This window comes from Lagenorhynchus albirostris, chromosome 8 (genome assembly GCF_949774975.1).
Source record: "Lagenorhynchus albirostris chromosome 8, mLagAlb1.1, whole genome shotgun sequence".
Classification (NCBI taxonomy): Eukaryota; Metazoa; Chordata; class Mammalia; order Artiodactyla; family Delphinidae; genus Lagenorhynchus; species Lagenorhynchus albirostris.
The window spans coordinates 44,874,676-44,946,764 of record NC_083102.1 but is presented as its reverse complement, the minus strand read 5'-3'; the positions used below and the strand labels follow the sequence as shown (position 1 = coordinate 44,946,764).

At 40.1% G+C, this 72,089-nt stretch overlaps 1 protein-coding gene across 1 annotated transcript; it reads right to left on the bottom strand.

Annotated features, from left to right (window-relative positions):
- Positions 1-44,727: 44,727 nt before the first annotated feature.
- Positions 44,728-45,741, bottom strand: NEUROD6 (neuronal differentiation 6). The gene has a single exon (XM_060156035.1). It carries the CDS (start codon positions 45,739-45,741, stop codon positions 44,728-44,730), a length of 1,014 nt encoding a protein of 337 aa, XP_060012018.1.
- Positions 45,742-72,089: the final 26,348 nt, after the last annotated feature.

Genomic DNA, 72,089 nt, shown 5'->3' with positions numbered 1-72,089 from the left:
ATTAACAGTTGATATGAGTATATGATTGTATACCTACAAAATACAAGAGCATCAGTTATAAAACTATTAATAAAGCTAAAAGAATTTATTAAATTGCTGGAGTACAAAAACACACACAAAATCAATGCTTTCCCATTTCCTAGCTATAAGTGACAAAAAGTTGAAATGAAAAAATAAGATCTCATTCATAATGACTGTAGAAACTATAAGTTACTTGGGGATACATACAATAAGAAAAAATCTACCTAAAGAGAAATAGAGTGGAGTCATAACATATGCCCGTTTATCATATACAAATTAAACTTATTCCATGCTGCACATGCTTCTTTTCTTTTTTTTAAGATATGTATATTTCATGCAATTGAGCCCCCAGATATAGGCCAAGTCCTATACTGGGTGTTCAACTTAAGAAACAGCAATCTGTTTCAATATTGGAGGAAAAGCTGACTGTGTTGAATTTATTGTAAGATATTACATCTGTATACTGTTTATCAGGGGCAATTTAAAGGTTTTTCAAGGATAATTTTAACTATAAGCAATTGTCACCTTGAGTGCTGGTTTTGGAAACCAACCCTTATGTAAGATGAGTTGCCACTGTGGTATACAAGTTTTCTGAAGGATGTAAAGTAAGACCAGAATAAATGGAGTATGAGGTTATAGTAGTATTAAACATTTGGTTGTCTAATATCAAAATAAAACATACAGAAAATCCAAAAGAAGCAGAAAACTGTCAAACTATGCTCCCTCCTCCAACTCATTCCTGGAGGCATCTTAAGGCCAAATGCTTAGAACTGCCAGACATCTGCCTTTCCTTGATGCTTTTCTTCCCTGGCTGAGTTAGAGAATCCCCATTATTAAGGAAACGTGGCTGCATGCAGACTTTCAAACCATTACTTACCTCTGTAAATAAGATTTCAGGTAGTAAAAGTGAAGCATGCTTGATTTCCTCGAACTAGTACGTCCATTTACAATAGCAGAGGCTGGACTTCCCTGGTGACGCAGTGGTTGAGAATCCGCCAGCCAATGCAGCGGATATGGGCTCAAGCCCGGGAAGATCCCACATGCCGCGGAACAACTAAACCCACGAGCCACAACTACGTAAGCCTGCGAGCCTAGAGCCTGTGCTGCGCCACAAGAGAAGCCGCGCACCGCAACGACTAAGAGTAGACCCCGCTCACCGGAACTAGAGAAAGCCCGGGCGCAGCAATGAAGCCCGCGCGATAGCCAAAAATAAAATATAAAATATATAAATAAATTTATTTAAAAAAAAAGAATAGCAGAGGCTAGGTCTGGGTTCCATGATGCTGCTAATGCTTAGATGCTTTGGGTATGGGTGATGGGAAAGATCAGGAAGGTGCAAAAGCTCACGAAGATAGGATAAAATTAGAGAACTCCTAAAATGCAGTGTGAAGAAAGTCAAGTTCTCCTGAGACACTCCTCCACTGTTCTGCTTCATTTTGTCGGATGTTTGTGTATTGTACTGGGAGAGGGGTGTTACCTGACTCCCTCGGTCTAACCTCTCCCATGAGCATAACCAAAACCTCTAAAATTTGTCAACCAGCTGAATGTTACATATATAGCCTTGGGGGACCATAGCAGGGGAAAATGCAGTGGCTGTGACCTGAAACAATATAATGCAAATGTTGGTCTTTTCCAGATGAGTATAGACATATAATGCAATTACAATCAGAATCCCAATTGCCTTTTCTGTTTGCTTGTCTCTGGACCTGGACAAGATGGTTCTAAATATATGATAGTTGTCAAGAGAATTTTAAAAAAGAGCTAGTAAGAGGCATTTACTCTATCAGCCATAAATAGACACTAAAAATACTGCAATAAAAATCCTGTGGTACTGGAATAGAAATAGTAAATTGAGAAAACATAATAGTAAAGACCTAACTGCAATCATTCAACAACAAGTGATTTATTGGGCGTGTACTATGTGCCAGAGGCTATGCTAGTCATTGGTCAAAAGCTGTGAACAATATACAGTCATTGCCCTCGTTATAGACTGGATATTTCCAAAGTATGAGAAATGTCAGGGAGAATGAAAGGTGCTATGAAACATAAAACAGAGTGATGGATCCTAGTGTGGAACCCAAGAGAAGCATCCCTGAGGCTGAGATTCTGGCTGAGTCTTGAAGGATCACCACAGCTAGCCAGGTTAAGGAGGGCCGTGTCAAGAGGACATGGCTCAGGGGGCAAGCACCCCGTGTGGGAGCAGTCTGGCATGTTTAAACATAGGGAAAGCTTGTAACTGGTGTGTAAGAGGGCCTCAGAAAATGAGTTTAAGAGCAGATCATGCAGATCCTAGGAGAGGCTGAGAGAAATAATTTTACCTTAAGAACAATGGAAAACTCTTGAAGGTTTTATATAAATTTCCTTGTCTTTCAATTGATGTGGATGTATACATTTCAGTGCAATATTGATTGGTAAATGATATCTCAGTATCTCTTTGTTACAGGAAAACATTTGAATAAAAATATCAATAAATACTGCTTATCAAGTAGAAAAGTACTAGTATCTGTATTATCAATGAAAAATATCCCTTTTCTTTGATTTTTTTTCTTTTTCTGAGCTTACTACGTCCTCTGCTTTCTTGTCATCAGCTTTTATATGGTATATTTTGCTTATCAATTCTCCCTCATGGTGTGTGCTGTTGTTGTTTCTTTTTTTCTCTTTAGTGGTTTTTAAGGGATTGACCAAGTTTCTCTTTTTTATTTATTTCTTCAAATAGATTTGATGCAGAGCTAGGATTAGAGTGAGCTGAGTGAGAGGCCTTGAATGTAAAATTTCAGAGGGTGCCAAAAACTCAGTAATCAAGATGAAGGATATTTTCATGCAATATATTAAAAAAATCAAAATTAATGCAAAAAGTCCATGATGAATAACATCAAAAATTTAAATAAACACAGAAATCTGCACTGCACACTTTGCCTCATCCTAACCCCAGCCCAGGATCTAATAAAACTGGACTTAAAAAGACAGCCAGCTAGCTCTTGGGCTATAGTTTGCTGGTTTGATTTTAGCTTTTGTAGCACATGTATGGGAATTTAGCTTTGTCTTTGAACACCCAGAATTTAACAGTGTTTATAACACTGTCCATTCCTTAAAAAATAAAAGGACATGAATATGTTTTTATTTACCTCTACCTGCCCTTCTCCCAATTATTTTAATAACCTAGAGTTCTAGTTTCAGTTTACTTTGACGTAATATCTTTAACTTTAAGGTTCATTTCTAAATAACAGCATTAAACTTCACAACTCCATTAACCACAATTGTTTAGGTTTAGTTATATATTTTAGCAGTTATATTGCTCATTTCTGTATGTTAATTTTTCCTCTCTTGAGCCCTCCATTCAGAGTCTTTCTTGTTGTTGCTGTCGTTGGAGTGATTGACTAAATGATTTTCCCTAGGACTTAAAAAAGATGTTTTTTTCCAGAAAATGGAAATAGGTGGTACATTTTCAAATCTTTAAATGTCCGCAAATGTTATACTTTCCCCTCTTGTTTGCACACCAGTCTGTCTGAGTACAGAATTTTAAGAGAAAATTTCTGTTTCCTTATAACTCTGTGAACGTTTCTTCATCTTCTAGTATTTAGTCCAGTGCTCTTCTGGTTCACTTGTCATTTATTCTTGGTATTTGGAAATGTCAATATGATATGACTAATGCATGGTTTCAATATTCCTGTCCAGGACCTTTTAGATCTGATGACTCAAGTCTTTTTTTCATCTTTCTATTTTTGAACTTTGTTTCCCCTCTCTCCACTCAAATTCAGCTTTCTAGAACTCCACTTACATGGATTGTATAGGACCCAGTGTGTGGTTAAAGGCCTTGGAGATGCCACTCATTATGTGGATCTCCCATGGCCATGCCTGTGCTTTCTGGCCTGAATCCACCCTGTCTATCCAGGGTTGGGCACCTGACCCCGACTGGACCAATCAACATCCTTCTCCAGGAATTTCCTTTTCAACTGAAACTAAGGGGACTGGGTTAGTTCTCCTGAGTAGTAACAGAAGAGAACTGTAAAGTTTTTGGCTTGTAACTGACTATTTTCTGTCATCAGGAACATCCCCAGTTGCAGTGAGAAAGAGGGAAATTGCAGGAAGAAAGGAAAACAGATGGTGGTATTTGAAAACTTGGTTCCTGGTGTTTCACTTTTAAGTCAGGAAGAGAGTCATTCATTTTAAATGACCAAATTGGCACCAAAGTGGAGGGACCAAGAGAAAGGAGGCAAGGAAACCAGTTGAGAAAATATGTTAATAGTTTCCATGAGAGGTGATTAGAGTCTTTTTTTTTTGAGTCTTTAATTGTAGGGATGAGTCGAAAATATAACTAGGAGTTATAGTCAATAGACCTGTTCATAGATTAGATGTGAGAGTGGTGAGAAAGGGGAGGCTAACATGTGCTAACCTTTCCTGTTGTGTGCCTGACAGACACAAGGATGAAGTCGACACCATATGCAATAATGAAGTTGAGAGAAGGAAGCCAGATACAAAGAAGCACATACTGTATGATTCAGGTTATATAAGCACAGAGCTAGGCAAAACCAGTCTATGGTGTCTGAAACCACTTTGGCAAGATGGGCCGTGAAGTGGCTTTGGGGGCCCCTGGCGATGTTCTGCTTCTTGACCTAGGTGCTGGTTACACATGAGTGTTCATTTTATGAAAAATGTGTGATATGGACATGTTTCTATATGAATTTCATACTGCAACAAAAATGGTGAAAGCAAGGGTGAGGAACTTTGGGGGTAAAAAGGAGGATTACTGTTTGAAATATTCTGAATTTGAGGTGTCTATAGAACAGTGGTTCTCAAAGCGTGGTTCCCAGGGCAACAGTAGCATCACTCAGGAACTTGCTAGGAGAGCAAATCTTTGGGCTCGATATCAGATGTATAGGAGTCAAAACTCCTGGTGGCAGGGCCCAGAAATCTGTGTTTGAACAAGCTTCCAGGGGATGCTAACATACGCTAACACTTGAGAAAAGATATCTGGATGGATCTGTTAGGCATATAGCTAAACATGACTCTGAAGTTAAGTAGAAAAAGGTTTGGGCTAAAGGCACAGTTTTGCGATTGCATCATTTATTTATTTTATATTGGAGTATAGCTGATTAACAATGTTGTGTTAGTTTCAGGTATACAGCAGAGTGATTCAGTTGTACATATATATGTACATTGCGATGGGTCTTAGCTGTGGCCTGTGGGATCTTCTAGTTGCGGCATGCGGGATCTAGTTCCCTGACCAGGGATCGAACCCAGGGCTCCTACATTGTGGGCGCGGAGTCTTAACCACTGGACCACCAGGGAAGTCCCATATATGTATATTTTAAGAGATCTTTAAAGTCATGAGAAGAGATGAACCCCTTCAAGGACATTACATACAGAAAAAAAAAAAAAGACCCGTAGGAAACTGCAGCATTTCAGGGATAAATAGGAAAATTAAGAAAATGCTTGAACTGACAGCATACACACGCAAATATTACCCAGCTTTAAAAGACATTGGAGATAAACATTCATATGGAAAGATTTTTGTGACGTATTTTAAGTGAAAGAAGACAGACAATAAAAGGGCACAAAACTTACGATCCCACTGGCATACATTGATTATCTTTAAAGTGTGCAATTAAGACTCTATTTTTATTTTCTTCATTCACCTATCTGTTCTTTCTAGTTTTTCCTAATGTGAAGATGTCTTGCCTTTTGTAAATAAGGGAAAAAAAACACAATAAAATTGTTTTCAAAAGATATCTTGTACACATGGAGCTAGATAAAACAGATGCAAAGAAAAGGCAATTTTAAGACTAGAAAAGTCTATATGAACAGATGAAAATCACAATTCCAAAATTCTAAACTGTAACACAGGGGGAGAATTGGGTGCTCCAGAAAATTAAATTACATTAGAAGAGTTCAGTAAATTCTTTCCGAATGTGAAAGAAAAGAATAAGGAGCAGAACATAATGGGAGTAAAGAGAAGATATATAAAGTACAGGCCCAAGAGACAGTTGTGCCCCTGCTTCCATCGCTGTTTCTCCCACAATTTTCTTTTTTTTTTCTTTTTAACATCTTTATTGGAGTATAATTGCTTTACAATGGTGTGTTAGTTTCTGCTATATAACAAAATGAATCAGCTGTACATATATCCCCATATCTCCTCCCTCTTGCGTCTCCCTTCCACCCTCCCTATCCTGCCCCGCTAGGTGGTCACAAAGCACCGAGCTGATCTCCCTGAGCTATGTGGCTGCTTCTTACCAGCTCTCTATTTTACATTTGGTAGTGTATATATGTCCATGCTACTCTCTCACTCCATCCCAACTTACACTTCCCCCTCCCTGTGTCCTCAAGTCCATTCTCTACATCTGTATCTTTATTCCTGTCCTGCCCCTAGGTTCTTCAGAACCTTTTTTTTTTTAGATTCCATATATCTGTGTTAGCATATGGTATTTGTTTTTCTCTTTCTGACTTACTTCACTCCGTATGACAGACTCTAGGTCCATCCACCTCACTACAAATAACTCAGTTTCGTTTCTTTTTATGGCTGAGTAATATTCCATTGTATATATGTGCCACATCTTCTTTATCCATTCCTCTGTCGATGGACACTTAGGTTGCTTCCATGTTCTGGCTATTGTAAATAGAGCTGCAATGAACATTGTGGTACATGTATCTTTATGAATTATGGTTTTCTCAGGGTATATGGCCGGTAGTGGGATTGCTGGGTCGTATGGTAGTTCTATTTGTAGTTTTTTAAGGAACCTCCATACTGTTCTGCATAGTGGCTCTACCAATTCACATTCCTACCAGCAGTGCAAGAGTGTTCCCTTTTCTCCACACCCTCTCCAGCATTTATTGTTTCTAGATTTTTTCATGATGGCCATTCTGACTGGTATGAGATGATATCTCATTGTAGTTTTGATTTGCATTTCTCTAATGATTAATGATGTTGAGCATCCTTCCATGTGTTTGTTGGCAATCTGTATATCTTCTTTGGAGAAATGTCTATTTAGATCTTCTGCCCATTTTTGGATTGGGTTGTTTGTTTTTTCGATATTGGGCTGCATGAGTTGCTTGTAAATTTTGGAGATTAATCCTTTGTCTGTTGCTTCATTTGTAAATATTTTCACCCATTCTGAGGGTTGTCTTTTCATCTTGTTTATGTTTTCCTTTGCTGTGCAAAAGCTTCTAAGTTTCATTAGGGCCCATTGGTTTATTTTTGTTTTTATTTCCATTTCTCTAGGAGGTGGGTCAAAAAGGATCTTGCTGTGATTTATGTCATAGACTGTTCTGCCTATGTTTTCCTCTAAGAGTTTTATAGTGTGTGGTTTTACATTTAGGTCTCTAATCCATTTTGAGTTTATTTTTGTGTATGGTATTAGGAAGTGTTCTAATTTCATTCTTTTACATGTAGCTATCCAGTTTTCCCAGCACCACTTATTGAAGACACTGTCTTTTCTCCATTGTATATTCTTGCCTCCTTTATCAAAAATAAGGTGACCATAGGTGCATAGGTTTATCTCTGGGCTTTCTATCCTGTTGCATTGATCTATATTTCTGTTTTTGTGCCAGTACCATACTGTCTTGATTACTGTAGCTTTGTAGTATAGTCTTAAGTCCAGGAGCCTGATTCCTCCAGCTCCGTTTTTCGTTCTCAAGATTGTTTTGGCTATTCAGGGTCTTCTGTATTTCCATACAAATTGTGAAAATTTTTGTTCTAGTTCTGTGAAAAATGCCATTGGTAGTTTGATAGGAATTGCATTGAATCTGTAGATTGCTTTAGGTAGTATAGTCATTTTCACAATGTTGATTCTTCCAATCCAAGAACATGGTATATCTCTCCATCTGTCTGTATCATGTTTAATTTCTTTCATCAGTGTCTTATAGTTTTCTGCGTACAGGTCTTTTGCCTCCTTAGGTAGGTTTATTCCTGGGTATTTTATTCTTTTTGTTGCAATGGTAAGTGGGAGTGTTTCCTTAATTTGTCTTTCATCATTAGTGTATAGGAATGCAAGAGATTTCTGTGCATTAATTTTGTATCCTGCCACTTTACCAAATTCATTGATTTGTTCTCGTAGTTTTCTGGTAGCATCTTTAGGATTCTCTATAGTATCATGTTATATGCAAACAGTGACAGCTTTACTTCTTCTTTTCTCATTTGGATTCCTTTTATTTCTTTTTCATCTCTGATTGCTGTGGCTAAAACTTCCAAAACTATGTTGAGTAATAGTGGTGAGAGTGGACAACCTTGTCTTGTTCCTGATCTCAGAGGAAATGGTTTCAGTTTTTCACCATTGAGAATGATGCTGGCTGTGGGTTTGTCGTATATGGCCTTTATTATGTTGAAGTAAGTTCCCGCCTTGCCTACTTTCTGGAGGGTTTTTATCATAAATCGGTGTTGAACTTTGTCGAAAGCTTTTTCTACATCTATTGAGATGATCATATGGTTTTTCTCCTTCAATTTGTTAATATGATGTATCACATTGATTGGTTTTCATATATTGAAGAATCCTTGCATTCCTGGGATAAACCCCACTTGATCATGGTGTGTGGTCCTTTTAATGTGCTTTTGAATTCTGTTTGCTATTATTTTGTTGAGAATTTTTGCATCTATGTTCATCAGTGATATTAACCTTTAGTTTTCTTTCTTTGTGACATCTTTGACTGGTTTTGGTATCAGGGTGATGGTGGCCTCGTAGAATGAGTTTGCGAGTGTTCTTCCCTCCGGTATATTTTGGAAGAGTTTGAGAAGGTTAGGTGTTAGCTCTTCTCTAAATGTTTGGTAGAATTCACCTGTGAAGCCATCTGGTCCTGGGCTTTTGTTTGTTGGAAGGTTTTTAATCATAGTCTCAATTTCAGTGCTGGTCTCCCACAATTTTCTACACAGTAGCTAGAGAGATCTATTCATAGTATAAATCAGACCAGTTCACCACCTTCTTAAATCCCCTCAGAGGCTTTCCATTGCATTTCAGATGAAATACAACATTCTTGACTGGCTACAGAATTGTCCACCATCCTCTCTAGCCGTCTTCTTTTTTTTTGTTTTTGTTTCTTGTGGTATGTGGGCCTCTTACCGCTGTGGCCTACTCCCGTTGCAGAGCACAGGCTCCGGACACGCAGGCCCAGCGGCCATGGCCCACGGGCCCAGCCGCTCCGCGGCACGTGGGATCCTCCCAGACCGGGGCACGAACCCGCGTCCCCTGCATCGGCAGGCGGACTCCCAACTGCTGCGCCACCAGGGAAGCCCTCTCTAGCCGTCTTCTATCTTCATGCTCCCAACACTCCAGCTACCCTGACCTTCTTTCTGTTCTTTTTGGACCAAGTTCTTTCTCATCTCAAGGACTTTGAGAATGCTGCTGCCCTCACTAGAAATATTCTCATTTTTGTTATTCTTCAGGTCACAACCTAAATCAAACATCCTCAGTGAAGCAGTCCTGCCATGCTGTACTTCTCCTTCATAGTATCCATCATAATACATAGATATAACTTATTTGTACATCTTCCAGTATAGTATAAACTTAGTGAGGGCAGGGTCCACGTCTAATTTATTCACCTCTGTTAGGCTGTGCGTAACAGGGTCTCTAGCACCCAGTAGGTGCTCAATAAATAATTGTTAATGAATGATGGTTGCAGATGTTCTCTCATTGGTGTGTTTTCATGGCCGTTTAAAAGAGAAGTTTGAAAATGGATTCCCCTGCATCTATGCTTATGCCACCATCTTACACAGACATTGGCAGATGTGAGTCTTTAATTGCAGCTCTTCCTATTATATAAACTAATTTCTAGACGTAAGCTAACTAAATCTTAGAAGCTGTGTTGTCCATTTGGAGTTTCCTTGTGTGGTGTTCAGATGGCCTGGAAGAATGAAAATGGCATCAAAATCTGCCTAGTATAATCTCAGTGAGTAGTTTATGCATCAATAGACTCTAGTTCAATAAATGGCAGGGGCTACATTTTAATTATGTTGTTTTCATTCTGTCATCTAAAACAGTGCTGCACAAATTGTAGGGGTCTTATACATGCTTATTGATTTAATCATAAGTCAACAGACCTGTTTCTTGCAGAATGATAGCTTAGCATTTCTTAATTTTTAGTGATCATTTCCTACTGCCAAATGGACCTCCCTTTCCTACCAAAGTGATTAACTCCTGAAATAGTAAGAGCTAACTCCTTGTTGAAAACAATAATTGAAATCATGATGTTTCAAAATGTCTCTAGCAATGTTATGTGTTTAGTTTCTTTTATTCTCATAATATTTGTGTTAGTTATCTATTGCTGCATACCGAATTATCCCCAAATTTAGCAGCTTAAAACAACAAACTTGGGGGCTTCCCTGGTGGCACAGTGGTTGAGAGTCCACCTGCCGATGCAGGGGACACGAGTTCGTGCCCTGGTCCGGGAGGATCCCACAGGCCACTGCGCATCTGGAGCCTGTGCTCCGCAACAGGAGAGGCCACAACAGTGAGAGGCCTGCGTACTGCAAAAACAAAAAACAAATTTGTACCATATCACAGTTTCTGTAGGTCAGCAATCCAGAACAGGTCAGCTAGTCCCTCTGGCTCAGAGTCTTCTGAGACTTCACTTAGGGAAGATCCTCTTCCAAGTTCACTTGTGGCTATTGACAGACCTCAGATCCTCCTTGGCTGTTGGCTAGAGGCATCACTTCCTTGCCATTGGCAGCCCCGTTCCTCTCCCCCCTCTGCCCCCACATAGGGCAGCTCACAATGTGGTGGCTGGCTTTTCCCAGAGGGAGGGAGGAGAGAGAGAATGAGAGAGAGACCAAGAGAGAGAAACAAGAGAGGGCAAGTCAAAAGCCACAGTCTTTATGTTATCTAATCTCAGAAGTGATATGCTACCACTTTTGCCCTATTCTGTTCATTAGTCACTAGGTCCAGCCCACACTCAAGGGGAAGGAGACACAAGGGCGCAGATACCAGGAGGCGAGGATCTTTGGGGCTTTATCAGGAGTTGCCTAGCACAGCATTTTCTCTTAGTATTTAATACCAGAAATCTTTCTTATTTTCTTGTGGGAAATTGCAACCATATAATAAGCAATCATATATCCAGCACCTAATTTTAACAATTGTTAACATTTTGCCATATTTGCTTCATTAATTTTCTTATTTCCATTTAAGTGCTTTTATGTTAGTTATGGACATCATGACATTTCACCTAGAAAAACTTCAATAGACATCCATGGAAAAGGAGTCCGTGTTCCTACATAATCACAAAGCCATGATCACATTTGACAAAATTATCAATAATTCCCTAATATTGTACAATAATCAGACCATTTTCAAATTTTCCAGATTGTTCCCCAAATGTCTTTTACAGCTGGGGTGTCCAAATCTAGTTTTTGTGACCCTTAATTCTCTTTGAACTGAGAAGATCCTTGGCCCATAGCTCTGTATTAACTTGTTTTTCTATGCTAAATTATTGTTACACATTTGTTCCTCAACAAGAAACACAGTTTGAAAGAATTCAAATGGAAGATAATTCAACGATTCCTAAGTATGCCATTTAAATTATAGATTTTAATCAAACTCTTCTAACTCATACATATTATGAGATTTAAATATTTCTGATCTCAACCACTTTCAGAGTAGCAGGGGACTGCTTTTTTATTTCCCAAATTACATGCTGTTGTTTTAGTTCTTTCTTTGTTTTAGTCACATGAATTATTATTATTATTATTTTAATTTTTAAAATCTTAGACATTCTAAATTATCAAATTCACATTAATATATTAAAGTTTAAAAATATATTATTGTCTCAATAAAAGGAGGAAAAGCAATGACACTGATAAAATTAAATACATTTTTATTATTAAAAACCCATACAAACCAGGAAAGTCTTTAGAAACCTATGAAGAATATCTATCCCAAACCTCAGCCAACATTGTTTTTTATAGAAAAACTTTGAAAGAGGTCTCTCGATAGCAAGAAAAGACAAAAATATCCATTCTCATGGTTTTTATTCTACATTGTTTTGGAAATTCTAGTTGGTGGAATAAGATAAGGAAAAAAAAATTAAAGTTATAAAGATGAGAAATGAAGAAACAGAACTATCACCATTTGTGGGCAATAGAACTATTTCTAGAAAACCCAAAATAATCTACAAATTATTAGAAATAATAAGAAAATCTATTAAAGTGTTTGTATTTAAGGTCAATATACAAAAATAATAAATGCCAACCACAGTTAGAAAATGCAAATAAAGAAAAAAAACCTTTTTATTTACAATAACAACAACAAACTGTAAAGAACGTAAGAATAAATCTAACAAAATGTGTGCAGACTTGTATGGAGAAAATTAGAAAACTTTGTTAAAAAGCACTAAAGCAGCCTAATAAGTGGTGAGGTAGTGCGTGTTCATAGACAGGATAACCCAATACTGTAAAGATGTTGATTCTCTCCAAATAAATTCAATGAATTTCCAATCAAACTCTTAAGAGTGTTTTCCATGGAACCTGAGAAGTTGGTTCTAAAATTTGTATGTAAGACCATGGAGTCAAGAAAAGTCAAAGTATGCAGAGGAAGAGATGGATGAAAGAACTTGCTGTACTTGGTGTCAAGGCTTGTTATAAAACTATGTAATTAAGTCAGTATAGTATTGATGCAGGAATAGAGAAGCTGACCAACAGAACGGAAGAGGGAGCCCAGAAATAGACCTACATATATATGGAATGTTTCTATGTGACAGAGGAGTGTTTTAGATTGTTGGGGGAAAGAATAGAGAATTCCAAAAATAGGTAGAAGAACTAGTGGTTTTTAATACAGAAAAAAATAATGAAGTTTAACCCTACCTTACACCATGTACAAAACCCAATTACTGAATTTATATATGAAAGACACAACAACAAAAGTTTTAGAAGAAAATATTATCTTTTGACCTCAGGTTAGGGAAAAAGTCTTTTTGACTTTTTTAGATGAAGCACAAAATTAGTGTTGATATTAAAGTGTAAAATTAGTTCATTAACACTAAAGAAAATGAAAGACAGGTCACAAATTCAAAGACATGTAACATTTAATTAGCAAAGTAATGTTATATATGTGTGCATGTATTTCTACAAGTCACAGAGAAAAAAATGGAACAAAAGACATAAAAAACATTTATTTTAGTTTTATCTTTGACAAAGATTTTAGAAATTAATAGATAAAATTCCTATTGCTTCAAACTTTATACTTTGACCCACCTCTAATAAACTAATTATTAGAATTCACATTAAAATTTGTAACACAACTTTGAGCTCTAGATGGTTTGAAAATAACTATTTTTATTGTGGTAAGATATACATAACATATCATTTACCATCTTAAAGTGTATAATTCAGTGCCACTGAGTATGGTAGTCATTACCACTATCTATTTCTAGAATTTTTCATCATCCCAAACAGAAACTCTGTGCCCATTAAGCAATAGTTCCCCATTCCCACTCTCTCCAGCCCCTGATAACCCCTATTCTCCATTCTCTCCCTATGAATTTGCCTATTCTAGATATCGCGTATTAATGGTATCATATATTTGTCCTTTTGTGCCTGGTTTGTTTTACCTAGTATAATATATTCAAGGTTCACCCATGTTGTAGCATGTGTCAGAATTTCATTCTTTTTTATGGCTGAGTAATATTCCATTGTATGTGTATACTACATTACACTTACTCATTCATCTGTTGATGGACATTTGGGTTGTTTCCACCTTTTGACTATTACAAATAATGCTGCTATGAGCTTTGGTGTGCAAGTACCTGAGTCCCTGTTTACAGTTCTTTGGTGTATGTACCTAGGAGTGGAATTGGTGGGTCATATGATAACTTTATGTTTAACTTTTTGAGGAAATGCCGAACTGTCTTCCATAAAGCCTGCACATTCCCGCCATCAATGCACTAGGGTTCCAATTGGGAACATCTTTATGTGTCACCCTATCTGATTTTGAAACAAAAACAAAACATGCCAAGATCAATTCACCTAGAGGTGAAAAGCAATAGTTAAATAGCAAACCTATGTGACATTAAAACCTGAGACTTGTGGATTTCTTCTTGTTTGGCGGACTTCTCAGGAATCTGCAAGTGTTGTTGAAACAAGCTTCTTTGTCAGCAGGTAATGTGAAAATTGAATTTGTTGTTGGTGATAAAGTTCACGTCTGCTTTCTTTCGGGGGACATTGATCTGGGAATATAGTTTACTGTAACCTGGTGATTTCAGTAATACAAATGCAACAAAATGTTACTTAAAAACAAAACATAAATTCAATCAGGGGTGGCAAGGCAATTAAGGGGAGCTCTCTCCATTTTGTTGTCCTTCTGGGGCATTATGACAGCTGCAGCCAATATTGAACAGGGAGCTGCAGCTGTTTACAGATGCATTAGGAAGAAGAGATTTTGGAACTCAGTTGCAGAATTTCTCCTGTGCAAAAGAAAGGCCAAAATTGTCGGAGAAGGGGGATATCTAAGGGATATAAGTAAATTTACTTTTCAGCAAGAGCTCGAGGTGCTAATACTGAGCATTACAATTGCAATGAATCAAAATCTTGGTTTTGAGTGGTCACAAGAAAGGTGATCTTAGCTCAGAACAGTCCAGTCATGCCTTTATTACCCAGTATATCCATTACTCTTACATAGGCCTGCAAAAGCAGTGTGTACCAATGCATCTTTCATTTAGGGTATTAATATAGTTCCTACATGTTAGTGTTCCAATTATCCATGAATTGCAAGGCTGTCCATTTCCACCATGATAAATTCAATGATTATAGGTAGGTACTAAAACATCAAGTCTTCTGATATTTGATTATCCTTAACATAGAGCTTTGATAATAAAAAGATTTTTGTTGAAAATGGTATAACTTCAAATTGGAATGATGAGACTTAAAGGGGAACATTTATAAACCTGGGGCTCTTGGTTTTGACTTGTGACTAGATGCTTAACAGGTGGTCTGCCACTTGCCTTGTGACTCTGATGACATCATCTCTTTGCCAAGATGTCAAAGCTGAACACACACCCGACAGAACAGGAGCTACCTCTGTAATTCAACAAATTATATTTATCGTCTCATCTGGCTATACCCAGTTGCCCAGGAGTATGACTCTTTGTCATTATTCTTCACCATATATGTGGTTGCCACGTAAAAAAGCCAAACAAAACAGTCACAAAATCAATTTATTTCCAGGGAAGAAAGGGGGCTTCAAGGCATGGAGGAGGACCCTGATCCCTTTGGGAAAAAAGCAGAAAGGTCAATTTGGTTTATTAAAGAGCTGATCCTTTTAGGTTCAGGATATAATATACTTCCTTTAATGCCATCTAATAGGAAATCAGAAACAGTCCAAAAGCATACTATTCCCTGAGGAAGAGTCAACACAAAATTAGTACCACCAGGCCAACTCCAGCGCCTTCTGCGGCCTTAAGCACAGAATCCTGCAATGCAAATGTCATTTAAGCTTCTTGGAATCAAATTTAAGGCCTGGTGTATAGACGTGTTCTGGTAGGCACATATATATAAATAAAGGAAGGGCAGGTAAATTGTACTTTAGAATGATCTGACAGATTTGTGCTGTAGCTTAAAAAAAGAAATGTATTTTTCCCATAAACGAGACATTAATGAACACACACTAATTGGGTATTTACTATTGCTCAGCACTCATACGGGTAGATTATCTGAGCAGATTTTTCAAAGGAGAAAGAAAAGGGGCTCCAAAGTAGGGTCCCAGGACCAAGGTGAACCAGAAGGGGCTTACCTAAGGTAGGGCACCTGGTCAGAATTAAGGTCCAAGGGGTCAAGCATTCGTCAGAGAAGTCTGTGGTTAGAATCAAGCCTCAAGGGCACAGAAAGAAGGGACAATGATTTGAATTGGATGATAAAGTGTTGGTGAAGAATCAGAGTACTTGTGGCCCCCTTGCCGGGTATCTGCTGTTCAGTAAGAAAGCAGGTACAATGGCTTTAAGGCACCACGAGTGCGTGCCAATGGAGATGGGTACAGATACACGCAACATGCAGTTCTTCTACTCAAAGGACTCCCAGTGTAGCTGGGCTGGCTCGATCACATGTGAAGCAACCAGAGAACGATTCAAAATAGCAAATGATGAAGGGCTAAATAGTGGGTTGCAGACTGACTGTGAGATTCAGAGAGAATAGTCAGGGAAATCCTCACAGAGAGGGGAGATCAAGCGGCTTCAATAAGCACAGGGGAAGGGAGAGGGATTGGGGACATCCAGGCAGAGGTACAGCAGGTGCAAAGGCTCTGAGGTTGAAGGAACATGGCAGCTGCATGGATCACGGGAGATTAACCCACAACAAACATGGCACTGCACAGACCACAGGAATCTGGCCCCAATGGAGCAAATGGTGCACTGTGAGAGCCAGTGGAAAGTGGGTCTGGCTGGAGAAGCTTGAGGGCCAGCAGCGGTTTAGATGAAGTAGGAAAGAGAGCCCTGAAGGCAACGTGAAGAGAAGACTAGTCAGAAAGGGAATAGGGAAAAGTGGGAGAAGGAAGAGACAGAGTCTGAGGAAACCACATGGCAGCCGGCTGATGAAGTGGTCCAGCCACAGTGCTTAGTTTAGAACCCAGAAACAGGACAGGGGAGGAAATGATAAATGTCAGGACATTTTAGAAGGAAAATCAACAGGGTTTGTATTTTGACCGTATATGAAGTTTAAAGAAAAGAAGAGGAAAAGTTCAGAATTTCACATCTGAGTGAAAGTAAGGTTGGAGAAAGGAAACTTTCCATGTGAACTTGGTTGTGGAAAAATGACTATGCATGTAATATCGAGCATACTGATATTAAAGTCACATTTAAACATCCAAGTGGAAATGTCCAGTAAGCAGGAAGAAAGATGGAAATAAAGCTAAGATAATAACATAGGACAGGAAATACAATTTGATCATATGCAAGATAACTCTCAGTGAGTTGTATGTTCATTTATTATGATCCTGAGAGGAACTATTTTCTGTATTCCATGTGGGATATGAATTTATGTCCTGGAATTAACTGAGTACAGTTTTCCCTTTATTAGAAGAAGTAGTAAAATAAAGCAATCTTCTTGGTACCAGAATGGAGAGGAGAGAAGTCTACATACAATCTAGAAATCTAATCGTCGACTTGGGTCAGCATTTTCTTTGAGTGTTGAGACACCTTAACCATCATTTGAAGGCAAAAAGGAAACCCATCAGAATGTTCATCAACATTTTAAAGATTCTAGTGGAAAACTCAATGTAAGAGCCAGAAGTAATTCTTTCCCACTGAAGCCCAGCCTCTTGGTCTAAGTATCACTTCCTTGCTAAATAGAACTTCTTTCATGGAAGCAGGTTGCTTTGTTTCCTTAATGTGATGTTCTCATCAGAGAAATCTGTTGTTTAGTGTATACAGGTTGATTTGGTGGAATGGTATCTCTGTGTGGTGTTATGTAAATAGAGTTATAGCCCATCCTTCTGATAGTAACTTAGGCTATAATTAGGACGTATGTGTAATGATGCTGTGTGTGTGTTTGAGAAGGTGTGTGTGTGTGTGTACGGGCACATGTGCGTGCTGAGAGCAGGGGGTAGAGAGATGTGTAAGCAAGTCCGCGTTAAAGTTCTTGATGTACAGAAAGTCGCCAATTCACAAAGGACTTTGATTACCTCTATCCATTATACACACACAGTGAGTGAGCGTGCTACTCACCATCTGTCATCTATTTCATTTGCATCACCAGCACCTGGCCTGTTTATCTGCTACATTCGTTTCTTCACTGAATTCTTATGCTGCTTTAATAAAATATAGAAATGTTATTGTTAAAAACCAATTAATTTACAATCCTCTACAGAGATAGTATTACTTATAATTCAGTTTGGCTTCTAATGATCTGCTTTCTTGCAAAATGACTTAATTCTTGTGTCAAAGATTAGTTATTAGATATTACCCTGCTGTACGAGTCATGTACTGCTGAGGTAGGCAAAGCAGCTTGGAATGTCCCTGGCCATTAATCAGAAGTCTGAAACATGTTCTTGTTTAACTCCTTTAAGAACCTGGCTGCAGACATCATGCCCTTAACTCTTTCCCTGACCAAATGCTCAGACAGCATGCTTCCTACATTAGGTTAGGTCTGGTACATGGAGATCTGGAATTTCCAATGAAAGATTTTGGTCATTAGGAGCTTGAATAAACATATATAACTTGAAATTCTCTCCAGTTCCATGTATCCACGCGCATTTTTGTTTGTCTATTTCGTACAGAGTTTCCTTTCCTATCCAGCCATGTTATGAATGAGGTATGAAAAGATTGTCTCCTCTCCTAAACCCGGACTTTGAAGTGAACGTGGTTGGATCTCTCACACAATGACGGTGCTGGGTGTCGCTTGCCTTATTATTACAGTGTTATCCACACCCATCATGCAGGCCAACCTGCTCACACAGGGCAGTCTGGCAGCTCTCAGCCACCTTGTCCACACATTTCAAGAACGGACTCACTAAGCATATGGCTATCGCCAGCACATTCTAGAAATATTAGCTTGGCCCAGAGGTATCTGAGAGAAAACTTATTCTTACAGATTAAAAATCCTTATATGCCTTCAAAATTTTTTTTTTAGTATAACATTCTCAAGCTGCCCATGTCTTTGCTTTATAAACCTTCTGATGTAACCCAGAATTTAGTGTGGAAACTATTATTTCCTTTCTTGATTTACTTTTGATTATAACACATGGCAAATGACATATCCTAACAGTGGAAAATATATATGTGTGTGTATATATATATATAGTATTTTATTTTCCATAGGTACAGAATATAAATATGCTTACATTTAAAATTATGGCTATAGAGACTAGGACCTGTCCTGAGAAACCTAATGAATTGCTATGAAAAAATGAAGCCACAAAAGTAATTGCTGGGGATTCCTACTAACTGAGTAAGGATACTTCTCAAACCTTGAAATAACTCAATTAGCTGAATCTGAAGGGGCCAGAGAATTCAATAATACAGACCGAAAGGAGAATATCACTTTGATGTGAAAGGGGGAAAAAATCTTTCTCGTGGTCTCAATTAACTAAAAAGCCAGCATTCTACATTTACAAAAATCTATTTTTTCAATGATGCATTTGTTCTGCTGATAGTTTTAGCTTTATAAAATGCATTTGCTGCCAGCTCTGGAACATATGCACATATGAAAACTACAGGGGGGGCTACAAAGGTAGCGACACTTTAGTTTGACTTCTTCTCTGGATGGTGCCACTTGCAAAGCATGAGGTGCTCGTTATTTTACAAAAGCAGAGAAACCAGCTTTGCGATCGGGGCAGACAAAACTTGAACAACTGTCTTAGAAGAAGCATTTTCTTTTTTGTACATTTATAATATCAAGGGAACTGTGCCTAGCTCCACACACTTTGTCTTACATAATAGGTTTTCTACAATCAAACTCATTGGTAAACTCCAAAGGATCATCTGATTTCAGCTATATGCCTCATCCTGAATGCTACTCTCTGAATGCTCAGTCCATTATACATGTTATTTTAACTAGCTTTTCCTGCCTGTTCATACACATTTCTAGAGTCTTTTGCTAGTAAAATTAAACAGGAAAGATGGTATTTAATATGAGCTTGTCCCCAAACTTGGAAGATTTAGAAATTAGGTCTGAGGGGGCCAAAGGGAGAAAACTACAGGAATGAAGATGGACAAATGGTCTCCAAATCTGTTCCCTGGTGACTTTGGCTCAGGTTGATATGTCCCTGAATCGTTGCTCTATATGCAAAGTAGGGATGGGAACCAAATGCCAAAATATGTCCCCCAAAAGAAAAATTCCCAAATAACCCTATTCTCCGAAGCTTATTCTTCAGTTTCAGACAATACATCATCAACCTCAGAAATAGGACCTGAGCCAAGCAAACTGCAATCTAATATGGAAATGTGTCCTGGCCACGGTACTGTGTCACTCTTCTGAATGGGATCACCTGCACCCATCTCTCCTAGGAGAAAATTTCAAACAGAGTTAGCTCCTTAAACCTTCTAATTAAAATGAGAAATCCCCAGGCTTCCATGACTCAGCCTCAGAAAAAGATTATTAGGAATTTAATAGGGAAAATATAGCAGCTCAGACCATCTGTGACCCAGTGCTCTGTGAGAATTTAAAGAAAACTGGAGGGAGGCAGCACACACTCCAATGTACTCTTGAGGAGTACTTTGTAGGAGCTGCAATAAATCAACATAGTTAGAGTACAGCCTTTTTCAGATTTAATTACTGTTACATAATTATTAGCAAAGCATTCTCCTCTGAAACTATAAAACTCATTACATCAAAAATCCCCAAGCTCCTGATGGAATTTATGAACTAGTTACTTTCTTTCAGGCCCTGGGAAAATAGTGGAAGAGCGTCCAGATTTGTCTCCGGCTTTTTAGAGGCAGAGGGAGATTTCTTCCCCCTGTTTTGTGTCATTTTAATAGGTTTCTGGACTGGCTTCCTATAGATCATTCTCTTAGACATCTATTGTATATTCTCACCTAAATATCTGTTTAAACGAGTTCCATTCCACTGGTAAAATGTACTAAGCAAGTAAATTTCAAAGTATGCTGACAAGGAGCTGGCTGATTTTCAAAAGAGTGAAAGATAAGTAATTTTTCAGTGTCTGATTTTTTTTTGATGGTTCAGGAAGAGTCAGAAAAATTACAGCAAGTCATGGGGCTTGTGTTGGAAGGTCCAGTGTCAACATGGGAGTGATCTGCATGCAATGGTTCACTGGGTTTGGCTGGCCATCTCTTCCCAATACCATATGCAAGCACATTGCACAGATAGCTTGAAATCGGCCACGGTAGGAGTGTTTACAATACAAAATTGGCAAATGCTACCATCTAGGCTTGTTCCCTGCAGAGCCTGTTGTTAAACACTTACCAGCACAGCACTGTTACCGTGTTCACCAATGACACAAGTGTAAATGACATCTCTATTGTCTACACAACTCTATCCTAGGATAAATGTCCCTCACCGAAACACTGTTTCAATCTAACTTTAACAAAAATTGGTTTATTTTAAAGTCTGGCTTGGGTAGGATGTTTGTTCCCGGAAGCAGGAATACCATACAGTGGGATGGATTCCTTTGGAAGACAGGTAAATGCCCTCACCTCTGCCTAGTTAGCTTCTTACCCTAGCCGTTACTGAGCTCAAGATCGGGACATTCCTTCCAATGTGGGTCAGGCAGCCTCCCCGGATCCTTAGCCCCTTACCTGCAGAGAACTGCGGCTGCTAGAGAAGAGTTTGTTCTTGCTCCTACACTCAGAATATCCAGCCAGATGTTTTCTGTTGTATTTGTAGGCTCTCCTGGGATTAGCTCTTATCACAGTGAGAGGAAGATAAAGGCAGCTGAGGCTTAACCAGTCAGCTGCCTTGGATCTGCTCCCTCTGTTGCCACGTTTCCATTCCTGACTCTTCGCCAGCCCTGGGACAACCTTAGTTTCTCCCTGGCGATCTCCTAATCCCCACTTTCTGCAGGATCTCCCACCCCTCCTGCTGCGCATAACTACCTGGTAGCCAAACTAAATGACTCCCTGCCCCAAACATGTCCCATGCTCTTCCACGCTATTTTTTTTCCTAATAGAAGAGGTGACTAACACCCCTTGAACATTGTTCTAGAGTTCTGTTATCATGTTCAGTGTGTACATTCTACACTTCAGATCATCTACTGATTTTTTCTTAGCAATCTACTTTAATTGATAGGAGCTCTCACTGTTTTTTTTTTTTATAGCAGCCAGCTATTTCTTTTTAAATTTATAAATGTGATAGCTTTACAAATCTCTTGGAGGATAACGTACTTAAAATTTTCTTTTGTTTTCAGCATTCATTCTGTGTTCGCTGGATATATTTCTTTTGTTTGCTAAATACTGTGTCTCTTGCATGCTGGAGTTTTTCTTGGATGTTTGGTGACTTTTTGTGGTCTGTTCATATTATAGATGAGGATCTAATTTAAACAATGTTATTAGGAAGCATTATTTCCTCTGCTCAGTTGAAACTTCCTATCTGCCCATGAATTTGTGTTCTGATTTGGAAAGCCCTACTTCTGCTGGCTGGAGGGAGGAAGAAGACATATAGGGCAAGTCAGGCTTTCTTTTCAGGTCTATGGGTGGTTTTTCTTCTGGGTTATGAAGACCAATTTCTTAGTGACCATACATTTGTTAGAATGCTGTGTGCTTCCAGAGCCCCATACCAATTGCTAAGTCTCTCTCGTCAGAATTCTGAAGTCACAGAGGACACCAGAATTTCACCCATAGCCAAAGGCCAAATCCAGAAGCATGAGATTATGGAATTGCCCTCACTTTTTTTCTTTCTTTCTTTCTTTTTTGTTTTCTTTTTGCGTTACGCGGGCCTCTCACTGTTGTGGCCTCTCCCGTTGCGGCGCACAGGCTCCGGACACGCAGGCTCAGCGGCCATGGCTCACGGGCCCAGCCGCTCCGTGGCATGTGGGATCCTCCCAGACCGGGGCACGAACCCGCGTCCCCTGCATCGGCAGGCGGACTCTCAACCACTGCGCCACCAGGGAAGCCCCTGCCCTAACTTTTATTACCACTTAATTCATTAACTAGCCAGTCTCTCTTGTCTTCCTTCTAGCCTCTGCTGCTTCTGGGTTTGGAATTATTAGAGTTTCTGTTGGGGAAACTCACCTGGACACAGAGAATTCTCTTTCATTTGAAGTGGTTGTAGGTTTTTCAGTTGCATTTTCCCTTTTTCTGTTACCTGTTAGTGAAAATTTTCTTTGCTCCGATCTTTTGGTACTATACTGTCCAACCTTTGAATGCTGCTGTGTATTTAATTTTTTATCGTCTTCCTGCAGTTTAAGGGAATTTGGGGAGAGAGTGGTCATGTGTCCTCAGCTTTCTAGAACTAGAAGTCTCCCTCTCTTTTTTTTAACAGTACTTATTTCTGGCTCAATTATAATTATACCGGTAACTTAACAAAACAGAATTTAACTGTAGCACTGTCCACAATTGTGGCTTGCAAACACATGTTCAATGAAATAGTGTTAATCACATAAAATACTAGGGGTCTGTATTTTAATTAGGATATGTAACTGTGGACCTGCCTATCCTTTCCACATTTCCTGACTCATCATTGAAGAAAATGTTACTTTTTAATCTAAGCCCATTATGAGGTATGAGCCACATTAAGAACTACCCAATTGGGCTTCCCTGGTGGCGCAGTGGTTGAGAGTCCGCCTGCCAATTCAGGAGACACAGGTTTGTGCCCCGGTCCGGGAAGATCCCACATGCCGCGGAGCGGTTAGGCCCGTGAGCCATGGCCGCTGAGCCTGCGCGTCCAGAGCCTGTGCTCCACAACGGGAGATGCCACAACAGTGAGAGGCCTGCTTACTAAAAAAAAAAAAAAAAAAAAAAAGAACTACCCAATTCTTCTCTCTTTCTTTTTGAATACGGTTTAAATTATATCTATTAATTTCTTTTGTATTTTAGTAGGAAAATGTTATTTAAAAACCCACGAAAGCTTATGGTGCTAATAGTTTTTTTAAGAAATCTTTGTGCAGTGAACATCACATGTTATTCTCTAAACCGTCACTGAGTCTATGGTTGAATAATACTGAGCCTTTTGCTCAATGCTAGGATTTATTGTTTCTTTTTCTAAAACATCATTATTGTAGGCCCAAAGCTAATTTTTGAAGGGAAGGAATGTGTTTTAAAGATAAAGAGGAGAAATACTAATATTTTCCCATTACAACTTGCTAATTTGCAATGGAGTTACATTTGAGCAGAAAATTCTTAAATATATATTTGTGAATATCAGTTATAGTACCTGGAATCTTATACTATAATCACATGATGAATCTATTTCAGTTTTATTGCCATGGCAATTAACCACTTAAAGATTTATTCTGTTTTTGTAATTCTTCTCTGTATTTTGTCAGATAGATGAAGTCACTCGGTATAAATCTAGAATTCAAACATCTGACTGAGAGAATAAATGCTGTGCTTTAAATTGGTCAGCATGGCAATGCAGAGAAATCCTAGAGGGTTACAGATGATATCAATCACTTGCTACACTCATGACTAATTTACTCTCCTTCTTACCATGTTCTCCCATCAGCCTAACACTGCATGATCTGTCAAAGTCTCTGCCACAGTGTTACTGGGCCAGAGCTGAAACAATTTGTTCAGCCAGACCTATTTGGCTACCATCTGATTAGGGTTTTGTAATAACTCATCCTGGCTTGTTTGAAATTAATTTTTATCATGGGCAATAAGGAAGGTATTTGATTAACAAGATAGAGGTAGCGTGAATTCAGCACTTATTCTGGGTCAGGCACTGTTTTCAGCATTTTGCATATATTATCTCATTTAATCCTCACATCAATACTATGAGGCAGGTACTACTGTTAGGTGAAATATCCAAGGGAAAAAAGTGAGGGCCAGAGAGAGCAAGTCACCTGCCCAAGGTCACACAGATGATAAGCAAGGGATCCAGGATTTGCCTCTGCATGGGGTAAATCCACAGTCCATTTTCGTATAACCCCTTGCTTTAAAAGAGCAAGACAGTTTTTGTTTAGAATTGTCAGACTGTATATTAAATATTTATATGTAAATACAATAAATGGCCCTAAATATTAAATGAATTGTATCTGATTAACTGAAGGATATGTATACCCAAATATTTTATTTGAATTAATTCAGCTCATTTATGGACTTGAAAAAAAATAAAGCACGTTTCCATTAAACTACCTGTCAGTCAAATGTTTTCTTAGTTTATACTGACATTTCCCTTCTACTAGTCTGAATATATTGGCTTTTACTCAGTGTTCATACCTTCTAATCTGATTTAAAGAATACCTTTCCTATCCGTTTAAACTCTCTGCTTGTCGCTGCCTTTCTGGACCTAAATCCCTCCTGCATGGCTTGAGACTGCCCACCTTTGCTCATCTGTTCTATCCCTGAACCCAGAGGCAGACCTAGGTTTGGGGAACATGGAGTTTATATGATTGGGGTGGAGGTGGGGCAGGAGACTTTTAACACAAAGAATGCAAAGTGCAAAACACAAAATTAGGTCCAAAATGAGTGATTAAGGTGAGCAAAGGAATCACAACACATTAGAGATTTTTTAAAAGCTGGAAAATACTACAAATGTTAAGAAATCCAAAAATATAGACACACAGACAAAATATTTTTAATAGTTAACTGGCTGACAACTTACAAATACCTTTTTCCCCCTACATTATTTTTTTTTCTGCATAATGGTTGATCTACCCTTCATATAGCAACAATTTGCTAATACAATTTTTAATAGAGTAGAAAGTTAAGCCAGTCTTTCATCTACTACAGCTGATCACAGTATCACTTTTGTTTAATGGCCCATCACTTTTATCCAAAGTGTGTGTGTGTGTGTGTGTGTTTACAAATCAATTTAATTATTAGCAAAGACGATATACTTCACATATGTTCAAATCAAGATTTTGTAATTTCACACTTGTTTTATTGAACTTTCCAAAATGGCTCTACAAATGGCAGTTAAAACGGTACTTTTCTAGCTCTATCAAATGTGTTATTGCGTCAAAAAAAGGCGGAAATGTATGGTCCCTTTATACTTGGATATGCTGCCTTATCAGATGCATTCCTGACAGGAGAGAACTCCATTTGGCCAGTCCTGGATGAGACTGAATGTTCCACTTACGAGTATACATATCTGATAATTGGAAGAATTTCCCACTACTAACTTCTGGCTTTGTATTTTCCCCCCATTAGCACAATATACTATAAGACACACTCTGTGGTACAGGACCTTGAGGGTTAACTCAGCCTACTTGGGTAGTAGGACTATTCCAGAAATCCATTCCTGCACCTAAAGAGCCAGCAATAGTATTGAATGACTGAGGACCACAACCCCAGACTAAATTTATCCCCAACTCATCTTTCCTTAGCCACATCCCCCAAATTTCATCTATAAGGAGAGGTCATGTGAGAGAGAGAGAGGCAGAGGGGCAAAGGCAGATGTTCATCCTGAGTCTTTGCCCACAGTCGGGACCAAGATCCAGGCACCCAGGGCCCAGAATTCCTTTCACAAATGTATTCTGGGCTGGTTTCCTCAGCTGCTGACCTGCTGGGCCAGTCCTTGCATAGCGAACCATGCTTTCTCAGCCTCAAGTGATGGCCAAGGGGAGTCAGCAGGTGGGAAGCAAAGGAGGGCAGGCTAGCACCTAAAGGCTGTCTTTCCCCACACTGCCAGTGTCCAAGGAGAAATTCCAAGAAGTCAGATTATTCTCCATTTGAACTAGGCCTTCCCATTCATTATACAGGCACATTTGTCAAAAGAGGAGGATAGGACGTATTTTATTTAACAGTTTGTTAGCTAGATTTATAACTTAAATGTTTTACAATGAATGTGCAATCCTTGTATTATCAAAACTAATAATGAAAAACTTGTCAAATGTCAAAACATGCGAACAAAACTTTAAAAGCCTAATCTGGACATTCCATTTGGGAACTCTTTTTGGCGTGTCAAGAAAGCGCACTAGGCCATCAGTCTGCTATATCTTTGGAATCTGGGAAGAGTTGAAGGGACTTAGGCAGTAACATTCAGGATTCCCAAGATCCCAATGTTACCCACCAGAGTTCCTGACCTCCTTAATCAATAGAAACTGGTAAGAGGCCAGACAAGAAGTTCAGGCAAGGCTTTAAGGGGTTTGTGCTGCAGCACGGGGGAGCGAAAACAAGTAGCAGGTGCCCTGGTTTGCTCCCCAAGGGGCGCGGTGCGAGCTGGTCCCTTATATGGGGTGAGGGTAGGGGTGGGTCCAGGGGTTGGGCAGGAGGGGTGGCTTAGGTGGTCTGCCCACCGCCTTGGTGGTGCTGTGTGCAGGGGGCATGCGCAGTACCCTGCTTCTGCTCCAGACACCCTACTTTTGCTGGGTTTTTGGTCTTTTTGTATCTTGTTCATAATTTGCCCCAACTGCACACGCTCACAATTATTTTTAGTCCTTTAGAGTGTCTTTGTATTTTGTTGCTAAAGGAGATGTTTGTCCAGGTGCAAGCACCTGCAGCAAAGGGTTGCAGGTTCCCACCTGCCAGTCTTACCCAGGCCTGTGGGACAGAGAAGGCACAACAAACGCTCCTGGAAAAATGCCCTGACAAAGCAGGACACATACTTCGGGGCTTGAGCAAGTAGAAGCACATCTTGCTGCTCATATGATAGGTGCCTTGTCACCATGGCTGAGACTAATAAGCAATATGACCCTCATACCACTCCTGAGGGATAGAGCAAAGCATAGACCTCACAGCCTAAGACCATTTTGGATGGGTGGGGTCAGGCACTCAGTATGTTCATGATCACCTAGCCAGAATCTGTAATATTAGTAGAAAGAAATCATTCTTGGATGAAAGAAAATTATTCTCTTTGGGAAGAGAGAAGCAGTAACACTAAGCAGGATGGTGAGTCTTCATTACACAGCTCTTTAAAATTCTAAGCACTGGTATTTGTGTTGTATAACACTTAGAGAATGATAGAATCAGGACACATTATTAGGAATATAATCATATAAACAATCAGATACCTTCTCCTTACTCATCAACTGTTGTCAAGTACCTGCCGTGGGTCCCCTCCTAACCTAACCCCGATTCTGTGTCCCTCTGTGTCCAGACTTGGACGGAAGTTTTAAATTCTAAGAGGCTGTCCTGAACATCCGGGCTTCGGGACGATCAGGCCAGCGCTCCCTGCGAAAAGAGGAAGTGGCCCTGGCGTTTTGTTCAGCCCTCAGGTCTACATGGTGCTCTGCCTCACACTGCTTAGGAAAAGCTGCGAGGGAGAGATCGGAGCCCCCCTAGGGCTCCTCAGTGTGATTCCCTCCTCATGATCCTTTTCCAATCAGAAGGGAGTAATTTCCCTCCACCTCATTATTTTCCTGCCTAGCTTTCCACCCTTTGAAGCTGAGTCTTTCCTCCATTAACAACCAACCAGGAAAGTGTACTCACTAGTACTTCGTACTAATCTTGTAGTTTTATAACCTGACCTCTGACCAACCTTTTGACATAAGTGGTTTCTTAAAGGGGCACTGCCTTCTTTTTCTAAACTTATTAAAAGACATTAAAAGGAATTCTACTTTTTTGGGGGGTCCTCTGGAGAAAATCATACACACAAAATACTGTTGTCTTTTATTCAGGTGGTGGTGTGCCTTTTTGCCTGTCTCTGTGTCAGGTTCCACATGGTGGCCTGGTTGCTCAGTATTCAGAAACCAGGCAAGAAATTAGCATTTTAAACTGATATTATTCTCTCAAAAAAACAAACTCAATCCAAAAATGGGTGGAAGACCTAAATAGACATTTCTCCAAAGAAGACATACAGATGGCCAAAAAACACATGAAAAGATGCTCAACATCACCAATTATTAGAGAAATGCAAATCAAAACCACAATGAGGTATCACCTCACACCAGTCAGAATGGCCATCATCAAAAAATCTAGAAACAATAAATGCTGGAGAGGGTGTGGAGAAAAGGGAACCCTCCTGCACTGTTAGTGGGAATGTAAATTGATACAGCCACTATGGAGAACAGTATGGAGTTTCCTTAAAAAACTAAAACTAGAACTACCATATGACCCAGCAATCCCACTACTGGGCATATACCCTGAGAAAACCATAATTCATAAAGATACATGTACCACGGTGTTCATTGCAGCACTATTTACAATAGCCAGGACATGGAAACAACCTAAATGTCCATCGATATATGAATGGATAAAGAAGATGTGGCACATATATATAATGGAATATTACTCAGCCATAAAAAGGAACGAAAATGAGTTATTTGTAGTGAGGTGGATGGACCTAGAGTCTGTCATACAGAGTGAAGTAAGTTAGAAAGAGAGAAACAAATACCATATGCTAACGCATATGTATGGAATCTAGAAAAATGGTACTGATGAACCTAGCAGTCGGTCAGGAATAAAGATGCAGATGTTGAGAATGGACTTGAGGACATGGCGGGGAGGGGAAGGCTGGGATGTACTGAGAGAGTAGCACTGACATATATAAACTACCAAATGTAAAATAGATGCTAGTGAGAAACAGGCGCATAGCACAGGGAGATCAGCTCGGTGCTTTGTGATAACCTAGAGGTGTGGGATAGGGAGGGTGGGAGGGAGGATCAAGAGGGAGGGGATATGGGGATATATGTATGCATACAGCTGATTCACTTTGTTGTACAGCAGAAATGAATACAACATTGTAAAGCAATTATACTCCAATAAAGATGTATACAAAATAAATAAAGGGAATTAAACATTAAAAAAAACGGATACTATTCTCATCTTTTAGGACAGGATTAGCACTTGGTAAACACATAGAGTACTTTATGCATACAATATAAATGGATTCAGTTAGACAAACATCTATTGAGCACCTGCTGTATGCAGGACACTGTTGAGTGCTGTAATGAGTGCTGTGTAGGTCAACAACATGACCAGGATTTACGATTTGATAGAGCATATGCCTTTACGTGGATATACAGTGGTTCCTCGGCATCTGCAGGTGATTGGTTCTAAGACCCCTGCAGATACCAAAATCCATGGAAGCTCAAGACCCTTACATAAAATGGTGTAATATTTGCATACAACTTATGCACATCCTCCTGTATATTTTATATCATTTCTAGATTATGTCTAATGCCTAATACAATGTAAATGCTATGTAAATGTGCACTGCAAATTCAAGTTTCACGTTTTGGAAGATTCTGGAATTTTTTTCCAAATATTTTTGACCCACCGTTGGTTGAACCCACAGATGCCAAACCCTCGGATTCGGAGGGCCACTTGAACATAGAATTCTTAAAGTTCACAAAGTAAATAAATACAATATGACCAGGTGATGGAGTAAACATCTCACAAAGTCAAGAGAGAGATGGGTAACACATGTTAAGATAGGGGAAGACAAAGGGAATCCATGATTCAGATTTTCTTTCTCATATTTTCTTTCTTCTAAGGTTTTCTTAACCGGTGTCTTTTCCCAGCTCCAATAATAAGTCTCCCAAGCCTGTCAGTGGCTCCTCAGGTCTCCTGCAAGGGCACAGCATTTTCCATGGTCTGGAGTCTGTATTCAAATTGATAGGCAGATTGACAATGTTTGCAAACATCTTAAATATTTAGGCTTGCAGTGAAACATCCAAGGAAATAGAGTCAATTCTTACAAGTGACAAAACACAAATAATATGGTACACTCTTTGCTGGAAATACACAAGTCATACTTGTCTCATCCTTAAAGCAAGATTTTGCCAGTACGTTACTAAAACAATGAAACTTAGACATTACCAGGACTTTCTGAGCAATACTATGGAAGGACTGTTGAACTGGTTTTTGAAAGACTTGGGTCTAATTTAAACTCTGCTCCTTGCTAACAGTGTGAGTTTTGGTGAGTCACCTACTTCTCTGCTTTTCCATATCCAAGACTAGTAATTACATTTATTTACTGCAACATGTCAAAAAGTTTGTTGTGATCATCCATGTAAAATAATGCTGAAAGGTATCATTCAGAAGGAAAGCATCACCGTTAGAACCAGCTTTGAAATAAACTCTTGGGTATAGTTTGGTTCCTGTTTCCCTAGTCGTTAACAGTTATCAATGTTGTGTTTCTAATTTTCTTCACTGATCTTTATAGAATGTTTCTTTTCTAATTTGTCCACTTTTTCTAGCTTAGGATCAAAACCCGTAAGTCTTTTACAAAGATGTGCACCTTTGCATCAGTTTGAGAATAGAAACCCTTTGGGGTCGTTTCCCTCGTGTAACCTTGCTCCCCTTTCTTGTGAGAGCATCGTTGTTCGGTGTGAATCAGAGCCAATGCATATTGCCTTTTTGTATTCTCAGCTCCTGTCTTCCTCCCCCCTCTATCACCCACCCCTCCTGTAAATAACAGAAGCAAAAATGTGCAATTACCAAATATAAAGTTGAGAAATCTCTGTCACTAATTTTTTTTTTTCTGAATCATAGGTTTCTCTTGTCAGTTTAACTTTTGAAAGTGGCAGTAAAAAGAATTTGGCAAGACTTACAGAATGAAATGGAGTGACTAAAGCAGAGGCTATATCACGATGGATGAAGAGATCCTTTCCAGGACAAATTCTGGAAGAAAAGTGGTTGATCTGTCTGATCTGACAACCAGGCTTCATGGTGGGAATGACTAAGGAAGAAAAGCAGTTGCCCACACAAAATACCCTGAGGGGCTCTGTGGAGACACAAGTTCCCAAGAAAACGAAACACTAAAGGAAAATACAGGTGAGAGACATATTCCCTACTCTTTAGCCTGGTTGCTCTCTTTTAGGCCTGAGTCATGAAGTACAATTAAAATATTTGTTTCTCATCGAGCATGATGCAAGTTGTGTATCTCATTCATTAGGGAACTTGAACTCCTTTTAATGGAGGCATGAAATCTAGCTGTGAAACCCAGATGACCTATCATTCTGGTGGGATCATGAAGAAGAAAGTTTAAACTCTGAACAACTCTTTTATCTCAGCGTTCTTAAATCAGCTAGGGGTGTGTGTGTGTGTGTGTGTGTGTGTGTGTGTGTGTGTGTGTGTGTGTGTGTGTGTGTGAGTGTGTGTGTGTATTCCTTGTCCTTCATCTTCTAAGGAAAAACAGTAAAAAGAAAAAGGAAGTGGGGAACCAGGAAAAATAGATGAGCCTTGGCTAGCATTGGAGACTGGGTGCTTTTGGTTTTTCTCCATCACTAAATCTCTATGTAATAATAAGCCTATATATTTTAAAACATATTTGTTTAATACGGTAAAAATAAGAAATAAACCAAACCTCTAATTACTTAGTTTGAAAGTCAAAGCTTCACACTGGTTAGGTCAAGCGCCCTCCGACTAGACATGCTGGGCTATTCTGTAAATGATTCAATGGAGTGACCAGAAACCTAAAATTGAAGCCATATGGAAACTTACTGTGCACATTAAATTGTGTGTAGCAGTGTTAACAACATCTTGATTTGTGGCTGCAAGTAATAAATGAATTATATTAATTTTGTAGCTGCAAGCTAATTTCTCCGGAATTACTTTTTAATAACCAAGCATCATGTTTGCTGGTAAGATTTAAATACATCTAGGAACAAATTTGTAGACTTTTAACTAATGCTAGATTATCATTTTGAAAGCTTAAGAGTTAATTTTCTATTTCCCCTAACACCAAATTTTTAGAGAGAAAATGATTTTGCTCCAGCTGGACACCTGGGTTGATAAACAATGGCTGTATTACTACTCAGTAACAGGTACCTTCCTGGTACAGCCAGGTGGGAACTGAATTGTTGCAAATATTTTTTCCCCTATTTTATAGGTGATTTGTCTTTATCATATAGCTTATCATTTTTCTCTCCCCTGCTGGATTGAAACTAATCATGCTTTCATGTCAGTGCACAGCTTTGAAGATTATGGTTGGTTGTCTTAAATGTCTTAGTTTGGTGGTGGAGAGTGTGGGTTCCCTTGGATTGAATTTTCATCCCAGCGCTTCTTAACTGTGTGACCCGGGGCTAGTTTTTGTGCCTCAGTTTCCTGAGGGGGCTAATAATGGGATATGCCCCCCAGGTCGTTGGGAGGATTAAATGAGAAAGTACACGTGAAGTGTGTAGGTTGAGACCTGCCTCGAAGAAGCCTCATTAAATTGAGATGCTGTAATTCTCTGGGAGAGAACGAGGTTCATGCAGAGATTGTGAGGCTGCAGGTCAGGCAGATCTGGCTGAATTCCAGGTCCACCATTTATCACTTGGACAAGTTGCTTCACTGCTCTAAACCTCAATCTTTGTCTGAAAAATGAAATTCTCATACCAGACTCATCTCCCTGCACTGTTGGGAGGAGTATATAAGATGAAACAACGTAAAGAAGGATAACATGGTCATGGTCATGTAATAGTTTCAATAAATTCATTCATATTCATTTCCTTTCTCTTCCGTGGGAAGTATTCTCAGCTCTATTATTTCGGGTGGGGAACGGGATCACAGCTAAGTCAGATGGCCTATGTCTTCCCTGTGTTCTTAGGCTCCATGTCAAAGGAGACTTCTGACAATAGGGAATAGTGGTATGAAAAATCTACACTCGCAAATAATATAACAAATGTTTATATGTGAGTTTAAAAATGTATTGTCTGGGCTACAGATTTTTCTTCCTAATTATATTCGGTATCAGATAATATTAAAATTAGTTGGCCTTCCCTGAGTAATACAGACTGGAGATGAATGGAGGAGATAGAAAAGAGAAAACTAGCCGGTACTTAAAAATATTGCTATGGGTAATCTGCATGTGAGTAATTGGAATTTTATCATCAAAGATGTTCAACCACTTCACAAATAATAATAATATTACTGGGGGGGGGTGTTGGTGGTGCTGGGATGAATTGGGAGATTGGGATTGACATATATACACATATGTTTAAAATAGGTAACTAATAAGAATCTGTTGTATAAAAAATAAACAAAATAAAATTCAAAAATAATAATAATACTTATTGAGTACTCACTATATGCCAGACATGCTGAGTAATTTATACACAATATCTAATTAAATCTTCTCCTAAATGCTATCAAGTAATTGCTGTGGTTCTCACTATTGCAAATAAAGATACTGATGGTTAGAGAGGTTAAAAAAATCACTCTAGTCACTTCCTAAATTGATTGTTCAGCTTAAATGATAGAATGGTGTAGAGTGGTCAGTTTTGACCTTTTCTTGTTACCATCTGACTTCATGACACAGAACTTTACAACAAAAAACTTTAAAAAACTTTAGAGCAATATTGTTCCAATATCTTGAAATTAGGAACCATGTTTTAATTTGTCTGCATGGCCCTTAGTAATCCTGTCCAGAAATCAAAGGCCTGGTTTGGTACAGTTATGCTACATGTCCTGCAGTAATTTTGAGAGGAATCTGGGATAATAACTGCAAATCCAGAGAACTTATCCTGTGGAATATTTAACACTGGAGGGGACTGTACTTAGAGTAATATTAACTATCAGCCTTCTGGTTTTACGCTTCTTTTCTATTCACACCCCACACTCTGGGTTTGTGTCCATTCATACCTCCAAGTCTACAACTGCAGCTCAGACATGTCTCCCCAACTCCAGACTTAGAGAGCTGCCATTGAACCTTTTAAACATAACGGAACCATTTGTGTCCTCTCCACTAAAGTTTTTGATTTATTAATTTATATTTGTCTAAATATCTTTCTTCTGTCTTGGACTCCCTGTTCTTGGAGAGTAGTGTCTTTTTCATTTTTATGTCTTCACCCCTAATGTAGTTTCTGAAGAATAGCAGTTTAGTAATAGATGTTTGTTGAATGAATGGGTGCTCTTGATTATTCACGATCCAAGAGAGCAGGAACCACGCCTAGCCTGCTCACCACTGTGTCCACCCTCTTCCCAGCACCTTCTTCACATCACGTGGCTCAGGGTGGCTCTACTGAAGAGCCTCTTACCTGGGTGAAGGACCCATGGGCATCCTCACCACACCAGAATCTCCAGGAGATCAGGGAGCTTGTCTCCTCCTATGTCACTCTATCCTCACTGCCCAGCACAGTGAAGGACTCATCAGAGTAGGGACTCAATAAATAATTGTTGAATGAACAACTCCTCTCATTGAATCCTCCACTTTTCCCTCCTGTTGAGACAGAAAAGGTGAAGGCTAAGACCCATTATTTTGCGGTTTTTTTGAAGGCACAGAGCAATTGCCCTAGTGTTTTATAAGGAAGGTTGGTAATATTTCCATTCCTCTTTCCATTGGCCATTGTGTCACAAACTCATTGAAATATATGTCTATAGAGCCCTGAAATATCCAACTAGGAAAGTGAGGATCTGGTACATATTCCTTTTTGCCCACAATTCCAGTTCTCCAGGGGTGCTGGCCAGTCTACATTCCCATCTAGATCCTCTTTGATGTGACATGGGACCCCCTTGCATAGTCACCCAATGGCAATTTGCAAGTCTCCAGATGCAGTAGAGAATAAAATTTTAAAAATTCGTTGGGGGATATCTCTTTTATTTTCCAAGTCTGGGAGAGGGTCTTGGGGAATATGCACAAAGACCAATTTTTCCATTATGACAAGCCCACCATCCTAATTGCGAATCCATGGCACTACTTTTAAGACACTTCCATGAGGAAATCTGTATTTAATGTTCCCAGGGTTACAGCAAGTCTGGATTCTTCCACCACAAAAGAAGAGTGACAGTCCCAGGTCAGGATCCACCAGGATGTCCCCTGTTATCTCAAGTCATGTCTTAACACAAACACACAAAAATCCTTCATGACTAATCTTACTTCCATTATATTTTGAGAAGAAATAGATACGGAATGTTCATCAAGGGGGATTTGAGAGTGGATGTATTTCAAAAGTATACCAGGAAGAATGCCAAAATAGTTGGGAATCATTGCTCTCTAATGACATATCTCAGGTCTTCTATATGTTTATCCAACTTTTTGTCGGGAGTGCTGACTACTCAAAGGCTGGAAAGAAAAACAGCCCTTGTGTCTCAGCAGATCACACACCTGTGATATTCCTGACCAAGGCTGCTGCACAAAGGCCAGTGTGACCCATGTTATACTTTACTTTCTTCTTTAACAAGAACACTAATGGCACCAGGAATTCCTCATCTTTTCCATTGTCTGTATCCAACTATCTTGCTGAGAGCTGACAAGATATTTCAGTTTTCCTTCCTTTGCCTTTATCTGTCACCCCAAAGATTGTGTTCATTGTTCAGTGATGTGAAATACCTCTGGCGTTGGCATTCCAGGAACGTATGTGGACCAGGTAATGAAGTAGCAAAGGATCAGTAGGCGGAGATGGAAACTGAGAACTGGAATTCCAAAAAACAATCCGTGGGTGATTCTGCTGCTGAGCAAAACCTGGGAATCCTGACCTCCAAATCTAGGACTTGGCTGGATTCTTTCAGGCAATTATGATGGGTCCTTTAAGGCTTTTTTGGTTCTTACGCGATACTCCAATATAAAGTCTCTGAACTTACTGGGGTCCTCCTCCCCTTCCTGACGTTAAAAGGATGCTGGTTCTTTACCATCTTTCCCTCAGAGTTCTCATTGCTGTATCGCCTTTTTCAAACTCTGGAGAGAAATAAGGTCCCTGATGTGGCACCTTGGCGATTCTTGTCACATTATAAAAGTCATCCCCGGAAATTGGCAGGTGAGAATACAAGGAATTCTCACCTTTCTGGTGTGATGGGGTCTGACATAAGATGTAATACAGTTCACAAGATTGGGTGCAGGCGTATACAGAGCTTGGGTTCTCCGGCTTTTTCATACATTTATTCCACCATAGATATCTTCCAGATCAGGGGCTTTCCAACATTTTTGACATTTGATGTTGTAAAATACATAGTACCGTGTGTGTCTGTGTGTGTCTGTGTGTGTGTGTGTGTAGCTGAAGCAAAGTTTCAGATGAACTAGTACTTCCTTTTACTATGTGTGAGGGACTCTATTTTTATTCTATTAAAAATATATTGATTAAGTTCGCTAGACTAAATTTGTATCACAATGTGTAACCTCGATCAAACCTGCACTTAGAAAAATATTCATACTGTTCAGATTTAGCAGGAGTTAATACGTGTATACCATGTTAGTAATAGAAATAATATCTGGTTTCATCAGCTGCTTGCTTACTTTGAATCAGGAAGTGAGCTAATCACTTTTCATAAATGACTGCATTTTATCTTCACAACCCTATGACATATGTGTTATTATTCTCACGTTAACGGTGAAAATCTGAAACTTATGCAGTTGCTCAGTGTCAGTTGTTGGATATGAAAGGTCTGTGCTGCTTTGCCTTTGAATTGAGGTTATCCTGTAATCAAACTAGAGCTTCTAGCCCTAATTACAATCAATGAATCAAGAACTTAATGAGCGCATGCCCCGTGGACACACAAAGAGGATTAAACATTGCCCCTGCTCACATAGAGTGTACAAGCTAGTCAAATCTCTACCTTAAATAACAATGTATGGCCTAAACAAGATTTTGAATATAACATAATATCTAGACAATGAAAATTTAGTTGACAATTATGTGATTGAAACAATAGGGCTGTGACTTCAGAGCAGCATGACGTCACTTTAGCCTAGAGGGACCTGGGAGGCTTCATGTAGGAGATGGCCTTAAAGGACACATGAAGTTGAAATGGTAAAGAATAGAAATGAGGACATCTCAAACAAGTGGGGCAATACAAGACACAAAGGAGGATGGACATGCAGTAAACAGGCTTAACCAGGGATGTATTTCTGTAGAGTAGAAGTTGTCTACCCTTGCTCCTCAGAAATATCTCAGGAGCTAGGGCAGGGATGGGGGTGTCTTGGTCTTGGCTCACCACACCTGTCTTTACCAAGGCCAGAAACATTTTCATGTGCACACCAGCTCCCAAGAAATCATTTGAACAAAGTGTACTGATGCTTTTTTTAAAAAGCGGGTGAGGACCATTTATATAATGAAACAGGATATCAGGTTGGAAAAGTGGACTAGACATTCCATACATAAGGCCTTGGGTGCCCAACCAAGGGGCAAAAATCTGAGAACTGGCTTTGTCCACCTATGTCCATTATCTCTGTGCCCAGGGGCAAGTGACACGACTTTGCTGATTCTGTTTCCAGTAAACTAAGAATCATGGGAATTATTACCCCTTACCTGGCACCCAGGGCCTTGTATGAGTCCTCTAGTCAACTTTTCCATGATAAGTTCCTAGGAGTAAATAAGGTGAATATGTGAAAAGTGTTTTGTAAATTCTAAAGTCCTATATGATGTCAGCAGTTGTTTTTACTGTTAATGTGGAGAATTTAGACCAATGAAAAATTTTATCATTTATCAGATAGTAAATGAGAACCGTGAAAGGTGTTACTCCAAGGGATTGGTGTGTTGGAGTAGTTTGGGAAGATTAATCTGGCCTTGGGAAATTAGCTGGAAGGAGGAAGGGTGAACGGGGGTGATTAGCTTGGAGGACAGTAAATTAGTCAAGATGTGAAGGGATAAGGGGAAATCAACAGAACCTGGAGACTAACTTCAAAGGGCAATGGCCAGAAAAAGAAGGAAATATGAGAAATATATAATACCTTTTTTTTTTTTTACAAAATGCTTTTCACAGTCATGCTCATTTAACCAGAGAAGGCTCAGAGAGTTTATTCACAGGAAGTTTCAGAAATGTTCTAGATAAGGCTGGAAGGAGGGGGTAGTGTTTTGGAAAGTGTTTCATTATAGACACATTGAGTTTTAGAGGACAATGGGATATCCAAGTGAAGATTTTTGGTGGGCTGAAGTGCAGATCTGGTAGTTTTCATATAGAGGGGACAGGAGGCGGAGAAATGGGCTCTACAAGACAACGAAGAGGTGCAAAGGGCTGAGGAAAGAGAAGGGAGAGCTTGTAAAGCAGACAGAAGAATAGTTAACAAAGTGTGAGGAAATCCACGATAGCTTGGGAGGGCAGGGGCAGCCAGAGAGACAGCAAAGAGAATAGGGATTGAATAACAGTCATTCGACCTCAAGAAACCATGATACTTTGTAGGATCCTTATTTTACCAGAAACTAAGAACCTGCAAGGTCGTGTTACTTACCCAGGGGCACAAAGCTGATGGACATAACTGGACAAAGTTGGGCCCTCAGACCTAACACCCTTGGATCATCTTCCGAATCCCCTTACCGGGCACCCAGGGCCTTGTATGAGATGAGATCTCTAGTCAACTTTTCCAACCTGATATCCCAATTTTTATCAGTGGTTTTACACACTTTTTTTTCTTTTTCCTATCTATCTATCATCTATCTATCTATCTATCTATCTATCATCTATTTATTTATTTATCTCCCTCCCTCCCTCCTTCCCTCCCCTCCCTGCCACCAGCCCCGGACGTCTCCCTCCTTCCTTGCCATGTAACCCACGCCCCCAGCCAGCAGGTGGAGCCACACCTTTTCCTCCCTCTGCCCCTTCCCCTCCTGGAGGTGCCCCAGGGGCATGCGCCTGAGCCCTGGGGCCGGTGCTCGACTGCTAAGACCCAGGCTGCTTCCTGTCAGCTGGGGAAGAGGTCTTTCTTTTGAAACATCAGTGTGCTTTGTTAAAACGGTATCTCGTGAGTAAATATTAAAACATAGAAAGCCTCAGATGGTAGAGGTGGGGGAAGGACTACAGCAGATTAAAGAGAGCAGATGCTAAAGAAGGTGAAACATTCCTTGTCAAGTACCTATTGAAGAACTTTGCTTAGGAAAGGAAGGGAGCAGAAGTCTAGGTGGGGCTTTAGAGTGAAGAAGGGTGTTTTGTTGTTGTTTTGGTTTGGGTCTCCAATTTGGGAAGAAAGACTTATATACATGGCTGGGTCTCTGCCAAGATTAGAGCATCATGTTATATACTTTAGTATGAGAGGGGAGGGTATAGACCCTCCCCTTCCTATGCTCCTGGTATAGCGTTACTCAAAGGAAGAACCTGAACCTTGTCCTACTTTGGGTTTCCACTGGAAGCCTGATTAATAAATAAGGTCCCGGGCTTCCCTGGTGGCGCAGTGGTTGAGAGTCCGCCTGCCGATGCAGGGGACACGGGTTCGTGCCCTGGTCCGGGAAGATCCCACATGCCGCGGAGCGGCTGGGCCCGTGAGCCATGGCCGCTGAGCCCGCGCGTCCGGAGCCTGTGCTCCGCAACGGGAGAGGCCACAACAGTGAGAGGCCCGCGTACCGCAAAAAGTAAATAAATAAATAGGGTCCCTGTTGGAAAGGGAGGATACCCCACACATACAGAACATCTCAGATTCATCGAAGACAACTCAGTAACAGGTCCAAGGGGAGACAAGCTGCAGTAGCTTTGAGAAAACAGGAGGCCATGCTTGAACCTACCCTGACCCAGCTCCCTGGATGGCTGAGGGCCCTGGGACCAAGAGGGCTGGGTGATTAAAGCAAGAGACCTTTATCAGGAGCTCAAACACTCTGCCCTCTCTTCAAAATACGAACATGTTTTTCGTTATAAGCCAGAGACCCACAGAGAGGTGATGAGAGAGAGAAAGTCGTTCCAAGGGGGAGCACACATGCCCAGAAGATATTTGATGGAGGTCAAAGGTGGGCCGGCGCCACCAGGTGGGCCACAGAGTAGAACATCAGCCGCACAGTGCTTCATGGGAGGTGGCGTTGGCATGGGCAACCTGGGCATGGGGACATGACAGAAAAGGCACAGGCAGCACCAGGATTGGTAGATGAAATCCCTTCCTTCCATGCCTTCAAAATACAGAAAGCGAGAGGCTTGAGGTCTTGCATTTTGCGTGGGAAGGAGGAGGACTGGACTTAAGAACAAACCTTCATAGAATCTATAAGCTGGGGGAGCCAAAGAGACCATTTGGTAGCATGCATGTATGTAGTCAAAGAGGAAAAAGATAGTAGAAACAGAAAAAAGAATACTTGGGAAAAGTATAAGATCTCAGAGAGACGAAGGAATTGGTGGACAGCAGAGTTAAAGGCATTGGTCTTGGAAAGAGGTAAGCAAACCTGGCCACATACAGCTGGGAAGGGATGGGGATCACTGTACTAAAAAGAAAATAAGCTAAGACAGTCTCTTATCTGGCAGACTGAACTCTCTAAGGCAGGTGATGCCATGGGCGGCACCAAAGTGTCATCTTGGAGGCCAGAAGTAGTGCAGTGTGAGGAGACAAAGACCAGTGTGATCAAGACAACCCCTGAGGGGCATCAGTGAAGGATGGTTGTACTGCAGAAATGGTCCGGTTGAAGTTTGATATGCAGTGTATCTCATGAGCACACAGATGGAAGACATGCCCTGGAACGTTTTCCTCCTGAACTGTCATGAGGATTTTTAAAATAATTTAAAACTATATTGAACACCTATGATGTGCAAGGCAGGCTGCTGAAGTGGTCCTAACAGTGCATAAGGTGAGGCCGAAGCTCTTGAGGCTTCAGAGTTTAGAAGGAGAGGCATGGCAGAGATTGCTAGGTGCCTGACCAACAGCCATTTTCTCCCTCTTACATATTCAGGAGCTGAATTTATTCCAGGTGGCAATATACTCTGATAGAAAGGATATATTTTACAGCTTCTCTGAAATCTAGAAGTGGCCAGTAAGATGTAAGTATAAGTCATTGGGTGGGACTTCCATAAATATTCTCTAAAGGGGTCTGATTAGGTGGGTGGGACATTCTTTTGCCATCCCCTTTCCTTCTTCTTCATTGGAATGAGGACACAATGGCTAGAACTCCAGCAGCCATCTTGGGCCATGAGGTGAACTTGAGAATGGAAGCCCCATACTAAGGTTAGAGGAATAGAAAGGTAGAAGGAACCTAGGCCTCTGGTGCCTTTGGACAGCCATACAAGTCCTACTTTATCTACCACTTGTTTTAAATAAGCGTGAAATACATCTTTATTTTGTTGAGGCCACTTACATTATACACACACACACACACACACACACACACACTAATCCTGAGATTAAATATGAGATTCACATAACTCAGCTAAAAAGAAGAGATGCTTAATCAATTTGAAAGGCGTTAATTATTAAAAGGGTTCCGAAAATAGAAATACCTCTCATCCTCTCATGCTGGGAGGTAAGGGAAGCATGGGGTCAAGAAGAGAGCAAGGAGTTAAGGTGTCCTGACCTCAAGCCTTCTGGGTGTTGTGTACAATCTCTCTGAGGCTGCAATAAGAGGTTAGCAGTGAGGCAGATTTTGACCCAAATCTGTCCGACTCCAAGCCTTCCTGATCAATTGTGCTCTCTATTCTGTACTATTTCCTCTTCCATTGGAGCGATACCTTAAGAGGTAGGATTCTGTAATGCATTGCATCTGTGATGTTGGTATATAAATGAACAATTCATATGATTTCTCAGGGTTGCAGTCAACCAGGAACAGGGAGGCCCCTGTTGGGGAAGAGAACTGACACTCTGTCCTTGGTGAGTGTAAAGGTGGCAGCTGGGTGGTTCCCATGCCAGAGGCCATCAGTGGGATCTGAAGGATAATTAAGCCACAGGGATCAGTCCCACACACCCTGATTCTATCAGTCCACTGAAGGAGAGAGCACACATCAGATCTGTGCATCCAAATTATGGACGAAATTTCATTATCTCTAGGGTCTGTGCCTAAAAATCCCACTCTTGCTTGAATTCCTTACGAACAAAGCTCTGAGATGAGATGCTTCTTCTGAACGTTTGCTTCTTCCCCAGACATTCAGCCAGCTGCTTTTCTTCGCAACTCTCCCATATTGCCAGAAGGGAGACAGGAGACTGCAGCTCCTGTTGCAATCTCTAGTTCCAACATGTGTTTGTGACCCTCGGAAGACTGCGGTTTTCAAAGGTTGTCTGGACCAACAAGACACTGAGCAGGCGCAGTGTGGGTCACCTTGGAGCAAGGGTGTGGGAACGCCGCACCTATTCTGCTAATGACCAAACAGAACTGCCTTAGTTTTCTTTCTTTCTTTTTTTTTTTTTTTTAAAACCAAACACAACAGATTCTTCTAGTTCCAGGTGCTTCCTCACTTTCGTGCTCTTTGCTCAGACAGGGTGAGCAAAGATCTGACGCTCAGCGTCTGAGGGGCCTTAACGAGGCCGGGCAATCCTGGACACAGTCCCAGGGAGGGCAGGTGTTGTGCGCGGATTCGACGAAGCAACCACGAGTCACTCCCGTGTCGGCGACAGACAGGGGACAGGCGGCTCTCTACCTAAGGCAGACTTCTCTCTATCCCTGGAGGGCACACTGCCTCCTCTTTCCCGACTCCTTCGCCCCGGCCCTCGCGGGGTGTGAACGGGCAGGTGTTAACACACCCGCTTTGAAGGGCGCGTCCGTCACCCACCGAGTACCGCGCCAGCAGCTGCTGGTACCCTTGCCCCTCGGAGCGTGGCGGCCGCGCGCGCCATAGGGCCGGGCGCTTAAGGCAGGGGGAGCTGAGGGACGGGGGACGCTGAGTCTCTCGGCCTCGGCTCAAGAAGCCCCGCCAGCCGCGGAGGGGCAGGACCGGGCAGCTCTTAGCCGAACTTGGGCAAACTGAAGCTGCCGCCGCCGCGCGTCCCCCATCGTGGCAGATAGCACGGGCTATGGGGCGACCCCTTTCCCGCCCCTCGGGGCCTGGCCACCAAGAGGTCTCTTCCTCCCCGGTTCGGGGCAGGGTCTGCGGGGCGCGCCCGCTCCCCCCGCGGTGAAGTGTCTTCCCCGGCCTGCAAGGCCGGAGCAAGAGCCGCGGCCCCCGGGACCCAGGGCGCCCACTGCGGGCGGGACCCGGGCAGTGCAGCCCGTGTCCCTGAGCCCGGATGACTGCAGGCGACGGGAAGCCGCCTCCACCTCCTCCCCGCGTCAGCCGCGAGGCGCCGTCGGGCCTGCGCCCGCTCAGTCGATGCCCGCGGGGCGCACAAGTGGGCAGCGTGGGCGCAGCCGTGGAGCGCGGACCCCCTGCCTCGGCCCACCCAGCATCGCGCGGTCCCGCCATCGGTGGACCCATTTCTACTGGCCTCACCAGCCTTCGCAGCTGTCCCCATCTTCCCCCTGGAGGCAACCTACGCACGAGGGCATCTGGAGTGAGGTCACTGCCACCTTGATTTTTATCTTAGAAGAGTCTCAGTTCTGCTTAAGAGGGTGAGCTCCTTTGCGCTATTCAAGTAGGGTTTAAACTTATACTCACACAGAATTTAGCCTCTAATCGGCCAGACTTATTTAAACGGCACAGAGTAAAACCTTCCAGTTTTAACATCCACTCTGGTGTTTGCTGGAAATTTGCCACCGAATTTCGGCGCGAGCTGAAGGTTACCAGGATTTATCATTGTTTCCCCAGGATGTTTAACCCTCATGGGCACCTCTTCTTTCATTTAAGATACTTAAAAAAAGAAAAAGAAAAATTTCTTGTAAGCACTTTGGCCATTTTGTTTAAGAAATTTGTTTTATCTCGCCTGGTTTTGAAATCCAGAACTATGTCTGAAATGGGGAGGAGGGAGTGTTGGAGACAGAAACCAGCTGTGTACCAGGAAATAATAAGTATCATGCAAAAATATCACAGCTAATAGATGTCCTTTACGAGTGGAAATATCTATGTTTAATTGCTTTAAAAATGTGGGTGGAAAACCACAATTATACATTGTGAAAACAAACCTGTACAGATAATTTCTGAACAATACAAAACAAGTGCTGAAAATTTTTTCTCTAGGATTGATATAATTATTCCAAAATTATGACACCACCTACCCAAATATCATGTTGCCCCACCTGCAAATCCTTGAAGAGGAATAGTTCCCGATCGAATGAATTTAGACTCGTCCTTAATAAAACGAAAGTTGCATAGCTTTTTATACTGTTGTACACCCTCAAATGCATCTTCCAATATCATTGTCAGCTTAGTGTTATTCTCGATATTTAAAATGTTCAATTCTTCAGAGATACATTATATATAAATTCCTAATAATTATAAACACATCATTTTATTCATCTTATTTTTAATAACATGCATTTTTATAATTGCTGTACAACTGAAGTAGACACTGAATTGTGCTGTGTGCACGTCTTTATTCAACAGTATATTCTTAGACACCTTGTTCAAACAAATTAAGTGAATTTAAAAGAAAATAAAACATGAAAAAAATAACCTTCCAGTAGAAACAGAATCACAGTGCTTTACAGACAAAAGGAAAGGAAAAGAAGTTCTCATAGGAAAAGAGATTTATTATTACATAGAAAATTCTCACAATAGTTGAAACACACTCCAGAAACTAGTAAACACCTTAGCTAGAGTTGTGCCTATTACTCAGCCCACAAGCATCTGCTTTGTCTTAATCAGAAGGGGGAGGTGAATGACCACTGTTTATTTTCATTTTCCTCATTAATTATGAAAAACTGCATTTAATTCATCTTGCATGGTGAGAGATTGGCTGCGCAGATGTAAGTCGTAAGGGAAGTGGCTGTCGGTGGGCAACCTGAACATGGCACCCTGCCCAAGGGGACCCCTGGGTGGCACTGCACAGTAATGCATGCCGTAATTGTAATTTTTGCCATAGTCCAAGGTTTCTTCTTGCTTCAGGGAAAATATCCCATTATAGTTAATGGGGGGAGGACTTAAGGGACCCTCAAACTGAGGGCTGGCACACTCAGGGGAAGTGCTTTCATAGAAGGATTCATACGCACTGCAATAATTGTAGGGTTTCATGGACTTGGAATTATCAAGAGTTCCATGCCCCGGGGGAGGGGTGAGCTCAGGGCTGTGGTAGGGCGGGTAGAAGGTAGAGTAGGGTGACCTTGTGTGGTGTGCCGCCTCCCCACCCTGACCCATCAGGAAACTCCTGGCGTTCAGCTGCAAGCAGCCTGCCACCAAGTTTGTAGTTGGCTGGGAAAGACCTTTGCATAAGTTTTGGACGAACGTGAGCAGATCAGGTCTCTTGCCGATTCTCAGAATTTCAGAAAGTGCCCAGATGTAGTTTTTGGCCAGTCGTAAAGTTTCTATTTTGGACAGTTTTTGGGTTTTAGAGTAACAGGGGACCACTTTTCTTAAATTGTCCAGGGCGTCGTTGAGGCCGTGCATCCTGTTCCTCTCGCGCGCGTTAGCTTCCTGTCTCCTGAACTTGACCCTCTCCAGTCGGAGCTTGGTCGTCTTTTTTTTCCTAAGACCCCTCCTTCTGGGCAACCCATTTTCATCTTCCTCTTCCCTGTCTTCCTCCTCTTCTTCTTTCTCAGTCTCTTCTCCAGGGGCCCTTTTGATGCTCTTTCCTCGAAGGACAATCTGTTTGGAAAAGCTTTCTGGTTTCTTAATTTGCTTCTGGTCCTCGCATTCTCTAGAAAACTTTCTGCACATCTGGGATTCTGGCATTACAACTGACTCATCAAACGGTAGTGTTAACATGGTTCTCTAATCTTAAATTACCTGAAAAAATGCCAGCACAATATTTAAAGTGTTTTCATTTTTAAAGTTTATACACTTAAAGCATATTCAATGACTTAATCATAAGAATACAAAAACATGAGAAAAAGACTGATTTTTACATTAAATAAAATTTTTGAGTTTGTGCAGCCTAGTAATTATTAAAGAAAACAATGACACATGCAATAGGATTAATTTATACCAAATTATCAAAAGAAAATAAAACAGGAAGTATTTATTGTAATACCACCACCACCTCCATTTCTCTTTGATTTTTAAACTGATTTTTAATACACGAAAAGGACAGTGAAATTCAAACAAATGCAAAACATGATATAGCAATGCAGAATTTCATTAATTCCAGTTCCCTTGAGTGCAAAATGAGAAGAGGCACCAGTTTTTAAAATAAAAAATGCTACCTCTCCATTAGCTGACAAATTTGTGGAGATTTATTTTTTAGAAAGAAAATAAGCTTTAACTTTATTTGCTGTATTATATAACTGTGAATTTAGATAAGTGGCTGTTGAAATACACAAATTTAAAGAAAAGATTAATCAGAGCCAATTTAAAAACTGCTTTCTTTCTGATCCGTAACGAAACATGTAAGAGAGCACTCTTTTCCCAACCTTCACCAAAAAAAGCGAGGGGGAGGTTAGGCTAATTTGGGATAAACTCTATAAATAAATTTTAAAAATCACTGGCATTATTTTAAGTCAAGAAAAATATTGAGACTGCTTTTCTATTTTAAATTTTTCTCAGTGTAATTGTCTGTTTACTGCTGTTCAAATCATCTGACAAAAAACACTCTCGTAGTGTTTTTGTTCTACGAGCCACAGAAGTCTCCCTCTAGCTAATATCTGACAGGAACGGTCCAAGGATTCTGACTGCAATTGTGCACGTGTATTCAGAATCCCGAATGAAAGGGGAAAATAATTTGTGTTTCAAATGCAATTTTGGCTTTCGTTTGGCAAAGCAGCAAGTATTTTCATCTAAAGTCTTCAAACAAATAGGCATGTTAAAACAGAGACTTTTTAATTTAACAATCTCCAGCTCCCTCAACACACACACACACACACACACACACACACACACACACACACACAAACACACACACGCAAACTCTTAATAATGTCTACATACTTGCAGTTACATAATAGCCGTGAAAGTATGTGATAATTACATCATAAGAATGAAATATGATAAGAAGTTATAGATGACAAAAGACCATATAAATACTATAAGACAGTGACACTGTATCTTTAAATACTTGCATGCAAAGCCAGCATCAATTGAAGTATATCTTTATTTATATTACCTTAGGTTTTAATTTCATTCAATAATCAGTTTTCATTTTGGATCTTCCACATCTTTTCAGGCTGAGTGTCGCATCGTCTCCTGGAGTCTCTAGATCTGTGTGTATCTGCACTATCTCATTGATCTCTAAAAAGTGACATTGATGCCAACTGCCAGAGCTGGTACCCATGCCATCTGCTAGTGACGTCACAGGGCAGAGAGAACCATGTGATCCTCTCTCTTGGGACCTTCATTCTGCACTGATCATCTGGCATCCCTGTAAGTGGGTACCAGCATTCATGCATCAACACAGAAGGTTAGACTGATAGGAAAAAAATCTGCACCAGCCTTTCACATACAGTAGGTGCGTTTCTTCTCGAGCTGCTTCGGCTTCACTGGCAATCTGTAGAAATAGCTGTGTTAGTGTTCAGTTTCGCCCTGCCAACGGTGCAACTATTAGGTAGTCGTTAATATTCCATTCATTTACAAGGTGGGCTTTTGTGTGAGCGAGAGGTTTTTTGTTGTTGTTGTTGTTGATGTTTTGTAAAGATCACCATCCCATTTGTGCACCTGGGTGCCCAGGGAAAGAAAGCCGTGAAAAGGAGCTGAGATCAGGAAAATGGTCTTGAGATGCTTAACCAAACTAAGATTTGTGTAAGCGAACAGGGATCAACAAAGGTCTCCTTATTTCCTTTCATGGCATGTAACTTATGGGTGTGTGTCTGTGTGTTCTCTTATTGACATGTAAGACTTCTGTGCTTCTTAAGAATTTGGAATAAAAGAACAGTTTCTCCATCTGGGGTCTGTGAAAGACATCCTCAGATGCTCCCCTTTCTACACTTGCTGGTATCTTTCAACAACTTTTCAGAGAGATTCTTTGTATATCTGTGTAAAATGCAGAGACAACTGCAAGTCCACTGTGAAAGATTTCAAACTACATTCTTATGTCCTCTACCCAAAGTCACAACTTCACTCTCTTATTGTTCCTCTCTTTACAGCCTTCACTGGCCTGTTCCTTCTCATTTCATTTCATATACAATGAACATAAAAATTATCACTTAGGTTTTTGTCTTTCCCTAGCATTTTGCTGAGTATTTTAGTCAAAGGTTAGCTTTCCTATTTTTTGGAGGTTTCAGATTTTTTTCTTTCTCCTGAAAATCATCCCCTCACATTTTCCCCCCTCTAGATCAAAATCATTTAAAATATCTTCTCATCCCTGTATCAGTGTCCAGTTGTTTTTCTCTGTCAGATTTATTTCATACTTACCTTTTTCTTCCACTTTTCCCTTTTGGTTTCTTAACAAAAGCAGGGTACAAACAGTTAAGCAAAGCTGGCAAAGCCTTATAGATAAAACGAACTGTGAAACCAGAGGCAAACCTCGCCTTCTCCTTTTCTCTACTCCCCTGCCACCACCAGCCCCCTACCCCTGAAATAAAAGGACATTTTATTTCAGGATTGCCTGTCACTGAAGTTAAAAGGGCGCTTTAAAAAAAAATAAAAGTTTAAAAATAGACAAACACAACCTTTGTTGTTTGACAACTGAGTAATCTCTTTCTATAAAGTGAGACAGTATGCTTTTGGTATTAAAGTAATCCCTGGCAGAGTTGTAACTGTTGAATCTGTGTTAGCATTCCCCTTATAAATCCCAGTTTTGAAAGGTTTAAAATTCTGCTGCTTTAATGCACTTTGGTTCCAAATTGGCATCGGGGGACTCAAGCTAAATGCAATTTTTCTCCTGTCATACCCCACTCATTTCCGTCTCCCCACAAAGTTACCTGACTTTGCCTGGACTGTTTGAGAAAAGATGGGGAAGCTGGCAAAAAGAAGAATCATGCTAAGTAAAGGAGGGTCATTTTTTTTCTCTCAGTGGTCTGGTAAAAAAAATGCAAATTTAAAATAAGGCTATAAGCTCATAACTTAAAATAGGGGGTAGGTTGGCCTAGCTCATGTTTTTAAAAAAATCAGACACACCAAAGGCGTTTCAAATTTGTTGTTTAAGGGGATAGTCCTGGTAATGGGTGCATTAAGTGTATTTCATATAGCTTTTGGTTCAAAAACTACACACAATTTTTATATCAGCACAGAGAATATCTATAGGAAGACCAGGTGCAGAATTTTGTTTGTTCTCAGGAATGGTTTACTTTTTAAATGTAAAGGAGGGTAAGTAAGTATCAGAGTCACAAGCCATGAAGCAGCCAGCCCTGTCATGAATGTTGCATATTGCACCATATTTTAAACTTGCAAAGTCTCCAGAAGCTGCATTGTATTACAGGCATCACAGACATGAAAATCAAAATCCAAGGAACAGATAAAGTGACACATTAGTAGAAAATTATCACCGATGTAGCTCATCCCAAGGATAGATTTTATACTTTATCTTTGCGATGTGCAGACAAATGAGAAACAGCTTTTCCATGAAAACATTTGGGGCTGTTCTATTTCTGCCTTTGAACATGAAATAAAACCCTTTGGTGGTGGTGGTGATGTGGCGAGGTAGGGTATAGAATCTGTGTTGAGGTTTTCTGAGTATTAATCTATTGTTTGAATGTCTTCGTTTTTTTTTTTAAAGGGAGGAAACAAAAAGTTGTTATGTCAAGATTTAGCAAGGATTCAGTGTGTTTGTACAATAGTCTTTCAAAAGAAATTTCGTTATGCATTTTCTACTGTAGTTCCAGATATGCAAATGTCTGTGCTGTTAATATGCATTCGTAACATACACCATAACGGCTGTTCTACTCTCTGCTAAGAAAGCATGTTAACACCAGTACTCCAAACAGAAATACATTGTGAGTTATAGACAAATACTCGGAGTAAAGGGAGTGTATCATCACCATTTCTCCTTTTACGGCAATCACTGCACACCAAAGTTTACCTCTATAACTCAATTTAATATTAATTGAACTGATATGCTCTTTGCTTCTGAGGCCATGACATTTTTAAATAGATTTTTTAAAATTGCCCAATGTCTATCTGCCTGCCTCTGTCTTGCTTTCACTGGGTGAATGTTCATATTTCACTTATAAAAATGACCCAGAGAAAATTTAGGTATAATTTGACTCAGTTGCAAGGCAACAGAGGGGTAAAGTCTAAATTAAGACTCAAGTGTTGTTATTTTTAGGTCATCCAGTTGGTACCTGTGTCTTAGCAAATGGGAATTCTGTTGACTCTCTTTTTCACAATCCCCTCATTACTTAAGAGATCAGTTTGGAACATGACAGGCATTTTTCTCAGCTCTCCAGGGGTATAAGGCAGCAGAATGTAGACCTGGGCAGGATCAGGCAGCAAAACCTCAGGACCAGAGTTTTTTTCCCCAGAAGCAGGGTACTTCCTGAGATAGATTTTGGACAATTTTCTCTATTGCCTTTTTTTTTTTTTTTTTTTTTAAAGCTTTTAGACAAATGCTTCAGGGCAGTCTGGAAGCCTGTGAACTAGCCCAGTGTTAATCCCTAGAGTTTTAACTCTGTGATCCGCGTTGCCTTGAAAGAGTTTTGTGGCTGTGGCAGAGCATCCCACTTTGGAAAACAGCCCTTGGGGTTTAAATAAACGTATTTAACTTGTAAGACAAGACACAGAACAACCTTATTCCCCTTGAAACTTTAGAGGGCTTAAAAATATAATTTAAACTAGATGTCTTACTATTTTGTTTATGTGTATTACACTAGCATTACTTAGACTAAACAGATAATCTGGAAATAAAGCAACATTTGGATTGCTTTTTAGATTTCTTTCAGAGTGAAGACTAGAGTGAATTGTACTATTATTATGCAATTTAAAAATATATGGTTGTTTATGCCACTCACAACACGCTGCAACATTCAGTCTTTGACTTTAGTCTTTGCACAAAACAGCACTGCAGTCCTTTCCAGAAATACCTTTCTCATTTTTCTTCCGTGAAGCATACTTTTTATTTTACTCACCAAACCGCATTTATTAAATTCATTTTCTAATTTGTTATCAAATAAGGTCACCTGAATCTGCCAGTGAAAACTTCTACCAGTATGACAAAACCAGTATTATTGGACTGAGTTATTATACTTCCAGCCATTTGTAAAGAAATGGTGTTTTATTAACTTTTGTGATCTTACTGTAAGAAAATGTAGTTTCCTTTAGGCTTTTACAAATATTAAGAATGATTTATTGTCCCTGATTACTATTTTTTATGCTGCTGAATTCAAAATTATTGCTACATTCCAGTGTTGTAATCGTTACTTATAAACATAGAAAACAGAAGTGCAGTTTGTCTTTTTCCTGTTACATGAATCCATTTTGTAAGATTGGAGTGGGTACTTTATAAGGAGATTTTTTTTGCAAAAGTTTATGCAAACTGCATCTTGAAAATCAAGTTTTATATTAGTTGCTTGTATGATGACATGCAGGCTCTCTTCACACAGGGGATTCCTGGATGGATTTTAAGAGGTTCTGGACCTTCCTAAAATTATGTACAAATTTGGCATATATGTACATATGTACATTTTTCTAAAGAAAGGCTTTCTCTCAGTTTCTTAAAAAGTTGAGAATCACAACAAGAATTTTGATGACCAACTAACCTTGCTGCTGTTTAATAGCTATGTGTCATTCATTTATTCATTCATTCATCCATTCATCCATTCAACAAAGGTTTACTGAATATCGCTTTTGGAGTAATTCTCGACTCCTCTTTTTCACACACTAGAAACAAATGTCTGCAGATTCTCTCAGTACTATCTTAAAATTATATCCGGGATCTGACCACTTTCTGGCAATTCCACGACTCCTACCCTGGTCCAAACTGCCTTCATCTCTCACCTGGCCTGAATGGCACCTGGGCTTTCACTCTTGGCTCCGTACATTCCATACACAGTCCTCAACTCAGCATCCTGAGCATCTGGTTAAAACATGAATCAGATTGTATTCCTCTAGGCTCGGAAACCTTCAATGGCTTCCCCTCTCCCTCAGTCAAAACCTAAACTTAACAGAGGCCCCGAGGCTTCCTCTGGCCTTTCTGATCTCACCTTCTACTACTCTCCCCTTCACTCGCTCAGCTCCAGCCACACTGGCCCTCGACTCTTCCTCACACTCTCAGGCACGCTCCTACCTCAGGATAGTTGCACTTGGTCCTACTTGGAATCCCCTTCCCTGGTTTATTCTCACATTGTTCGTCTCTGCTCAAATGCTCCTGTCAGGGAGTCCCCTCTGACCACCCTAGTGTATACTGTACCCCTACCCCCATCTCTCCCCTTCTATCCACCTTCCACCAGTTTTGGTTTTCTCAGTAGAGATGATCCCTTGCGAACACAATACATTTACTTATTTAATGTGTGTATTAATCTGCAGTTCTAGTGCCTGCTCACGAAAGGCCATAAGTACGTACTTGTTGAATGAAGATATATGTTCCAGGCACTGGGTTAGTGGTGACTATTCAGTGGCGTGTAGAACAGCCATGGCAAAATTGTTGGGAAGTTTACAGTCTAAACGGTGGGCAGGCAATGAACAGGTAAACATAGAAATGTGAAATTTACGTGTTGATGGCTACAGAGAATCATGGGAAGATCTACTGGATTACATGGGAAACTTTTTCTGAGTCATCTTTTGTGCTGAGCTGTGAAGGAAGAGCAACAGAGGCAAGAGTACATGTGAAATGTCTAATGTTCTGGGAGGACCAGAAGGGTCAGAGCACAGGGAGAGTAAGGATCAGACCATATGAGATTGCGTATTGGTGAAGTATTTGGAATTTATTTCAAAGGAAGACATTGAGGGTTTAAGGCAATTTAAGATTTGAAAGGATCATTCTGGCTGATTTGGAGAGAAGAAAAGAAGAAACAGGGAGAGATTTACAAAGCCTATGACAGTGGACAGAACAAGAGGGGCCTGGCTGTGGCCCGGATTAGAGTGGTGGTAATGGAAATGGAGAGAGGAAGCCCGGAAACATATTTTGGAGATACAGTCAGCAGAACTTACTGATGGATGGTCGTGGATTAGATGCGGGAAAGTTCCTTAACCTCTGGTCCTGATGATAATGAACAGTACTCTTTCACATGTAATCCGCCAAGCACCAGGCTAAATGCCTCATTTACAGTTGACCCTTGAATAATTTGGGGCTGGGTGATAGAGGTACCAACCCTCTTCACAGTCGAAAGTCCACGCGTAACTTATAGGTGGCCTTCCACACACACAATTCCTTCGTATCCATGGTTCCGCATCCTTGGATTCAGTCAACGGTGGATGGTGTAGTACTATGATATTTACTACTGAAAAAATTTGTAAGTGTACCCATGCAATTCCAACTGTGTTGTTCAAGGGTCAACTGTACATTGTCTCGTGGGAACCTTGCAATAAGGTAGACGTGACTATCTCTGTTGTAGACTCTATGAAACTATGCGGCTCAGAGAATTAATGTACCCACAACTGCTCAGTTTTTAAGTGGCAGAATCACAATTTGGACATAAGTCTGTCTGAATCCAAATCCCAGTTTCTTAACAACTCACACTTTACTGATTTAAGAATTAAATGATCAAATGTCAATGAACTGCCTAGAACTGTTTCTAGTACAAAATAAATCCTGAATAAATAATAAATATTAGATGAAGTAGAAAAACTTAACCATGAATCTATTCACAAAATGAAGAATTATCCTATTAATATACCCAGTGACTTAAGCATTTTTACTATATACATTTGTCTTTTAGAGCCATGTGCATAGACAGGTAGATCAGTAGACTGCCATGTATGACATAATCCTCTAACAATGATTACAGTCGTCATGACTGAGCTTCTGTTTGTCTGGAATAGTTGAGGGTTGAGTTGTTCATTTATTCTTTCGTTTTTTTCATTCCTTCAACAAAACACTTACATTTGTGTGTTACCACTCTAGATATTATTAGGAGAAATAAAGATAAACAACAAAGAGCACCACCTCTCAAGGAAGTTAGAGTTGAATTAACACACAAAATACGTCTACAATATTCTAATTAAAAGCAGAGTAAGCTTACTATGATAAGAGAGTTTGTTGGTAGGGAATGAAGAAAACATTTGAGTAGAGTTTGCAAGTATTTGGAGAATTATTTTCATTTGAAGTATAATAAAGACTGAAAAGCACACATGACAATAAGTACACAGCTCCATTAATTTTGACAAATTGAACACATCTGTGTAATAAGATTGTGATCAAGAAACAGAACATTACCAGAAAAGCCTCCTTCCTGCCCCTTCCAGGTACCCAACACTTTTCCCCAAGAGAGATCACTGTCCTGAATTCTAACAGCATTGCTTGGTTTTGTTCATTTTGTACATTATATAAATGGAATCATTCAGTATATACTTTTGGCGGGTCTGATTTCTTTATCTCAGCATTTTGTTTGTGCAGTTTATCCATGTTGTTGCACGTAACTGTAGAATGTTCATTCTCATTGCTGTATAATATTCAATTGTATGACTATATCATAATTTGTTTCTCCATTCTGTTGTTGACAGGTGTTTGGATAATTTCCAGTTTGGGGCTATTATAAGTAGTGTTATCCTAATACAAATAATTTAGTAAACATATATATGTTAGGTGTAGTCCATTCCTAGGTATATATCCAACAGAAATGCATACATGTATTCTGCATGTGTAATTTTAAGAGGAATTCGGAATAGGACATTTAGAAAGAGTTAATCTTTAGTAATTACCTACATGATAGTCACACACTTTCTAAGATCATTACACAAGATCAATAATATTATCCCAAAGCTATGGAGTCTGTTACAAATCTACAAGTATTTACTGAGTGATTCCTATGCGACAGCCACTGTGATACTGGAGAAAGACAGTAGAAGACACAATCCTTTCCTTCAATGACTCAAGAATCCTGTTTAGGAAATGAAACTAACAAACTTAAAGCATTGAGATGCATGAGGGGCAGACTATGGCGTAGAGTATCAAACAAATGAATATTTGCTTTGTTTATGTAACACCCTTTAGGAAGATAGTGCAAATTTAAGATTATGCAGAAGGTTTACAAGGACATATTTCAGAATGCTTGCACTTAAAGAGTACTTTAGTTGATTTTAAGTTTTAAAACGTGATGGCTAAATTACTGACTAACATTTGATCATGTTAATATTGACTAATATTTTAATACTTTCTTTGTACCAGCTTTTCTGCATATGCTATATAATTCTTACAACAGCTGTGAGGACTATATACATAAGCAGACCAGTATAGTAGCTAAGGCGTAAGTACATAAGCAGACCGGTATGTGGTATCGGGAACCAGACCCCTGGTTCTAACACTTTCTTGCTGGTTGACTCTGAGTAAGGTCCTATGCTTCAGGTTTTCCATCCGTCAAATGGGGATAAATATATTCTTATCTCACAGGTCATTGCATGTACATGGCTATAATATTAACTGGCACATAGTAAGCCTTGCATTATTATTTGCTGGATTATTTTAAAATAAAAATGGGGGGAGGTTAAAAATAAGGCATTTATGTGAAATAATTCCTCAACTCTTTGTGAAGGAAAGGCTCACGTCTATGGCAATGTACTCCGGTTTTCCAAGCATTCGGGTTATAGGTGGAGAGCACATATTATGTTTTCAATGAACTCAATTATTTTGAAAACGTTATATCCTTTCGTTTACAAATTTAGCTCCTTGGGCCAGGAAGTATAGCAAAGTGTTAAAGACAAATACCATCTGAGGGAAGGTTGAGCCAGGCTGCAAATATTTAAGGGACCTGAGCTTCTCTGCTATGAATACTCCATTTCTTTCCTATAGAAACACTGAAGACTTTGCACTTTGTCTCCACCTACTTTTGAATTTCTTAGTGGCTTTGATGGAAGGAATACACTACACACCCAGACAATAAACGGACAAAAAGCATTTTTAGTCCTAATGTTTACATGCTTGCAGATATAAGGCCATGAGGTGACTTTGGAAACTAAAGCATTAGATTAAAAGGCTAACTTTGCTAATGCCACGGATTCGAACGCACACAGGCACAATCCAGTCACCCCCCAGAGACCACATGTATTTGTCCCAAGATCTGCCATATACAGGTAGAACTTATAACCCCTAGATCACACTAAAAAAAAATCATTGTTTACACCTATAGCAATAGAATAATCAGCGAACTAATCCTACACAAAATGAAAAAGCCCAAATCATTATTTGTCTTCTTGTATTTTAGACTTTTGGTTGGTTTGCTCTGTTTGGCTGGCAAATCTCATCTAATTAGAGTATATTTTTCATTTGTGTTTTAAAATAGCAATCCGAACCCACTGTTATCATAACATATGTGGTAAGTTGTTGTTCCTGGGGTGGTAGTAAATTCATGGCGATCCATTCACATCCTCATGGTTGGAATTAATCTTTCTCCTCTGATTTCCCACTACACTTTGTGGTTCTATTATTGTGCGTAGCATAATTTACTTTGTAGTGGAGCTATTTGTGAATGCATCTGTCTCCCCAGCTAGATCGTGAGGACAAAAACTGTCTCGGATTTCTGTTTGTTTCATTCTGTTTTGCAGTCCCTACGTCACACACACACGCTGATTTGTACTTAGTAGGGACTCAGTCAATATTGATAGTAGAATTGAATTGATCAACTGTAGTCATAGCACATTTGACTGCTCACCTTAGAGCAATGAGGCCCATCTGTCAATCAAAGCTGTAATCTTTTCTTCATTAACACCATGGCTAAGCAATGAGGTAATAAGTCAGTGACAGAGAGCTTCATGCCTCACATACCATAAGTTAAATGGTAGATTATATAAGTCCTTAAGCAGGAAAAAATCCTTTGGAAAGCATGAGGCTCTGAGGTGGCAAAAATGATCAGTAATTTTATTCAGCCTATGTGTGAAGATTGAACCCAGATATCTCCTTCCTATTTTTTTTTTTAATCCAAAAAGTCTGCTGCAGTGCTAATTACTTCTTTCAAAAGCTAGAGTAACTATTTCACGAAGCAGTTTGCCGTTCATTTTGGCCACCAATACTGGTACAAGATCCAGTCTCAGATTGTGGCACATGGCTTTGAATTCTCTTATTGGCCAGTGTCATTTTCTGCAGGAAATATATCATTATCTCTTTGATTCAAAGATTAAGCATTCCCCAGGCTGGATTTTTCTACCATTCACAGGATATAAGTTTGGCTTGTTAGTGGCGATGATAACTTGCAGTACGCCAGCTCTACTTTTCCCCCTGTTACTTTTTTGGGAGATATTGATATAAAAAAGAATGGAAGGGACCGTCCTCCGTCATGCTCCATCTGGCCCTGCTGGTTACTTGGCTGCTGAGGCAGCGCATACGTTTGGTGGACTGATAAGGAATGGGAAATCCACGATAATAATAACGATCCTCTTCTCCAAAGCAAAAATCCTTCCAGATTAGCATGTCTCTTACAAACAATCCACGTTGGGAGGGGGCTGAGAGAGAATCAGGGAAGAAAATGAAACAGAAGTAAGTGAATATATTACGTATTTGGAATTAAAGGCCAGACAGGACACCTAAAGATGGCATGTACTTAACAGCTGCGATTATTGAATGTCTAGCATGATAAACCAGTAGAACACGGTGCCTGTCCTTAAAAGACTCCTGGTCTTTAGGGGCATTTAGACTCATGTAGACACATCCCTAAAGTAGTGGGGGGTAAGAGTCATTTATAACAGCGGTCCCCAACCTTTTTGGCACCAGGGACCGGTTTCGTGGAAGACAGTTTTTCCATGGACGGGGTCGGGGCGGGGGGATGGATCAGGTGGCAATGCGAATGCGAGCGATGGAGAGCGGTGGGGAGTGGCAGGTGAAACTTTGCTCGCTCACCCACGGCTCACCTCCTGCTGTGTAGCCCAGTTCCTAACAGGCCTCGGACTGATACCAGTCCATGGCCCCGGGGACCCGGGGACCCCTGATTTATAAGACTCCATAGAAGAAGTCTGTCTCTTTCAGGTTTGAAATGATCCTAGACATTTTTGGTAGTGATGGCAGTAAAAACATAATAGCCCATTGGAAATGTGGATGAAATTAACATTCTTACCTGGAAGAATTATAATTTTTCTACAATAGGAAAGAGCAGATTGAAAAGGAAATTTTGAAATGTAACTCGTGAGGTCTTTGAGAACTTGGTTTTTAACTATTCCTCAGGAGACTGCAAAACTTTATCTTCCATGAGAATTCTAGTCATAACTAAATAAAAAGTGAGAATTGTATAGATGAGGTGGTGTGGCGTTTAATTCAGAATGTCTGGGCAGCATGGAGTTATGACTTTTGTGGGCCCTAGATACTGTGCTTTTGTAGGTCCTGTCCTCCATAAAAGAATAATACAAATTATAAAAATTATACTTGGTGATTGTGTTGCTATATAAGAAGTATAATCCAAGATGGATTGTATTATTATATGAATAATTATATATATGTTTATATATATATACAATAATATATATAAACATATATATGTTTATGTTTTTTATTCTTGTGTACTGTGCTTAATGGATAAATCGACGTATTCACCTGTCATTGGAGATAGGGCCTTGCCAACAGCACTTTTTAAACCTCCACATGGTTGAGAATCTCTGTGCTTTGGGAGTTACCCGTTAACGTACAAGGACCTTAGGAATACCTTTTAGAAGTGTCTGCCTCTTTTATTTCCTTCAACTTCCAGTTTTCATAAGCCACCCACTCTCCATATGAAATACACCTGGTTGGAGGACATGGCAGAATGGGTATACTACTAAGATTGCCAGATTTAGCAAATAAAAATGCAGGACACCTAGTTGAATTTGAATTTCAGACATATTTATGTATGGGACAAACATACTGAAAAGTATTCATTGTCTTTCTGAAATTCAGATTTAACTGGGCGTCCTATATTTTACCTGGCAACTCTATATGCTTCCTTTATTCTTGGAACCCCAAGTCGCTTTTTCCTCGTAAAACACACTTTCTGGTTAACATGCTATGCACTAATAAAGTGTTTTCCAAAGAATGCTCTGTAGACTGTTAATGGGAATCACAAGGAAAGGAGTTGTGTGGTCTAAGGTATTTTCTTTCAAGTGGGCTCTCTTGATTTTCTTCCATATGCCCAATCACATTACAATGTCCAAGAGCAGAGGAGCATGTCCCAAATTTGTTAGACCACTATGAGTGACTTCCTTTCTTCCTGGAGTATCTTGCAGAACTGGAATTTCTGATGGGATACACATAGTATCCTGCCAAGGGCCAATATGCTTTTATTTATGATGAGTGTGATGGGTATTTTGAACCTGCTTCACTGATTTACTTTCCTTTCCTGTTTTGCTCTTACTGGCTTCTGTGATGAGTTGTACATTGCAGGGTGAAATGCAGCTTTCTCTTTTATCTCAAGTGTTTCACAGTCTCCCTTTGTGCCTGGGGTAGGTTTAGTTAGAGCTAGAGTATAGTTGATTTACAATGTTGTGTTAATTTCCGCTGTACAGCAAAGTGATTCAGATATATATTTCTTTTCCTTTATGGTCTATTATGGAATATCAAATGTAGTTCCCTGTGCTATACAGTAGGACCTTGTTGTTTGTCAATTCCATATATAATAGTGCACATCTGCTAATCTCAAACTCCCAATCCTTCCCTCCCTACATCCCCTCAGACTTGGCAACCACAAGTTTGTTCTCTATGTCTGTGAATCTGTTTCTCTTTCATAGACATGTTCTTTTGTGTCATATTTGAGATTCCATATTTAAGTGCTATCATATGGTATTTGTCTTTCTCTTTCTGACTTACTTCATTTAGTATGATAATCTTTAAGTTCATCCACGTTGCTGCAAATGGCATTATTTCATTCTTTTTTATAGCTGAGTATTCCTTTGTGTATATGTACCACATCTTCTCTATCATGAATTTTATCTTATTGTTGAATGAAGGGCACCTAAAGCAGGTGTACAGGGCCAGCCACGTAATTAGTGGGGCTGAGAATCAATTGAGGATGCAGGGACCCTAGTTCAGAAATTAATAAGAATTTCAAGATGGCAACAATAGATCATTAAACCAGGCATGGGGCCCTTCTGAGTGCAGGGTCTTTCTGAGTGAGTGCCCGCTCAGGTGGCACACCCGTGAAAGTCAGCCCCGTGGGAGCACCATCCTCAGTGTCGAGACACTGAGAGTCTTCACCCAGGAAACCCCAGAAAGAGTTTTCAAAGGCTAATAATCAAAACTATCTTCATAGTTACCAAGAAGTCATAAGCAGAAGCAGGGTAACTAGATTGGGCCCCGGAAGACATAGAATTTTGATATTTTATTTATTGTGGATTTTTTGCATTAATTTTGAATTTTAAAAACCTCGTATTAAAATGTTATTTATATTGATTTTGATGCTATCTTAGTCTGCTCAGGCTGCTATAACACAGAAACCAAGACTGGGTGGCTTAAACAACAGAAATTTACTTCTCACAGTTCTGGAAGCTGGAAGTCCAAGATCAATGTGCCAGTAAATTCAGTCTCTGGTGGAGGAAGGCTCTCTTCCTGGCCTGCAGACGGCCACCTGCTCACGGTGTCCTCACATGACCTTTCTTTGTTGCACATACTGGAAGAGTGAAGGAGACAGAGAGAGAGGGAGAGAGAGAGAGATCTCTTCCTCATCTCATAAGGCCACTTATCCTATCATAAGGGACACAACCCCATGACTTAATCTAACCCTATTTACATCCCAAAGGCCCCATCTCCAAAAACCATCACATTGGGAGTTAGGGCTTCAACTACAATTTTTTGGGGGTGTAGACATTTACTCCATTACAGGCACCCCCTTAAATTTTGTTCTGGGGTGAGTGCTCACTCACACAGCCCTAACCCTGGCCTGACAAATGGTGATGAAAAATTATGCTCTATCATTATTTACTTTAAAACATAGTTTAAAAAGGGAAACATTTTCTTCATTTATTTCTGTTCTACAACTCAAACACAGAGCTACATACATATTACATAGACACATACATACACCCCAATGAATAAATATGATTTCTTGGAAATGGCTGGCACAAAATCTAGAATCATTCTTTAAGAATACTTCAAATGGAAATGAAAAATGTAAGATAATCTATTTGTCATTAGAATTATACTTATTTCAGATGAGTGTTTGTTTTAAGAAAGGCAAATTCTAAAAAATAATTGTGGCCAAACGTATTTTATCTGCTAATTTATCTGCTATATGTTTTTCCTTTCTCCATATGCAAACAGTTACTTGGTTAATCATAACTTCTGAATAATGCAAAAGAGGCTGTTCTTATTTAACAAATCACAGCTTTAGTTATTTTCTTAAGTTTCTGGACCACTGTTGATTTATTTTTTTGAATTTTTGCTTACTTGTAGTGGCCATCTGTTTCTGAGTGCCAAGAGTCATTTCTTTATATTTTGGCAAAATGCTCTTCTTTTCTTTGGCAGATGAGCCCTCTTCAATCCGCATGCTTTTTGTGGTCCTAACTCCACCTCTGGAGATAGGTTAGACCCAGGGGCCAGTCAACAATTCCATTCCCTGGATGGAGTGCTTGCTTGGGGATCAGCACAGGACCCGAGTAAGCCCAATGAGAATCAGCCCCAGGCTTTTGATGGAACTATTGGAAAAGAACTTTTTTTCCACTGAGGCTGCTGAGCTGGAAGAATGTCAGCCTGGAGCTGCTAGTGCCATCTTGGCTACTCCTGAGGAGAGGCTGTTGGAGAAAGATGCACTCACAGAGGGAGAGAGGCCAAGACATGGTGAGGAGCAGATCCCTAACGGCAGTGTTTGAACACCTGGATCAAGCCATGTCTGAAGCAAGCTACCCCAGACTTTTAGTTATGGAAACAATAAGTTCACTTTAAAATTTCTGGTTTAAGTTTCTGTCACTTATCACTAAGAGTACTGACAAACTTTAATGCACAGAAATTTCAGAACTGGGGATGAGTGATGATTATATTGCAAAAGTGGTCCCTTAGTAATACCAGAGTCAGTCTGAGGGCTCATTAATTGATACCTTTCCCCAGACTATGTTAGATGCCTCCTTATAAGTACCTGGACTGGTACACTTGCACAAAGAATTGTAACTGCCTGCTTACCTGTCTGTCTCTTCTCTTGGACTGTGATTAGCCCCTTTGTGTGTGTGTGTGTGTGTTTGTGTTTGTTTGTTTGGTTGGTTTTTTGGCCACACGGCTTGTGGGTTCTTAGTTCCCTGACCAGAGGTCGAACCTGTGCCCCCTGCAGTGGAAGCACGTGAAGTCTTTACCACTGGACCGCCAGGGAAGTCTGTGATAAGTCCCTTTGGAGACTGTTTTTGGGCTCAAGGGCATTCATTTGGTGCTTACTAAGTGTTAGGCTCTATTGGGTACTTTATTCCATTATCTAATTGTCACAATAATCCTGTAAAGTATCTGTGCCTTTTTTTCTTAGTATCTTCGTGACTGGCTCGTAGCTCTGTGTGTGTGTGTCAGGGGCCAACTATGTAACTAGGAGTTTTCTGAATTTACATCCCTTTCGAACATATATTAAAACACAAGAACAACTGAACCAATTCTTTAGAACAGAGGTGGAGAAACTTTTCTCTCAAAGGCGAAGCAGTAAAAATTTAAAGGCTTTTTTTTGCAGGTCATAGGGTCTCTTTTACTATCGTAATGTGAAAGCAGCCTTATGCAATATATAAACAAATGGGTGTGGCTGTGTTCCAATAAAACTCCATTTATGAAACTTGAATTTCATACAGTCTTTACATGTTGTGAAATATTGGTTCTTCTTTTGATATTTTTCAACTATTTTAAAAGGCAAAACCATTCTTAGCTCTTGGCTTGTGCAAAAATAGGTGGTGGACTGAATTTTGCCTATAGGTAGAAATTTGCATATCCTGGTTTAGAACTTAGACCAGCACTTTCCAATAGAAATATAATGTGAACCACACAAGTCATTTAAAATTTTCTGGTATCCATAGTAAAAAAAAAAAAAAAGGCAAAAAGAAACAGATGAAATTAATTTTAATAAGATATTTGAATTCTTCCAATATAACCAAACCATTACCATTTCAACTGGTATTCAATATAAAAATTCATTAATGAGGTGTTTTACATTCTTTATTTTTGGGCTGTTAGAAATCTGGTGTATATTTTACATTACAGCATGTCTCCATTTCTATGCTAAATTTTCATCAGAAATATTTGATCTGTATTTAGATTTCATAAAATTTACAGTTGAAAAATAGATTCACAAGTTGTTAGAAAACATTCTTAAAAGTTTTCTGGTAGTTGGAGTTTGAAATTTTAAGTTAATTAACTTTAAATTAAAATTTAAACATGAACAATTTAGTTTCCCAATTACTCCAGTCACATTTTAAGGGCTCAATAGCTACTATATTGGACAGCACAGACTTAGAAGAACAAGAGATTGTTTTTTGCAGACAGTATTTTCACTGGCATGGTTTAGAATTGCCAGTAAAATGGAGATTATAGAAAGCAGATAGACTATGTCATTATTTTAAACCTTTTAAAATTCTCTGCAAAAAAAAATAAAATAAAAAAAAGTAAAAAAAAAGGTAAAAAAATTAAAATAAAATAAAATTCTCTGCAGACAGTGCACCCCCTCTGGCATGCACCTGTGGTGGACCACCACCCCAAACTTGGTTCACCCCCGGAAGCCCTCATGCCAGGAATGCAGTGACCAAGGAAGAGAAAAATATGAGAGATTGCCAAAGAGGCATCTAGTTGTGGACCACGTAGGGCCTGGTGAGCCTTGGTGAGGATTTCAGACTTTCTCTTAAGTGTGATAGGCAGTCAGTCATTGGAGGGCCTTGAGCTGCTGCTGGCGAAGAGGGCAAAAGTATGGCAGGTGTCAGGTGATAGACATGGTGGGTGCAGGGCTGTGATGGAGGGGAAGTGAGGGGGCACCTGGGATCCTAAGCTGAGGGAGGCACTCACCCTTAGGGTCACGTGAGCGCTGGTGTACCACCCTAAGGGTAAGCATCCCCTTACATTTTGGCCCTGGTGGCTAGGATAAAAGGGGTTCTGTCTAGGAAGTGAGAGAGGTCACCAGAATTTGGATCTATTTTAAAGGAAGGGCTCACAGAATCTACTAGCAAATTGGATGAGGAATGTGAGTAAAATAGGGGAGTCAAGTGTGACACTACGATTTTGATTTTCACTGTAACTCCGGCCACAGCCCCCAGGATAGCCTGCACTGCTCTGCTTGCTCCATTGCCAAGTTTACCAGAGCACAGAGTGCTTTTGAAAATAGGAGATTTCAATTAAACACATTTTGAAATTGCAGACATTCAGTTGCGCAGCCCCAGTCTCCTTCCTTGTAACAAAGGTCACACTGTGTATAAAGCTGGATGGTTTATGGTTCCACTTCATTGTGAACCACCACAGAGCTGGTTTGCCCTTAATACCACTTATGAGAAGTCTCAGGGTACCATCGCTGCATGAACCTGTTCTCACCCTTCTTGAATACCAAGGCTGCTGTGACCCTTCCCCCCATCAAGGGGAGCATCAGCCCATCCCCCCTGCTCCGGGTCTGTAATGGAAATCCAGGTTTGTTCTTACCCCCCTTGCCCCCCACCATCTCCACTCCTCTTAGATTCCATTTTACAACACACAAAGCAAGCTAGCCTTTGTTAAAAAGTTTAATGTTCTTAATTAGTTGAATCAGTTGGGCTAATTAGAATACCAATTAGAACGGGCAGGGCTATCATTAATTTGAAAATGCTGTGGTCTAGTGTTAATCGCTATTAAACCTTATAGTTTGTGAAAGAGAGAGGATGAATTCACAAAATACTATTTGAAATGTTAGAGGTCGGTGGTCAGAAGGGGCCTGCCTGTCAGTGAGTATTCCAGGGAGGCAAAACCCACAGAGAAGTGCAGTTGCTGAAGACTTGGGCTCTACATGGGGCGTAAGTGTCTCCCTTTTCAAAAAACAATGTTAAAAGCCTGCAATGTGTTTTACTAAAATAGCCAAAGTGTTTAATTCACCTAATGGACTAGTGATCTAGCATGATTCTTTTAAAGAATCAGCTTAAGTTAGCAGGACGCAAAAAAGTTTCTGCCATTACCAGAGCTGTTTGTCCCTTTGGGTTGTAACTTTCTACTATAAAGACCAACCCTCACAGTGAAACCTCTTTTGTTTCTGGTCACTGTCTGAATAGGAAATTAAATCACAAAGACAAAAACCCAAAGTCTTAGTACAGAAGAAATGCCATGTTTGGACTGTAGTCATACATGAGTCTGTATTTTCATGTCTCATTTGGAGATGGCTAAATGGATAAGCAAATCTTAATTTATGTTTTCCAACAAGTATAAAAATCACTACTCATTTTCTCAGCGAGCAAATATGGAACGGACAATTATAGCAATTCCTACCGTACATTTTCTGAGATATGACTTGATTTTCCCTCTATTCCAGTGATAAAGACAGAAGGTATTGCCATCCATTATCGTTGCTGGTATCCTCTCAATATATCTGTGGTACATTTCCGGAAAATAAACCATGCAGTTTATAGAAACAAATATAAAGATACATTTCATCATATGTATTATGGCACTGTTAGGAAACAAGGAATCTTTCTAAATGGCGAATTGCTCTACAAAGGATTTAAAAATGTTCAGCTCAATTGCTACCTCAAATCTTGGAGGTAAGTGGAGAATAAATTTAAAACACTCAGACCAACAAATACATAAGTGACTGAGTGACTACCAGTATAGTATTTGTGTGTAAAATTTGTAGGCAAAGGAAAAGTTTATAACCAAGAATTTGCTCTCAATGTATCTTAGGATCTATGGTGACATCTGTATAGATGTTAGGAAGTAATATCTAGTTAAGTTCCACGTGATCTTATTAAGGTCTATTTTGCCTTGATCAAGTTGCCCCCATATTACAGCCATTGTGCTAGATGCCTGCCCTGGGGACAGGAGAGTACATTGCTGAAAAAGACCTGATTAGGGTCTACCAAGGAAAGACTGTATAACTGACAGCAAAACATACACACAAACAAAAACAAAATTTGATAACTGATCAAAATAAACTTGTTTCCTTTCATTGTAGATTCAAATACCACATTAAGCCTTTGCCTCACCACTAAATTTTTTACATTTGTTTTTAATCCTACTCACCAGCTCCAATTCTTTAGGACTATTGGTCATATGTTACCTTTAGGTTATGGTTGAAAATAATACTCAAGCTACTTGTTTAAGTCTTTATTTTGAACTTATATGCAAAAAATCAGTAATTTTTTTTGTAAAATGCCAAACAGTTAAGCACCAGAGGTTTTCCCTTAAGCACTGAGAGAGGGAAAAACCAAGACAAATGAATTGTATGCAAATCCCTTGATGAATGTATTCTATAACCAAACCATAAATGCCTTCATTAATTCATCCATGCAGTGATTTAACAAGCATTTATTTATTTTTTACTATGTACCAGGTAGTATGCCAGGCTCTGGGATACAAAGATGCAAGTATAAGACAGCTATGTCAAAAAATTGATCAGTCTAAGAAATGAGGCGAAGGTATAAAGAAATGGTTGGAAAACTGTCTGGCAAGCAGTGTGTCAGGGGCGAGGACCAGGTGCTTTGGAGGACAAAAGATGTAGCAAGGAAATTGCTGTGTGGGCAGAGTTGGGGAGGTGAGGTCTGAGGGAGCTTTGAAGGACAAGTAGGGCCACTATGGGATGGCTGTCCCCTGGAATGTGCAAGGCAGAGGCCCTGGCTTAGGGTTTGGAGTGGGGGAGGCATTGGATGTTATTTGAACCTGGAAAATATTATGCAAAAGAAAGAGATGGGACGAATAAAAGTACAACTCTGATGTAATATGCATGTATATTTCCTCTCTAGAATCTCTCCAGCTCCTGAGGACAGGATTTGACCCACAACAACACTAATTGTGTGGTTTAGAAAGTTATCTAATAAATTAACAAAGCTCAATGGTAATTTTCATCTACAAAGAATCTGTAGGATTGAGCTAAAGCGACATATTTTCAGAAATTTCTTTTGGCATCTGTAAAAGGTATACGAACACCAAGGAAAGTATATACAATTCATTTCAGTTTTAGAAAGAATGTTAAGAAAACAAATGAAATAATTTTTTATTTCCGTTTTGGTTTGATTTGAGACTAAATGTATCCCTTATTACAAAAAAAAGCATTCATCCCAAATCAGGCTCTCTCCTGTTGCGATGTGCATCCTTACCCTGAAAATATATTTAATGAAGTCAAATCAAGATGCTATTTCGTATTCACCTGATTCCCCAACCTCCCTGGAAATATTTGAGCAGGTCCCTCATTTTACTGTGGGTGCTTAATGTCTTATTTGAAGTCTGTGTGTCTACGTGTCTGTGCGTATGTTTATAGTTTATTTGCCCCGTGTCATTCTGCAAAAATGGATTCACTCAGTCAACTAGATAGGAGAGCTTTGAGCTCAGCTATCAGCTGGAGGAACAAAGAGAAGGCAATCTGAACCCCCTGAAGGGAAGGTAGTGAAGGCTCACAGTCCCCTGAGGGTCCTCATCAGCACTAGAGAACTGTTTTGACAGAACCACTGAATTGAGTGCAGGAGTCAAATTCCTGGGACATCAAACCAGGACAGATTTCCCACTCACCCACAAACAACAGAGACCCCTCTGCCTTTGGGGAATAGGAGGAGCCCGGTCTGAGGGGCACATTGACTTCCAGGGTTGGTTGGAATAACTTGCTGTAGGCAAAAGGGCAAGGAACATTGAGTAGCAGAAATGGAAGCAAATAATTTACTACTTTTTTTAAAAAATTGCGAACCCTGATGTCTGGCCCCAGATATTTGAGCATATTCTCCATTCTTCTAACAAAAGAAACACGCATGCTTATTCCACCCTTTTCCGCCTCATCTGGCAGCCGCTTTCTGGTCCAGCAGACACTAACATCTAATGAGTCAAACTTCTCATTTTCAGACTAATCAGTCGGCTGCACTAATTGCAAATGCAAATATGCAAATTTATATTAATTAATTACTCTGCTAATTAGTTCTGCGGTCTTTTTTGGGTAATAAATCATTGTGCAGTGGAAGGGAAACAAGTCCTGTCCCATTTCACTCCACATAAAAATTTAATGTACTCATGGAAGAAAATATATATAAAAAAAGACATCCTGAGTTGATCACTGTGCTCCCAGACTAGTCCCCTCCAGGAAGGTGCAATTGTGAGAGGGCTTTCACATCTTCAGCAAATGCCATCACTAAGGTGCCTGTTAGCAATTTAATTATCACATTACGGGCTTCAGAAAACGCCAGTTTGCTGTGCTGCAGGCTGTGACATGGAGCTCGACAGTTCACCCACTTTGCAGCAAAACACTTAAAAATAAAATGAGAATATAGAAAGGGAATCACATTTCTTTGCTGAAACACTGTAGCTTGGGATCCAATATTTTCAGGGTTTTTGTTGTTATTGTTGTTTTAAGCCAAAGTTACCATCTTGATTTCCATGCCCTTGAATGAAAAGTTTTATCATTCTGGTTTAGAGACTCAGTGAAGGACTGTATCATGGGGAAGGGGGTTCAGGACAAGGTGAGGAGTAGCTCTTAGGAGAGGAAACTATCTTTCCCAATGTTTAGGAGGGATATTGTACTCATTCAGACTTATTTATTTAGCAAATTCTTTTTGGTGACCTACTATGTTTCTAACGACCCATCTTGGGGGATAGAGTGACATATGAGAAACAGTCTCTCCCACTTAGCCTTTGAATTCTCTGAGGATAAGAGGCTGTGTCTGTTCTTTGGCCAGATAGAACAATCAATAAGTATTTGCTGAATGATTGAGTGAATGAATGAATGGCTGCAGCCTTCAAGAACCTCAAGTCTATTTAAGGTGACAATAACTTATTCATGTACAGTCTTGCCTTTATTATTGGGTAGGTGCCAAGTGATACTGATTAGGAGATGGGGGGAGGGAGCCATGGTGGTTAAGATTTAAATCCTCGGGCTTCCCTGGTGGCGCAGTGGTTGGGAGTCCGCCTGCCGATGCAGGGGACACGGGTTCGTGCCCCGGTCCGGGAGGATCCCACATGCCGCGGAGCGGCTGGGCCCGTGAGCCATGGCCGCTGAGCCTGCGCGTCTGGAGCCTGTGCTCCGCAACGGGAGAGGCCACAGCAGTGAGAGGCCCGCGTACCGCAAAAAAAAAAAAAAAAAAAAATTTAAATCCTCATGTGTTAAATGTCCCTTCATTTCCTTCTTCTCAGAAAGAAATTTCTATTTTAATTCCCCATGCTCTTTCCTCTCTATTGTGCCTTCTCCATGTGGGATTTGATGATTGAGCAATAAAAAGGAAACTGCTATCATTACAGCTGGGCAATTGTAATCTTGGGCAAGCCATTTAACCTCATGGTGTCAGTTTCTTCATCCGTGAAAACAGGCGTGGTGGATTCCTCATCAGCGCTGTGGTGGACGCCAGGCCTTTGCAGTTAGCATGCAGTCCTCACGCCCTCAGTTGCTCTCTATGTGACTGTACTTTTTATTACTTATAAAAATTATTTACTTCTGAAATGTTTTTAAAGAATTGGAATAGAGGGTACATGTACATGGTACAAAATTCAAAAAGTGCACAAGATATTCAATAAAAAGTTAGTCTCCTTCCCTGACCCCTAGCCTCTCTGTCCCTTCCCCAGTGGCAACAATTAATTCCTGTGTGTACTTCAGTGACAGTCACTGTACTTGTGTGTGTGTGTATTTCCCCACACACGAATGATAGCATACCATGACCCTCTTCTGCATCTTACTCTTAAACTACTTTGTACTTTTTATATTTATTTATTTATTTATTTATTTTTGGTCTTCGTTGCTGCGCGTGGGCTTTCTCCAGCTGTGGCGAGCGGGGGCCACTCCTCGTTGAGGTGCGCGGGCTCCTCATTGTGGTGGCTTCTCTCGTTGTAGAGCACGGGCTTCAGTAGCATGGGCTTCAGTAGTTGGGCTCGCAGGCTCTAGAGCACAGGCTCAATAGTTGTGTCTCGCGGGCTCTAGAGTGCAGGCTCAGTAGTTGTGGCGCTCCGCGGCATGTGGGATCCTCACAGACCAGGGCTTGAACCCGTGTCCCCTGCATTGGCAGGCGGATTCCCAACCACTGCGCCACCAGGGAAGCCCTACCTTGTACTTTTTAAGCATGAATGTTTCACATTGTATGAGAGTACAGTAATTTACTTGTATTAGCCACCAATTGATGGCCCTTTCAGTTGTTTCCAATTTTCAACTACTACTAATAAGGCTGCAATTAATATTCTTGTACTCACAACACTTTGCCCATATGGAGGTAGATCTGCAGGATGATACCTGAAAATAGAACTGCTGGATCAAAGGCTACATACTACTTGAAATCTCAATTCCTCAGTTTTCTCATCGGCAAAGTGGAGGTAACAGTGCTCCCTTTCTCATACGTGGTTGTGAGGAGTAACAGATAATTAGTGAAAAGTCCTTAGTATTGTTGTTTGTTATTCTTATTCTCAGCATCGTCATTATTATTTTTCTTTTCACCATCTCATGGCTTTATGTTGAGGGTAAAAGGAGACCACAATTGTAAAAGCAATGTGTATAGGGCTGTGCCAATGTTAGTCATCAGTAAGAACCCATTTTGCTTTTCCTACCCTGTTTTCTTAGGCTTTTGTGCCATGGTGGCCTCTCGTGCTAAGCCTTCACGTTGTTCCAGTTCATAGAAATATTTTGCAAGTGCTTTGGAAGGTTTTCTAAGGCTTCAGAAATGTCTGTATATGTAAAGCATTTAACAAAAATAAGACTAATATTAACTTCATTCTCCCAAATCAGTCACGTGCCCAAGGTACAGAACAGGAGAAAGTAAGATGTATGAATGATAGCAAATGAGAATACAAACCAAGGGACTAAATGAGGGAGGTAGAAAGTGGGGAAGAGAAGCAGGGATGGAGAAAAGGGAACAGGAAGCAGCCAATGTAGATGACCAATTAGATTGCAGGGCACCAAAGGGAAGGTGTAACCAAGGTCCAGGACCCAGAGGGCTGCCAGCAGAGGAGGTGGTTGGACAGATGATCCAAGCATTTGATTAGCCTAGAGAATGCACAAATCCTCACTGCCTTTCTGCATCATACTTCCATTGTTTGCCGAGCAACGGGCCTCCTTCCCGTCTCTTCTTTCCACTCCACACATGAGCTGATTCCAGGGCTCCTACTTTATCCCCTCCTCTTCTCTCTTTAAACTTTCCTCCCTGAGTTCAATCTCTTCTCAAAGTTTCAACTGCCACTAGTAGGTGGCTATCTGGCTGGGTGCCTAGTGCCATGTTTTAAATCACTGACAGAGCACTTAAAAGTCATTCTTAAATAATCTGTGTTCATTTCCAGCACAACTTACTTGAAACCAATCTCATCCTCTCTCTGAAATGCCTTTCCCTTCTTATTGTATTTCCATGTATGTTAATAAACTGTAAATAACTTATTGCTTTGTATATACCCCGTCAGCAAGGACAATGCTGCCCGATAGTCTGTACACAACAACTGCTTGTTGGTTGACTGGTGGAGCCCAAGTGTTTCCCATGCTTGTAACAGCCTCATCTTCCCCAGCGCAGCTCACTTCTCTTATTTTCTATTTTGATATGAACACAATTTGGAGATTACTTTCTCAAAGATGAGACAGTCTTTTGATTGTTTCATGGCTTGCACTGGATGATTAACAATTCTTCAGCAGAAGCCTTCAATCTGCTGATCTCAGAACAGCCTTCAGAAAAGCCAGTCAGCCACCTTACCAAGTGAGTTTATGTGCATGGGAGAACTCAAACCCTTCCACTCTGGAGGGTACATAGCTGTGCTCTACAGGTCCCAAAGGGGAGAGCTGGGCTAATTATTTATTTAATGTGAGAGCCTGAGTGCAGTATCTTAGAACCTAATTAGTCCCATAAAAGTGAATCATGATGCAGATTTTAAGAATGTGAAAGGGGATGGCCCAAATCTGGAGAACTGAACCTTCAAAATTCCATCTGAAAGAAGAAAATAAATGCTATTAATAAATGCTTTATGAAGGTGAAATGGAAAAAAATGTTTCTTCAGATAATTAAATTAAAAACCCTATGCCACATACTAGATGTGTTTTATATTTGTCATATTTTTTAGGAAAAAAGATATTTTTTCAATAGAT

What these genes read in the sequence shown, in the direction of transcription:
- NEUROD6 (XM_060156035.1), bottom strand. Translation starts at nt 45,741, where the DNA reads ATGTTAACACTACCGTTTGATGAGTCAGTTGTAATGCCAGAATCCCAG.